The following is a 72,089-nucleotide window of genomic DNA, read 5'->3' on the forward strand; positions in this document are numbered from 1 at the left end:
CAAATTGTTGGGAAGAGCTGTATGCGGGGAGCCACCCAAGATACGAGAATTGTACTATTCACAGGGGGCGAACAAAACTCGTTATAAAGTCAACAGCTGTGAAGGAATGAAGAAGGCAAGGAGTCGGCTTAGCACACCCAGTCTCATGGAAACAAATGTTACAGGAGAGGTAATGTTCTATCCAAGATAAATCTCGAGAGAATGAAACCATAAATGAGCTTTACAATACTGCAGGATTTATCTGGCAATCGTTAAAAATAAGAGAGTACTCCTGTGGGAGACATTGTCGGGTTGATAGATGTAAGAACAGAGCTTTGGAATCATTACAAACAAGATTATTTTTACCTCAGTCAGAGATATGAGCCAAGTCGGACATTAGGTGTTCCGGAGCCTCATCCCTTGTTTGCTGAAGTAACTGCTGGCATGGATGCTGCGGGAAGCGAACCGAAAGGTGAAGGGTGGAGTCATAAGCGTGTGAGTGGATAGGGTGAGATGTACAGCTTAGAAGGTCATACATGAATAACAGAAAGAGACCCAGTGAAGGGAGGGAGCCCTTAGGAACACCACTATTTATAGCTCAAGGAAAAGATCAGTGACTACATAGATCAGCAGCTGTAGAATGACCGGAAAGGAATTTAAAGATAAAGGCACAGATTGAAGGATAGAAACTGTATGAGGTCATTTTGGGTATTAAACAATTAGGCCAGACTCTATCAAGAACCATTTAGATGTCGAGTGCAATGACAAAGTTTCGCCAAAGTCCAAAAAGCAGGATGACCTGGAGTTTTAAAGGTAGGTGAGAAGATTGCAGTGGAGCATCCCTGGCGCAACCCATACTGACGATCAAAGAAAAGCTTGTGATAGGAAAAATGCTATAAAATATTTTTGTTAGGAACAGACTCGGAACTTTTGAAACACAAGGCGTTAAAGCAATTGGGCGATAGTGAGAGGGATGTACTATATATATATATATATATATATATATATATATATATATATATATATATATATATATATATATATGTAATTTTAGGTACCATCAGTTCGCCACAGAAAAAAAAAAAAAAACGGTTACAAAATATTTTAGGTTATGTAGTATATTTTTAAGAAACTCTGAAGCCTAAGGAAGAAGTGACTGGTTAATAGGTCACTGCTATTATAAGGGTCCAAATATAATTTAAATATTTGGAAGCAACCCACTAACTACCCCTCCTCCTTCTCCTCCTCTCTCTCTCTCTCTCTCTCTCTCTCTCTCTCTCTGTCCGATCCTACCTTCATCTCCCTCCCTGCCTCAACCATTGCGCCTAATCCTTCCTGGGTTACCCGTCCTCCCCCGCCTGCTCCCTTGTTACCCCCCCCCGTCTCTGACGGTCTGTCTGTCTGTCTGTCTGTCTGTCTCTCTCTCTCTCTCTCTCTCTCTCTCTCTCTCTCTCTCTCTCTCTCTCTCTCTTTGTAATACAATACTGGCTCGTGAAGGAGCTCATAAAATGTTTTCAGGATTCTGGGGAAACGACACAGAGAGAGAGAGAGAGAGAGAGAGAGAGAGAGAGAGAGAGAGATGGGGAAACCGATACACGAACCGTCCTGAAATTATGTAATCATGAGAATCTCAACTGAATTATGGAGGTGTTTTCTTTCTTTTCTTTTCTTTTACCTGTATACGATTTTATTCACTGCTGAGAGACCTCTTGAAATAACTGAGGTATTGAAGACTGTTTCTAACCGTTTAGTGTGCTAAGTATAAGACAAGATGTTTAACCCCCATCAGACACCAGGTAACTTTTCATAGAGTTTTTCGTATATTGCTACAAGGTCTTGGGATCTGGTTTCTCCTCTTCCTTTCTGGCTAGCAGAGTAGTTTAGGGAGGTGATGAGGTTAGTGCGGGATCTGGCTCTATCTTCACGCTAAAGACCCTTTGGGATCCAGGTGATCCCACGTTACCTAACCTGTGAATTTTTTCTTTGGCCATTTATATCTCCATTGCCAAAAATTTTAATGACATGTGCTTCTCACTTTTTTTTTTTTTTTTTTTTGGTCATTGGTATACAGCAGGCAATGATAGAGAACTGGTGGAATATTTTAGTTTTGGTATGGCAGTCATTAATATCAGTTGGTATATAATTTCTCCATGCTTTTCTTTTTAACATTCCTTACAATACTTCTTCACTTATATTTTCATATATTTTTCATCCAAATGAAGAAAAAGGGCTACAGAACTTGTGTCAAAGTAGTTGTTTCAATAAAGCAATTATTAGTATATTTGGTGAATTTTTTAACGGTTGGGGTCTGATAGACCCCGGGTTACCTGGGGTGAAGTAAAATTTTAAGGTTACCTGAGGAGAGTGAAAAAAAAAAAAAATACTCTGTGTTCTTAATTAAGATTATATTTATTTAGGTGTATGGGCGTGTGGGCAGCATCCCTACTTACAGTGTCCTCCGACATTCTGATTAACTGTTTATTATAACCAGACCACACTGTACCATATCACACCACAATATACAACACCGAATCACACCTCATTATATCGCACAAAATTACATTACTGTATACTAATCCACCGCATTTCAACACACTGCAACCTATCTTGTATCTTCACCACATCACACCACATCCTACCACACCAAAATATGTACACCAAACTATACCACACTCCACCACACGACACAACATCACACCCTCTATATCCCTCACTGCAAAACCTTACCACACAACAGTGCATCACCTCTCCTTAAACAGATTGTCAAATTCTATACCCTCACCAAAGTCATCACACAATACCCACCATCAAAGGTACAAATCTATCGCAACACCACAAAGCAGATTTCATCCTATCAACACTACAACTGGACCCTTCATCAGCTAAAAATATTATCCCAAGAAACAGCCACCCCATATACATACACCATCACCCTCAGTCCTTATCAGCTCAGATGATCACCTAGAGGACCGTTTTCCTCAGACTGTATTTCCCTAACCTATTATTTCCATTGTTTTCAATGTTTTTAGATACCTCAAGATGGAAGAACGCTGCTTCTGATTTTCTTTTGTTCTTTTTTTCATCCTAAAAAGTTAAACTATAACCATGACATGGTTCTTTTATACTTCCATAACAAAAACTTGTAAAAACTGATACCAAAACGTCTTTAAAACTATCTATCTACCTATTGCCAGATGCATTAATCCCTTATACGAGGTGACCACAAACAAATCACCTCCACGTCACCCTTCCCCCGCCATTTCACTGCCCTTCTCCCAATTCACACCCCTCTCTCTCATATACCTCTCCACTCCATCCCTCCATCTCATCCTTGGCCTTCCCCTCCCTCTCTCCCCCTCCATCTCACTCACATACACTCTCCTCGTCAGTCTCTCACTCTCCATCCTCTCCACATGGCAAACACCTCAATGTGTTTCCCCTAATACTTCTTATCACATCCACATCCAGACCACAACACTCCATTACATCCTCATTTGTCAGTCTGTCTCTCCATGTGACTCCACAGGCTCCTCTCAGATAAGTCATTTCCACTGCTCTCACTCTTGACTTGTGTCCCTCCAACAACGTCCATATCCACTTCCCTATGTTAGCGTTGGTATCACAACAGTGTCATGTAATAACTTTTTCACTTCTATGCTCACATCCCTGTTTCTTATCACTGCCCTTCAAGGAACCAGCAACCTATATTCCTTGTTGTACTCTTTCAAGCACTTCACCCTCCTAACTTCCATCTTTAATCATCACACTACCCAAGTACTCAAACGTACTCACATTTTTCAGTTCCTCTTCATACAACCTCACTGTACATTCACTGACTTCATTTATCTCGAAGAGCATAACTTTACTCTTCCCCAATTCACCTTCAGATTCCGTTTCTTACACACTCTCCCAAACTCATCCACCATGCCTTGCAGCTCCCCTTCATCTTAACAACGCAGTATCATCTGCAAACAGCAGTACAGGGCATTTCCAAATACTGCCCTCTCTCATTAGGGCCACTCCAACATCCACTTCCCTACCTTTTATCTTTTGTGTAATCCCATCCATATACAGACTGAACAACCATGGAGACATGACACATCCCTGTTTCAATCCAAACTTGAAATAGAAAAACTCACCCAGTTCACTATCCATACGCAATGCAGTCTTCGCACCCTCATATATACTCTTCACAGCATTCAACAACTTCCCATCTACTCCATATATTCTTAATGCTTTCTGCAATCTTTGTCTATCCACCCTGTCATATGCTTTCTCCAAATCCATGAAGGCCGCATACAACTTCTTTCCCTTCTCTAGAAACTTTTTCCCTAAAGATCTGAGAATGAATATCCGATCTACACAACCTCTTCCCATCCTAAAGCCTCCCTGCTCTTCTCCATCTATTTCCTCTGATAATTCCCTAACTCTGTCATTAAGTATCCTACCGTATACTTTTCCTATTACACTAAGTAGACAAATGCCCCTATGATTACCACATACTTCTCTCTCCCCCTTCCCTTTATACAAGGGAATAATTATACCTGACTTCCAATCCTCTGGGACTCTGCCATCCTCCCAGGCCAGTCTGCACATCTTCCACATCCATTCTACTACTATCTCTCCCCCATACTTCAGCATTCACCACACACTACATCAGTTCCTGGGGGGCTTTCCCCATTTTGACTTTCTTCATTGCTTCCACATCTTCCATCCTACTGATCTCTTCCTGTCTTCTCACCTCGCTCCTTCTCCCAGCCATTCCCCAGCCACTTATACACACATTACTTTCATTCTCTATGTTCAACAATTCACTAAAATGTTCTCTTCATCTGCTCACTTTTTCTCCCTTCTCGCCTAGTAATCTACCATTTTTATCTTTCACTCCCCTACTAACTTCATTGTCACCCTGTCTGACTCTCTTTACCTCTTTCCAGACATTTTCTTACGTTCCCTTCTCTTGGCACTGAAATTCCTTGCAAATTCCTCATCCACTCTCTTCTCACTCGCTCTTACTAATCTTTTCACCTCTCTTCCTTTCTGCATATAACTCTCTCTTCCGTCTCTCAACATCTTCCACTCCCCTATTTCTCATCTATTCATTATATGCTTTTTTCTTTTGTGCCACAACCTTTCTTACCTCTTCATTCCATCATGCTATCCTTTGAACGCCCTTTCGTTTTCTCTTCACCCCCACACACAACCTCACATGCTGCATAGTTCCTCCGTGAATATCTTGCACACACCTTTCACGTCCTCTATCTGCTCCAATTCATATTTACCCAATCGTTCCTCCACTTCTCTCTTATAATGTGCCTTTTTTCATCCTCTTGTAACCTTTCCACTCTCCTTGCATCTACTCCTTCCTCCCGCCCTTCCTTTCTTGTATTGCTCCATTTTACTTGTACCTTGATTCTGACCCCCACCAAGTGGTGGTCAGAAAGTCCACTCCCCCAACCTCTATATACTCCTGCATCCATTACATATCTTCGCATCCTTTCATCCACACACACATTTTCAACCATTGCCTTCGTTTCATTCAGTTCACCATCCAACCTTCTCATCACTTGCCATTTATACCTGTGGATCATTTTGTGTCTGAAGAGTGTATCGGCTCTCACCAACCCCCTCCCAGCACAAATGTCCACTAAAGCATTCAATCAATCAATCAATCATTTCCTGTGGCACCCTCGGGGATGCATAGGGCCTCGATGAACTCACACCACCACATCCTATCTTGTGCTAACTCCTCAAGATCTCCCCAACACTCATCTCCAGCTTCCCGTCTCATTGTCCTCACCCACGTCTCTTTTGGCCTTCCTCTACCTCTCCTACCAAGTGCCACCCACCCTTGTGTACCTCGTACTATTCCCTGTCTCCTATACACATGTCCTAGCCACTTCCATCGTGAGAACCTAACATATTCATCGACCGGCTGCAGTCCCGTTATTTCTCTAATTCTACTATTTGGTATCCTTTCCCACCACTTAACTCCTAATATTCTTCTAAGTGCTTTGTTTTCAAACACCAAGAATTTATTTTCCATAGTCACTGTACTGTACCAAGACTCGTGTCCATAAATTAAGATACTCCTAACCATTACCTTATAAAGTTTGATTTTTGTATGCACAGAAAAATTGTTATTATTCCAAATATTTTTAAGCATTCCCATTGCCTGATTAGCCTTCTTTAACCTTTCCTCGTATTCAAAGTTCAAAGAACCATCCTTGGCTAAATAAGTACCTAAATATTTAAACCTATCAACTTGCTCATTTATCTCAGCAGGCACACCCCACTCACCAACTACTTCCACCTTCACATTCCCTACTTTACCATTCATATCACCGATCAAAAACACTCTCATTCCTTTCAAACTTTTCCATCCACACTCCCACATTTGTCCAGAACTCTTCTCTCATTCTGCTTGCACGATCTTGCATTGGCGCATACACGCACACAATCGCCCACATTTGTAGTCCAACTTTCAGTCTTACCCACACAATCTTTGAGCCAACTGATCCATACTTTCTTAGATTCTCCTTCGATCTGTTACTTACAACAATACACAGTCCTTCTTTTGCCCTTTCATTTTCACCTTCTCCTGCTCATATACCCCATCGACACTCCCATTCTCTCACACTCTCACCTTTCCATTTAGTTTCAGTTAATCCACATACATCCACTTTCGCACCCTCAAGCACCTGGACAATCTCTCTGTTTCACCTCGTCATTTGCACCCCTTATATTCCACGTCGCCATCCGCATCATGTCCTTTGTTAGGTCCTCAGTCGTTATCATTTGGTCAGTCCTGGTCTGAGGCTTCCTGTTCGTATTTTTTGTTAGTTGTTTTCTGGGGAGGGGCACTAACCCTCCGCCAACCCACTTGCTGTCTAGTAGGGAACACCTCACGAAAAATTACTCCATTGTGCGTCATCTATATTTCACACCAGATTTATTTAACCCGCTGCACATTCACCCGCTCTTTGTAACAGCCCGCCTCCCCTCCCTCTCACAGATGACTAGGCTGCTACAGCACACTGCTACTAACGCTACCCTAATCCCTTCCCCAACCAACCACACCCCACACTTACCCCGACTAACCTCACTCTTCTCACCCCCAGCATAACTATGCCAGCACCACTAATATCCATCCCAGCATCCGGCCCAGCCGGCCAAAAAGATAAATCTCTTCAATATCCTGGGCCAGAGAGATTGGCTAGATATTTTTCCCGCCAGCACACCTGTAATTTATGAACACAATCCCTGTTTCCCCAAACCTACTTTGTTTAGGGCAAGGACGAGGAAACACCTGCTAACCCTTACCTTCATAGTTTTTTTTTCTTGTCTGTCTGTCTGTCTGTCTGTCTCTGTCTGTCTGTCTCTCTCTCTCTCTCTCTCTCTCTCTCTCTCTCTCTCTCTCTCTCTCTCTCTCTCTCTCTCCATTTAGTTCCCTTTCTATTTCCTTCCTCCCTTCCTCCTCTTCTCTCGACCCCTGTCCCATTTTCTTCCCCCCTCCCTCCACTCCCTTCTCCTCTTTCTCAGCCTTCATCCTTTTTCTATTCCTGTCCTCCCTCTCTTCCCTTCGGCTGCTGGGTAAGCTTGTGAAGAGTTTCTGAAGCCTCTTGTTCAAACCAACGGTTTCACAAGATGCTACGACGAGGGGAAGGACACAGACACGGACAAGGGAGGGAAGGAATGGAGTAAGAGGGAAGGAGGGAGGGAAGGATGTTAAGAGAAAAGCACGAAGGCAGAACAGAAGATGTGGGGACAATGAGAAGGAAAAGCCAGGGGGAGGCGGGAGAGGTGAAGTAAAAGGGAGGGATGAAAGGAAGAGAGACGGAATGTTGGAGGCATATGAGGACTGTAAGGACGGACGGCAGAGAGAGGGAAGGATGAACAAAATAGGGCTGAAAGGATTGACGACAAAGGGAGGGAAATTGGACGAAAGAGGAAAGGAAGGATAGAGGAAAGACGGAGGGAAGGGTGGACGAAAGACTGATTGAAGGAGGGACGAACGAATGAAGAGGAAAAAGATGAATGAGAAGGGAAGGAGGACAAAACATAGAGAAAAAGAGGGACGACAGACGAAAGGGAGAGTTGAAGAAGAAGATGCATGAAAGAGGAGGGAAAGATGGAGAAGTGAGGGGGCGAGGGAAGAAAAAGTGGGCGGAACATTGTTACATGGGGAACAGAAGAGAGGAAACTATGGGAAAGATGGAGGGATGATGGAGAATGAGGGAATAAGATAAAAGAGAGAGGGGAAAAAACAAGAGAAGGACGCACTTTGTAGGAGGGAGGGTGGAAAAAAGAAAAAATGAACACTTGGAGGGAAATGGGGAGGCAGGGTAAGGGAGATATGAAAGAAAAGGTAAAGAGAAGTTACTGAGTGAAAAAGAAATAAAAAAAAAACTTCGTGTTCAAGTTGGGTCAGCTGAGATTCGAAAGTGGCAGAGTGAAAGAAGTTATCCGATTAGGGAGACAAAATGAAGTTAGGTGGAGAGGCGTGGCGGGAAGGAATGGGAATTGGGAGGAGGAGGGATAGGAGGGAGGATGGGGAAGGATGATGGAGGGGACGGAACGGGGAGAGGAGGGAGTGATTAGGATGCATAAGGAGGGATAAAGATCAGTATGATATGTGTGAAAAAGGAATGGAGATAAGGAGGAGAGTAGAAAAGATGGGAGGTAGGAGAGAAGAAGAAAGGAAGATGGGAGTGGTTGAACATGAGGGAGGGAGACAGGAGAGGAAGAAGGAAAGAGGGAAGGAGGGAGATAAGGAGATGAGAGAAATGGCAGGGGTGAAATGATGGAAGAAAGGATTTAGGGGAGAGAGAGAGAGAGAGAGAGAGAGAGAGAGAGAGAGAGAAATATTCTTGATAAACATCATTGTGCTTTTTTGCTATATGATTACCAAAAATATTGAACTCTCCTATTCCGTAGTAATCTCTGTCTCTGTCTGTCTATCTGTCTGTCTGTCTTTCTCAGAACTTGACCCTCCTACTTTCCTCCCTCTCTTACCCCCACCACCACACTCTTCCTCGTCGCGTAGCTGTAAAAAAAAAAAAAAAAAAAAAAAAGTTTCTTGTTTCTTCATAGCGTAAAAGGAGTCCAGGTGGGTAAAACTCTTCAACTTATACAATGTTTACAATTTTAATTTGGGAATATATTTTCTGTCATCCCACTGGATGTTTAATAATAAGGTAGACAGACGGGCAGGAAAAAAGACAGGTAGAAATTTTCAGTGACAGCCACGTCCATTTTCGGTGGCAGAGTAAATTGATATTCTTTTCTCTAGCAAAAAATTGATTAATTTTCATAACTGATCATTTCTTCAAACACACACACACACACACACACATACACACACACACACACACACACACACACACACACTAGTTTTAAATTAGTTAACTCACACAAAATTTAATTCTACGCGTCAGTGCAAGGTGGTTAAGCTGGGTTTGGTTATCTTAGGATAGAGCAAACCTCTATGTTCCTTTTAACTCCTAGGATCGCCTTGAACTAAGTAAACACAACTTATGTTAACCCGGACATAGGAGGAGTGAAAAAGAGGTATTGCATCACTGGGATCAAGCCAAACTATTTGTTTATATATATCATCAGTTAAATTCGTTTAGCTCAGGTTAGAGTTTCGAGCCAAAGATATTAGAGGTAGTCGTCAATAGCGCCTTCACTCCGAAATTAGACCTAGCTTTAAGTAACACCTTCAACCCAACTACGTATTTTTGTTTACTTCTCATGTTAACATCACAGTATTATCTTCAATTTAACTGACCTCCACGCTGTAATTTTTTAATGTAAGAAAGAAGGAACCAAAGGCCAGGAGTGGGCAAGATTGTTCCCGACAAAAGAAAACAAAAACAATATATATATATATATATATATATATATATATATATATATATATATATATATATATATATATGAATAGTCCCATACTAATCTTTGTCATCGCATAACAAACGGAACGAATATTATCTACTTACAAAACTACTCACGTATAACAACCGCTCGTCCACGAGTCTAATATATGTATCAACAATATATATATATATATATATATATATATATATATATATATATATATATATATATATATATATATATATATATATATATATATATGAATAGTCCCATACTAATCTTTGTCATCGCATAACAAACGGAACGAATATTATCTACTTACAAAACTACTCACGTATAACAACCGCTCGTCCACGAGTCTAATATATGTATCAACAAAACACACAAGAAGCTACAAAGTTTCTACAAGACCCACACACAGCACACATATGGTACCCATTAACCCCATCACCTTCAACTCACATCACACACTGAGGTATATATTAACGCAATCCTATCACCCTCCTCCCATCTTACACGCTTGACAACATTAAGATGCCCATTAAAACTGGCCTCATCACTCCTTTCCAGCATTACACGTTAAGGTGCCCATTAGCAATATCCCATCACTCGTCCCACCTAAGGGACTTGTTAACACTACCCCTCCAGCCACCTCCTGGGTATTATACACACATATTGGCTATTCGTGAGGGGTAGTATAATGTATTCCTCGTGAATGTTCGGGGCTGACTGTATATTACCGTCCAATATAAGAACTTTGGATATAATGGTGACAGTTCGGTTGTAGCAGGTTGTGTATGTGGCCAGGAACCCAAAGGACACTGTTGTGTCTTTTTATCACATCTGTCGTGTTATCAAAGTGTTCAGCTATCAAAGCAGCTTCGAGAACTTTGTTGAAGAATTTATGAAGGATGGTTGTAAGTAACTTTGTATTTATTGTTTTCTAGTGAGATTGAATCCAAAATATATATGAAAGACATAAAAATTACCATGAATAATGATTTACACAAATTGATTACGTTTCTTTCTGCTGTCCGGTGCAGTGTATTCAGACAATGCCGTTAAGGTGCAGGCAGCCACTACCCACATGCTACTGTACAGTTTTGCCATCTACCAAGGATGCCACCCTGGCTGAAAAAGTTTAATGGAGGCATGTAGAGCCCACGAGATGATCCTGGCCCAGGTCTGTCCTTGTGAGTTAATAGTCAGGGTAGTTTCCTTGGCAGATGCAGAAACTATTACAGGTGCGTGAGAAGTAGACCGTGGCAGAATCTATGTAACTGGCAGTTATATAAATGTCCCTCAACTTCCTCCCCGTACCTTGAAAAGAGAATGATCTAGTACAGAAGGACATCTTCAGCCTGCAGTCCACCGCCTTCAGGTTCAGATGAGCCTGAGGCCACAATTACAAGACTAGTACAACCCCAACTCCTCCCCACTGGTCATGACATAAAAAAGTTTATGGGGTCTGAATGTTGTTAACCCACCCCATATCGACTATTTTATTACAAAACCCACCCCCAGAACCCGACAAATTTTCGACTTTTTTTTTTTTCACTCAAACCTCCACTTTTTATGAGATACATCGAAAATTCAGAGAGAAAGCACTCACCCAAGGTTAAAAATGCCCTAAACAGGTGAGAGGCCCCTCACCTGGTACTGATTTCTGTGAAGCCGCGCTCCATAAAAGACGCTTTCTTGGGAGGGAAACTTAACCTAAACCACTCAGAATAGGTAGATATTTTTTATTTGGTACAAATTTATATGTAGTGCAAGAGTATACTGATTTTCACACAATAATATAGGCGATATATGCGTTGTTCACTCACCAAACACATCAACATACTGCACCTACCTTGGCGACGTTGCCTCCACATCACTTATGCTCATTACTAACTCTGGTACCACATAACCTTTGTCCTCCGCATTGGGAATCACTTTCGCCTTGAATTTCGTCGTCGGAGAGACCATGGAGTTGCCGAGAAAATGGCGTGCAGGGGGGGAGGGGGTTACACAGGGTCAGGCAGTGTCACCACCTGGCTGGGGGTAGAGGAAGGTCTCCCACATATGCATACCAAAAATCTCCCATTAAACTTGAAAAATGTGCAAACAACAGGCCTTTCCATTGCAAAACGTGGGGACTAAGCGCGAAAAAAAGTTGCGATGTGCATCGTACGTCGTGGGTATGGGGCGGGTTAAACAGCCTTTTGACTAATCTTCTGTGTTACTGACATGTGACTATTATATGGCAGATAATGCTCACAGAATAGGTAAAACCGACAGAATAGGTTAAACATACCTCGTGAGGTGGTATTAACTGAGCAATAACGTTTCACTTTACTGAGCTTTGCCAAATTACTCAGAGGAAAACAATGTTACTAGTAAAGACCACCTCACATGGTGTGTTTTTACCTACCCACTGACATATCATTAAAATACCTCGCCATATACCACGACACCAGTACAGAAGAAGACAATCCCTTGCGTGTATAGAGCATGGATGGGTACCGGAACTCGAACAAATTGAAACTAAAAACTGTATCCATCAAGTAGTAAATATTGAAGCAGGTATCCGGCAGAAAAAAAAATCCAGTCTGGCTGGCTGCACTAATCTGATTTATTTTCCAAAAGGGGTTGGGGGGACTGGAGACAACCTAGGCCTCATTCCTCCTCTGACTTATATCCTCACAACAAACTAAACTTGTTCCAAATGTTCTCACCTTATCTAAACCCGGGAAATAATGATATGATGATTCTGATACTTTATTACATGAAATACTGGTCTTGAAATTTATCTTAAATCTCTCTCTCTCTCTCTCTCTCTCTCTCTCTCTCTCTCTCTCTCGCTCGCTCGCTCGCTCGCTCGCTCTTTTCTCACGTAGCCAAACAAACAGCCTTCCCCTCAATGAAATCACGGGGCGAACCTCTGAATAAGGAATCTTTTAATACAGAGGTTCTCGAGAATTCCGGGGGATTTATCAGAAAAGGTGAGTTTTGCCTTGATAGAGTGGAGACGAAAACGAATACAAGCAGTTATAGATTATGTAATGGTGGATGAATGGCTTACAAGATGAGTTATAGATTCAAAATCAATAATATGGTTATCAAAAGTTCCAAATAACTTTGGGGTATTAGCTTAGGTTAAAATTACAAACAAATGAAAGTACAGTGCACAAGAGAAGACAGAGGTCACTAATGGAAGAGTAAGGTTAAAGAGCACGGAGAAGGGTAAAACCGCTGAATGTTATAGGATCAGGCTGGGATAAATATAGCAGATTTTAGGTGGTATCCTCGTGCGACCAGGAAATTTACTGACACCTTTTCCGTACCAGTTTATTTCTGATTCTGCCCTGTTACTATATTCTTGTGTGTTATTCATGCAATCTATGTCGATATTAAAAAGGAATTAGAAGAAAAACAGGGAATATGAAAGGGTAGTTTGGAAAATAAATCGTTAAGGAAGAGGTGGTAGGGAGCCTCCTTACTCGACGAGACCCTATGAGAATGAAACTGCAGTTCATGAAGATAAGGTTATAGAGAGAATGTGGAATTATGTGGATAAGGATGTAACAGAATCAAATGAAGTGGAATTTGGTATGATAACAGTAAAAAGAGATGCATTGAGAAGCATATAAGGAGATGCCTAAAAATGTAACAAGAACGTGCAAATATGACGAAATAGGAATTAGTAAATGAAGCAATACAGATAATAGATCAGTAGGAAAGTGGATGAAGAGCACGGAAGAAATGTAGGTGAACAGTATTGCAATATAATGAAATACAATATAACTATTAAAAGGTCTGTATAATCATGACACTTTTTTCCAAAATACTAAAAGTGAATGCTTTGCAAAGGTGGTGTATAAATTTCAGACTCTGTTTATCATGACAATTTAACGTGCCAAAAACAAACAATTAAATAAATACAAAAACACTGGTATTTGAAAGGAAAGAGCAGGATACAGTCAATTCTGGTGTAGGTATTTGAAAGGAAACAGCAGGATACAACATATTCTGGCATAGTGTACAGGACAAGGAGAGGAAGCAAGATAACGTAGAGTATGTTACAGATGGGGGGGGGGGTGAGGTGCATAAGGAGGTTGAGAGTTTTAAATACCTAGAAACCGAATTATATAAGCTTGGTAAAATGGAATGCTTAGGAAATATGGGTGAATAAGTACAGGTCACTGAAAGCAAACAATGGTGACCTATTCCCACAGGGGTGTCAGGTGACTGGAAGAATCACCTGTCACCAGAACTGAACCAGAAGATGGACCAGTGGATCCAGAAACACACAGCTGACCTTGGACTAACCTTCAAATGGGGTAACTGAGGTTATATTCACCACTGTGGCCACTGAGATTATATCCACCACTATGGCCACGGGACACCTCACACCCCATTCCCATCATTGTGTCCACGGCCTTTTTCCTACTGCTTCTGGCTCTGCTACCACTTACTCCTCGACTGCAGATTAACCCCTTAAGCTAAGAGAGGTTAGCCTGGATAAAATACTTAACTGATGATGGTGCAGCAGAGGTGGTGCATTACTTTTATATCTGCGTCGAACACAAAGTATGTGGCAGCAAAGAGTGCCAAGTTTTTGTTCAAGTTCTTGGAGAAAACTGTGTTTAAACTTTCACAGTACCAATATTTCTCAGCCTGTATCACCCATGTTCATTGAATGTACGGTTGTTAATAATTAAAGTTCTGAAACTATTGCATACGATAGACTGGAACCCAAACGATATTTTGCTGTGTGTGTGTGTGTGTGTGTGTGTGTGTGTGTGTGTGTGTGTGTGTGTGTGTGTGTGTGTGTGTGTGTGTGTGTGTGTGTGTGGCGAGATGAGTAGCTAAACATTCATCTTAATGGCAAATTTTGTTAATGATGTTGTAGACTAAAATAACCCTTCTACTGAAACGGGACTCAGTGGAATTGAAAGAAGTAATCCCCGCCCACCTGTCTCGGCAATTCATCCCATTCCTATGATCAACCCGCCTTTCTTTGCAACTATCCATCAGCCCTCTCACACCCTTCCCAGCCCACCTTTGCTCCTTGTTTATTTACATCTGGTCCCTATCCTCTCAGCTGACCTCAACCTCACCCTGCCCGCCCATATGTTAATCATATAGGCTCATACCTTAATGTCCAGTTGAAATCACTCACCTGCCCCTGACCCACCTGATAATACAGCAAGGGGGTTTTGTAATTAACCTTGTCCATTTCTGTAAAACAAATAACGGCAGTACTAATTACCCCTACCTCCACTATCCTCCAAAACAAATAAACTGAATAAATAAATATATAAACAGGATGAACAATGAAGTATTTACACAAACCGGCAAAGCTGAAAAAGGACTGGTAAGGGGCGATCACTGGAAGTAAGACAGGGTGATGGCAGAGTGGATGAGAAGTGTGAAGAGTTGTAGAGCTTCTATGTGTGTGGATGAGAAGTGTGACGGATACAGAGCTTCTAATGTGTGTGGATGAGATGTGTGAGGATTACTGAGCTTCTGGTGTGTGTGGATGAGATGTGTGAGGGTTACAGAGCTTCTAGTATGTGTGGATGAGAAGTGTGAGATTTACAGAGCTTCTAGTGTGTGTGGATGAGATGTGTGAGGGTTACAGAGCTTCTAGTGTATGTAGATGAGAGGTGTGAGGGTTATAAAGCTTCTAGTGTGTGTGGCACAGAGTAAAATAATGTCTAGAGAAATGAGAGAACATCACAGCGAGCGACAGCCCACAGAAAGGGCGACGACCGTACCATCCAAGGACACATCGCGGCGGTGGGTGAGAATGGGAGTCTTGCCATATATGTGTTTTTTTTATGTTTTTTTTCTTCGAAATTTATTTAGCCTTTATTAATCATTCGGTATAATGTCCTACATTCTGAGGAACGTTGTTGTTGTCTACCATGAAGGAATATTATAAAGTTAGATACACTGGTACATATATGTTATAAATTTACCCGCAACTTGGCAACAATATAAGAAGTGATTATAATGATGACTCTCTCTCTCTCTCTCTCTCTCTCTCACACACACACACACACACACACACACACACACAAAATGAAGAATACTGAGAGAAATGACTAACACAGTACAGGAAGGTGTTTAGAACGAAAGTACTGAGTCGAAGTGTTATAAAAAAAAAAAAAATCACGTTCCCTCACGAGTAATAAAATGGAATAATCAACATAAATCAGCCATACGCATAAACATAGGCTCGTATTTTCGTCGGCTGAGGAAGCTCCCAAACACCCTTCCCTGAGCGATTTATTTTGCTTATTACATCTTACTGTCCTCTTCTGTACTGCATGAGTCCTTCCAATATCGCCATAGTCCTCATAAATAACGTACACAAGGATATTAACCACACCTATTCAAATATAAATCGCTAGGGAAGAGGTGTAACAGACAAATATTTTCCCAAAGCTTGACGAATGCACAGAGGAACAATCGCATCCATCTGAAACACGCGACAGAAGAGATAGGGTTTTCACTGTATTTCGCCAGCTGCAAATTTTCTTCAGACGGAACTGAGACAATGGTTCTTTCTTTGACTGTGCAGGCCACCGGGCATTATACTTCGAAAATTGTTGTCTGGGAGATTTTCACCCCTTGAATCCGGTGACGATCTCCTCCTCCTCCTCCTCCTCTTCCTCCTCCTTTTCTTCTTCTTCTTCTTCTTCGGATGGGCGAAGTTTCCATCCCCGACGAGAATACGTGCTGGGTGAGAACGTCCCCAAAACAACAGAGGGAGTGATATACAATACTCTTTTGTACTCTCACTTGGCCTAAAATTGCCATCTCTCCATCTTGAATACTAAGCTGTAACAAGAGGCTGACGCTAGAATATAATGCTAGTCACGAAGAAGTGTTAGGGAAGAGACTTTCTGGGCAACATGTAATACTGTCTTTTTGTAACTAAGTCACGTGAAAGAAGATGAAAAGGGAAGAAAGTCCAGGCAAAGTTAAAGTTACAGGATAGGTACATAAGCCAGCAATCCAAGGGGCGTAGAGGGAGTTATGATAAGGAGATAACGTGATGGACAGCGACACAGCAGAGAGATAATTTTGGGGGAGGGAGGCAAAATGATAATTATAGGGGGAGGGAGGCAGAGATAATTATATGGGAGGGAGGCAAAGAGATAATTATAGGGGGAGGGAGTCAGAGATAATTATAGAGGGAGGAAGTCATTGAGATAACTATAGGGGGAGGGAGATAAAGAGATAATTATACGGGGGGTGAGACTAACAGATAATTATACGGGGGGTGAGACTATCAGATAATTATAGGGGGAGGGAGGCTAAATTTTTGGGAGGGAGGCTGAATTCTGGTTATCATTTACCCCTCAAACACAGCTGCCAGGAAAGTATTATTATATCTGGGTTTATAATACTATCTGTAATATCAGTTTTGTCGTGTTAAATAGCAGATCTAAAGGAAGCCACATTAGCAACCATCCTCAACAGCTGAACGAGTAAAAAATATAAATAATAAGAAGGGGTACCCGGAGTTGCCGGGCCAAAAAAACGAACACTCCAATCAAAGTTGTTCTAGATCAATCTTTCTTTGCACTCCGGAAAGACCATACAGTATACCTCTTATGGTTTTGAAGAGGGAGTATAAGAGGTCCAGGAACTTTCTATATCAGCTCTCGCAGACTAATGCACAGTATCTGTGCGCATTTATTTACTATTACCGGTGACCTAAAATGACCTTCAATCAGTGACCTCAAATGCCCTCGGAGGTCAACCTCACATAGCCTATGGCGGAACTGAAGGTCAAGGGAGTCTCCATGCCAAAAAATTGGGCTCCAGTGGTGCCTAGCGTTGCCCGGGCCAAACAGGCGAACACTCTACTGGTGACCTCAAATGACGTAGATCTGAATTTTGACCCCCTAAAACCATCCTTGGGTTTCCCTGATTCAGAATATACATGGGTCTGGGGGTCTCTGGCCCTGGGTTTGGGCGTGAGTGAAGGATAAACAAACAAATAACGTGGCTGTTTTACTGTGCGTGTATAGATAGGTAGATAGATAGATAGAGGTAGATAGATAGATAGAGGTAGATAGATAGATAGATAGATAATTAATGATGACTTTCTCGTTCAGCCAATTATTTTTGAATGGGGGTGCCTGGGGTCCTTGTTGCCCCCAACCCCTCGGCTCTAACCATGATGATGTTGAGCGAGTAAGTCAGACGTGGAAGCATATGTTTTCATTCTTTATAAGCCCGACACTTCTGCCGCCAAAAATATCATGGGTACTCTTGCAAAGCCCATTTTCTTTTGCAATTCACATTCATTTTCTTTGGCAGATCGGTAACTATTTTACTGAAGCAATGTAACACTATCCCTCCCCTGCAAGAAACCACGTCTTATAAGAGGTCTAGGTAAAAGATTTCATTGTGCTTACCTTATCTACGCAGTAACGATCACTCCCAAGCTACGCCACCCTCCCTCACACTTCAGATTCGTACCCTGTCCCACCTATCTCGAGCAGCCTACAGCAACCTGAGAGAGAGAGAGAGAGAGAGAGAGAGAGAGAGAGAGAACAGCAACGTCATGTCAGATGAGCAGTTTAATATCAGGAAGAATATGACTATCTTGGTTGTAGTAAAATATTATACTCGTTTCACTCTAACTTGGCCTAAAATTGCCATCTCTCTAGCTTGCAAGCCGAGTTGTAGGAACAGAATAACACCAGAATATGATAATTGTCACGAAGAAGTGCCATGAAAAGGATGTAGAGCCGCGGCATTGTTTGGCACTGAGCCAAGTGCAATGAGCTGCCAAGGACGAAAATTTTTTTTGTTGATGGAGTGGAGTGACATTCCTCCTCGGCCATGCTCTTTCTCTCTCTCTCTCTCTCTCTCTCTCTCACACACACACACACACACACACACACACACACACACACACACACACACACACATACACAGACACACACACACACACACACACACACACACACACACACACACACACACACACACACACACACACACACACACACACACACACACACACACACACACACACACGCACGCACGCACGCACGCACGCACGTACGCGCTCGCGCGTGCAGTTGCTCAATATGCCCTGTCCTTACAAAGGCTATGCCTCCTGTTAACAAATAACAGAAAAATAAATGAGATATAACTCTCCATGTCTCTGCAGGACTTGGCGGGATCACAGGAGTGGGATAAAGAGAGAAGGGGGAGGGACAGAGAGAGAGAAGGGGGATGGATGGGGGAGTAGATGGGGGAGGGGAGGGGAGGGGAGAGGAGGGGGAAGATACCTTACAGGAGGGAGGGAGGGGAGGGGGAAGGTATGGGAAGGAGGAAGGTTATCTCCCTTCCCAGTATCTCCCTTCCCCCAGCACCTTCCTCTCCCCCAGCACCTCCCTCCTTCCCTCAGTACCTTCCTCCCTCCCCAAATACCTCCCTTTCTTCCACAGCACCTTCTTTCCCTCCCTGTACCTACCTTCCTCCCTCCCCCGGCACTTTCCTTCTTCCTTCCCACCCCCAGCACCTCTCCCCCACCCCCAGCACCTTTCCCTCTGCCCCTGCACCTATCTCTCTTCTCAACACACTTCCTCTCAAACATATCCGTCTTTCCCAGAGCATCCTTCCCCGGTGCTTTATTTTCCATACCCCCCATCTCTCTCTCTCTCTCTCTCTCTCTCTCTCTCTCTCTCTCTCAGCGCCCCATACCAGTCGGCAGACTACCCAGTAATTCAGGGCTGCCGCAGCTAACAAGCGCTATAAACGTAAAAACTATAAGGGAATGTCGAGGGGCAGATTGCTGTGGCCTCAATATAGGAAACGCTACTTCCTCTCTTTGGCAGGGTGGGGTCGGGAGGGGAGGAGGGTGGTGGGGAGGGCTCGGGAGGAGAAGGAAGGGGTGGACAGGGCTCGGGGGAGGAGGAGAGAGGTGGAGAGGGCTCGGGAGGGGAGGAGAGAGGTGGGGAGAGGCGGGGATAAAAGGGGAATGGTGAGGGAAGCTAGGGAAATGACGAGAGAGGTAAAAGTAGAAGAAAAAAAGGAGAACAGCATAGGGGAGGATAAGAACGAGGAGAGGGAAGATGGGGAATGGAGGGAAGTAGCTGAGAGTAATAGGGAGAGGGGGTAGAAATGAAGAAAGGGAGGAATGCTAGAAAAGCCACCTCAAAGGAAGGGAGTGGTAAGGAGGGGAGAGGAAGGGAGGGGTGGAGAGAGAGAGAGAAGTGTTAAGGAGAGAGTGATGTTTGGGAAGAATGGGAGATATGGGGAGGGGTAGAGTTTACAAAGGGACCATTGGAGAAGCGGAAGGGTGAGAAAGGTGGGGAAGAAGAGGGACATGTTGAGGTTTAAGGAAGGAATGTTGCAGATTAGGAGTGTCGGAGGGAATGGGAAGGGAACTATGCGAGGTTGTTTATGTAATACGTAGGAGCATATAAAAGCCCCGAGAATGATGTATGAAGAATACATAAAAATACTATTCGGTTACCCAGTAGTTGCACAAGTACTATAGGATGAATCAAGTCTTCAAGGTCAGCTCAGTCTACTTCCAGGTTGACTAGGAGGCGGACTAACATTCAGGGTGTTCGGAGACGTCATTTGTAAGTTGTTTTAGAGTTACACACACACACATACACACACACACACACACACACACACACACACACACACACACACACACACACACACACACACACACATTCTCACCCGCTGTTGTGATACAACGTTCTCTCTCTCATCATAATACTTGTCTTGTAATGCCAGTTTTTGACCCCCCTTTTTTTTTATTTGCCATAGTTCGTTCACCTTTACTTGGCCTAGATTTTCGTCCTTTTGATGCTTATTTCACGTGGCTCTGTGGCAGAAAAAAAAATGCTGCTGCTGATTTGGGTCGTTCCCATAGCACTTCTTCGTGACAGTTATCATCTAATGTGGTGGATATGGTGTGCATGGCGTGTGTGGTATGGTGAGCATAACTTATATATATAGTTTATGGTGTGTATAGAGTTTGTGGCATGGTGTGCATGGCGTGTATATAACGTTTATAGTGTGCACAGAGTGCATGGTATGATGTGCATGGCGTGTATATAACTTTTATGATGTATATACTGTATACATAACGTGTACAATTGAAAGTAATAATCCGTGTCCCCCCTGGAAATCAAAACCAGCCATGCCATCGTTGAAAGCGAGAGAGTAATGAAAGAAATTATTCAGACACACAACTGACTTACAACTACATACATGAGGCTGGGGTGTGGGTGGCATTGAGGTGTTGCTATGGAGATGGAGACATGAGGTGAGGTGGTGTTGGGGGGTGGAGAGGAGGTGCTGCTAAGGAGACGGATAGGTGAGGTGAGGTGGTGTGGGAGGAGTGGCGTGGAGGTGTTGCTATGGAGATAGGTGTCGGGGGAGTGGTGTTGCTAAGGAGATTGAGAGATGAGGTGATGAGGTGTAGGGGGGGGTGACGTGAAGGTTCTGCTAATGAGACGGAAATAGGCGAAGTGAAGGGGTGTGGGCGGTGGGGTGTAGGTGCTGCGTACTGTACAGTATGTATTCTGCAGAAGCACGAGTATTCTGAAGAAATCATGAGGCGAATCGTCAATATATGACTGACCATCATCGGTGTTTCATTTTTTAATTTCTAAAATGTGCATAATCACCCACTCATCTTCTCTCCCCTGCCCAAAAGGGGTATTATGAAACAGGTATTCGATTTACCGCGTTATTTTATCTATACTTCTGCAATTCCAGTTTAATTTTGTGTAATTCGAACCTAACAATTTTTTTTTTAGTTTTAACGTTGTTTTAAGAGTGTAACTACCGGTACCAACCTCAACTGCTGCATAAAGAACATAAGAAAAGAGGATAACTGCGGTAAACCAGTTGACCCAAGATAGGCAGCTCCTACAAGTGTGACTAAGCTACTTGGATAAGAGACGTAGAGTAATGAAGGAGGTCCCCCACTCACCAAACACACCAGGGGAAACTGGCAGGAAAAATTTAGAAAAAACACCATGCAGTATTGAGTAGTGTGTTAAAAATTCCTCCTACCTTTAATGGATGGAAGGACCAAGGCCTGGAATTGTAATGGTATGTATCTCTTTACCGTCTATTAAAAAAATAGAAAAAAAAAAAAAACTGATTCTGAGTTAACTTTAGTGTGAATTCAACCACAGTGATTCAACAGCTCATACATTTAATCCCGGTCCTGATTTTCGTCCTTTTACAGTGTAATTACCAAAGCCCAGTGGCAGATACAGATAATGCTACAGCTTTGCATCTAATATACTATAATCCTGGGCGTGTGTGTGTGTGTGTGTGTGTGTGTGTGTGTGTGTGTGTGTGTGTGTGTGTGTGTGTGTGTGTGTGTGTGTGAGTGCAGGGGGGAGGGGCAGGACACAACCAAAACTGGGAGACAGATTTTGATGAAACTTGGCAGGATGGCTTGAACTGGGTCACAGATGGGCCAGCTTTAATTTCATGTCGATTGATTCAGTATGAAGGGATGTTTTGGCCCCAAGTAATTGTCCCCACTAGTGTTACAATGCACACACGTTGAAGAGATGGCAGGGCATTTCCGTGTAGTTTCATTGTTTAATGCTTCTTTGGAGAGAGAGAGAGAGAGAGAGAGAGTTGTACATATACAGTTAGATGTCTGTTACTTCACTGATGCTATGACCAGACGATATTTTCAGCAGATAATGTTGGCAGCTTTGGTGTTGGTGGTGATGGTAGCTATGATGATGATGGTGGTGGTTGTGGTAGTTGTGGTGGTGGTAGCTGTGGTGACTGTGGTGGTGGTGGTAGCTGTGGTGACTGTGGTGGTGGTGGTAGCTGTGATGATGATGTTTGTCGTAGTTCTAGTTGTGGTGGTAGTGGTAGCTGTGATGATTGTGGTGGAGGTGGTAGCTGTGATAATGATGGTAGCGGTGGTTGCTGTAGTGGTGGTGGTGGTAGCTGCGATGATTGTGGTGGTGGTGGTAGCTGTGATGATGATGGTGGTGGTGGTAGCTGTGATGATGATGGTGGCAGTAGTGGTAGTTGTGGTAGAGGTGGAAGCTGTTATGATTATGGTGGTGGTGGTGGTAGCTATGATTATTGTGGTGGTGGTTTTAGCTGTGGTGGTAGTGATGGTGGTAGCTTTGATGATTATGGTGGTGGTAGAAGCTTTGATGATGATGTTGGTGATCGTAACTGTGGTGTGGTAGCTGTGAGAGTGGTGATGGTAGCTGTGACAATGGTGGTAGCTGTGAGAGTAATGGTAGCTGTGACAGTTGGTAGCTGTAAGAGTAATGGTAGCTGTGACAGTGGTGGTACCTGTGAGAGTAATGGTAGCTGTGACAGTGGTGGTACCTGTGAGAGTAATGGTAGCTGTGACAGTGGTGGTAGCTGTGAGAGTAATGGTAGCTGTGATAGTGATGGTGGTGGTGGTGGTGGTGGTGGTAGCTGTGATGATGATGGTGGTGGTTGTGGCTGTGATGGTGGTGATGGTAGCTGTGATGATGATGGTGGTAGTTTTGGCTGTGATGGCAGTGGTGGTAGTTGTTCAGAAATGACCCTCATTAGGGCATTTGACCTTCATAACACCTGCTGCAAAGCAATATGCGATTTACAGATGGGTTCAGTTTGGACAAGTGCTGAGTGGCCTGACAGAGCTCTTTCCTTTCTATTGTGCTGCTTTGTGATAAGCATTAAATTGTCGTGTTAATCTCTATTACAACTCACCATTCAAAATGGAGAGATGGTAATTTTAGGCCAAGTTTAAGTGAATACGGTATTAGAGTATAGGTAGTGTGAGCTAGGAAAATACTGACCACACCTGTTTATGGAAAGGAAGGTGTGTGAGGCAGAATGAGCATCCAGCTCGCTACTGGGCATGAGGTGGTACCCATGAGTGAGGAGTGGATAGCAGAGAAGCCGGAGACAAGACAGCTCTTCAACAAGGGATTGGTGCGCATCATGCCAGAGGGATGGCTCTACCCTTCCACGGCACCCTTCTTCCTTGACAAAATGCAACATTTTAAGGTGACTTAAGTTCCTGAAAAGAGCATTTTCACCCGCTAAGAATACTGCCTAAGACTTCTCTTGTAGTTTACTTTGTTTATTAACTACAGTCTATCTATATATCTATCTATAGCCCGACGCCCTAATCCCGCAAAGGGTGGCCGCAGACAAAACGCCTCCAAGTCACTCTGTCACCCACCATTTGACTCCCCTCCCCCCAACTCACCCCCCCCTCCCTCATATACCTCTCAACTCCATCCCTCCACCTCATCCTCGGTCTACCCCTCCCTCTCCCTCCCTCCACCTCACCTACATACACCCTCTTAGTCAGTCTTTCATTCTCCAATCTCTCCACATGTCCAAACCACCTCAGTGTATTTCTCCTAATCTTTTCAACCACATCCACATCTACCCCACAACGTTCCTTCACTTCTTCATTCGTCAACCTGTCCCTCCACGTCACTCCACATGCTCCTCTCAAGTAACTCATTTCTACAGTACAGTACAGTTTGTTATTGCTTTGCATATTATTTGCATACCTTCAGAACAATACAAGGGACTTTTTACCAGCCAGAAGAAGAGTTATCCTTGTATAGAAGATATGATTTGGAATTTCCTGTGTTCATAGGAATAAAGTCACTCACTACTCTTAGCTGCACTTCAGTCAACTTACATTCATTTACATTTCAGTATCCATGGAACTGGAAAGATTTTGAATGTATATAATTTTTAAATAAAAAAAGAAGACTCTCCATTACCACTGCTGAACCTATACTTCCTATTATTCCAAGTGCTGAATTACACAGAGCTCCCATGTAACAGCGAAAGCTCATAAAGGAAGGACTTGTTTATAATTGTTTAGTCCTAAAACACAGCAAAAGCAGAGTGCAAACCAAATAGACAGCCATCACAGAGCACATACCCCACCACTACCAGACAAGTTAGATTCCCACCAATGTTTACTCAACTTATTCTTGGCCCATGACCGACTTATCCAAATAATTTCATTAAAATCTATTGGTAACAATTTGAGATATTCTGTGGAAAAAAAAATCCTGAATTGCAACACGAGTTTGGACCACCACCAGAATGTAATCAACTTATCTTGGACGATGACCCACATATTCAAAAAAATTCTTTGAAATCCATCCTGAACTTTTGGAAATATCTTGTGGATAAGGAAAGAAAAAAAGAATAAGAGAAGTCTTGAACCAAGACCCAGAGTCACATCACCACCAAAACTTAATCAACCCTTCTTTGGTTCCTGAATCAAATAATCACAAAATATCACTGAAATCCATTAAGAACATTCAGAGATGTCTTGTGGACACACAGACAAACAACTGTAAATACATCACCTCCTCCCATTATCGTTGGTGGAGGTAAAATGTACAACTTTGATTAAAAGCTCTAAAAGAACTCAGTCATCTATTTTGCACAATGTGAAGAATGGCTAGCATCAACTTTTAAAAAATCTAAGGGTACATTAAATTATGCTAGCCCAAACTGGCACGTAGTGTACATAGGATAAGTGGGCAGAGTCATTCTTGCACACTACAGTGGAATATATACAAGTTCTTTACGCTGAAAATGCACTTGATGGCAACTTCTGTTCCAGTTCCGTCCTGATGATGTGGTAGTGGTGACCCATCCCAAGACCGGCACAACATGGACGCAGGAAATCCTCTGGACGATGCTCCACAACCCAAACCTCGACAACCCAGACGCCAATGAAATGCTCACGCTTCGATCTCCGGAAATTAGGTATAAGTGAATTTCTCATCACTTTTATTCCTATGTACAGGCCACATGTATAATCGCTCCTCGCTTTGTGCAGGTTTCTCTTGCACGAATACAGCTTCTGTGGCATTATAAATACTGTTTATACAATGATTCCACTTGAACAAAAACTGATCTCTTGCATGCAGAATCAGAGCTTGTAAAATAGGTTGATGTGTCAGTTAGCGGTGCTCCTATTCACTTTGAGGCTTGGAAAATATATGTAAAGGTCGCAAAAATTATGAAAATCGAGATTCCTATGCAGTTCATTGCAAGCAAGAGCTTATTTGAAGCGTTTTGTCGATATTATCCACTACGGTTTCACAACAGGCCACAAATATTTGTCACATGTCACTTTAACTGTCTGGCTGACAAACAACTGATATGTATTATGTTTTACTATATTTTTCTAGAGGGCAAAATAGGAACCCTGGGGAAAACTTGATTTCGTAGCTTCGTGATATAGTGAGTGGCAGACTGTAGAATATGACGGGATTCATGTGTCTGTAAGTAATAATACATATATTCGTTCAGTCCTAAATGGCTGGAAGAAACTCCTAATAGTGTCCGGACTACTGTACAGTGATACTTGAGCACTGTCTCTGTGTATGCAAAGGCTGCTAGTTTAGAAAAATTTGAATTTAATTTCCAGTAACACAAGAGAGGGGGGGATCTTTTTTCTCCCGATTTATATCCCCAAGAAAAACAAACGTTTGTGCTTTAGATCTCCCTTTATCACACGAAACTGGGCTATGATAACTGGATTTTTGTAGACTGTGAAATTAGGATAAGATGATGACTAACAAGACATTTTTCATTTTGTCGTGGTGCAGTCAGGACATGATGCATGATGGGAAGGCCATACCCGACATGAAGCAGGATATGTATGGTGACAGGCTGGACAAGCTATGCCCAGGACGAAATCATGAGGACGGGGTGGTGATGCAGATACTGGAGGTCATGCAAGGACCCCGCATCATCAAGTCACACTGGCCCATCACTCTCTTCCCGCCTAATTTGCTTGAGACCACTAAGGTACCCATTAACACTACCACATGACCCTCTTCCCACACACAGTACACATAAGGAACCCATTAACCTCATCACCTTCGTCTCACATCACACATTGAGGTACTTATTAACGCTATCCTATCACCCTCCTCCCATCTTACACAGTTGACAATGTTAAAATACCCATTAAAACTGGCCTCATCACTCCTTCCTCACATTACTGTACACATTAAGGTGCCCATTTGCAATATCCTATCCCTCCCCCCACCGAAAGGACTTGTTAACACTACCCCTCATGCCACCTCCTGGACATTATACATACATATTAGCCATTCACGAGGGATATTATGACGTATTCCTCGCGAATGTTCGGGGCTGACTGTATATTACGATCCAGTACAAGAACTTTGGTTAAAATGGTGACAGTTCTGTTGTTGCAGGTTGTGTATGTGGCCAGGAACCCAAAGGACACTGTTGTGTCTTTTTATCACTTCTGTCGTGCTATCAAAGTGTTCAACTATCAAGGCGGCTTTGAGAACTTTGTTGAAGAATTTATGAATGATGGTTGTAAGTATCTTTGTATTTATTATTTTCAAGTGTGTTTAAATCTTATATATATATATATATATATATATATATATATATATATATATATATATATATATATATATATATATGGTCATTTTCTTTGCCTTTCATATATATATATATATATATATATATATATATATATATATATATATATATATATATATATATATATATATATATTTATATATATGTATATATATAGATACCAGATAATACTCAGTGAATGAGATACCAGATAAATTATTACAGATACAAACTATTATCAAAAATGACTGACATAAAACCCAACATTAATCAAAAATCTCACTAGGCCTAAGAATTAACCTTATGCTACACAGTACAAGAAAAAATAAAACAGTTATACTCAAATTACACACAGCTGCTAGATGTTTGGAGATTTCTTGAGCACTCACAATAATAATATCTGTACAGGGGAGGACAGAGATGTGAACAAAATGAGGAGCAGATCTAAGTGGCAATGATGCAGAGACTGAGCTCATTATATAGGGGCCAGGAGAGCTTGATACAACTTGTAAGAAGGACGCGCAAATGAAGCCATGGGGACAAAAAGCTGAAAATCCCGCTCTGAATAACAGAGAGAACGACTTACTCTACTATAACGGTAGAAGGGGGGGACTGAGGCAGAACACGCTCGTGATCAAACATGCAGCAACTGTGCGTTAAAATTACACAAAGGATGATGAAATCATAGGCTATGTAACAATATATATATATATATATATATATATATATATATATATATATATATATATATATAAAAGGCAAAGAAAATGACCATAAAAAATGATTTACATGAATAGATGACGTTTCCTTCTGCTGTGCGGTGCAGTGTCTACAGACAATCCTGTTAAGCTGCAAGCAGCCACTACCCCATACTACTGTACATTCTTGCCGTCTGCCAAGGATACCACCCTAGCTGTAAAAGCTCAGTGGAGGCAGGCACAGCCCGCGAGATGGTCCTGGCCCATGTCTGTCCTTGTGAGGTACTAGTCAGGGTGGTTTTCTTGGAAGATGGAGAAACAGTTACAGGTGCATGGAAGGTACCTCTTCGTTGCTAAATCGATGTCACTGGCAGTTATGTAACTGACCCCCAACTTCCTCCTTGTACCTGGATAGAAGAATGATGTAGAACAGAAGGATATCTTCAGCCTGTAGTCCACTGGCTTCCGGTTCATATGAGCCTGAGGCCACAATTACTACAGCAGACTAATACAACCCCAACTCCTTCGCACTGGTCATTGTATAAAAAAGTTCATAGAGACCCGAAGCCTGGGGTTTCTGGTTCTGTCCATCACTCAGTATTCCAACAGAGTTTATACTGTATAAATGTCTTATTTCACGTATAATTCAAAGTTTTCTGGCTCCATTACATCAGTTGTACAGGTGGCCAGGCTTAGTGTCAATGTAAGGTTTGTGTTGCCAACAGTGATATATGGACCGTACTGGCCCCACCTGGCAGACGCATGGCGACGGCGACATCATCCAAACCTGTTCATTGTCTTCTATGAGGACCTACAAGCTGACATCATGGCAGAACTTCACAAGATTAACAAGTTCATGGGAACCAACTTGACTCAGAAGCAGCTGGATAATGTAAGCCAATATGGAGTTTTGTCAAAACTACTCACTCAACTCATGTACAGCAGACAGTAAGCTTGCTGGTGACAAGATTATATATATATATATATATATATATATATATATATATATATATATATATATATATATATATATATATATATATATATATATATATATATATATATATATATATATATATATATAAGAGATATGGTGATTTTCCAAAAAAATGACATTCATATTGTCGGGGGAATTAATTAAGTGGTAAAGCAATTATTTTAGACTGGGACTGAGAACAGTTTATGAGGTCTGAATTATGTTAAACAGCCTTTTGACTAATCTTGTGTAGTGTCACTGACATGTGACTCTTATATGGCAGATAATGCTCACACAACAGGTAAAACCGACAGAATAGGTAAAACGCACCTCGTCATGTGGTATTAACTGAGCAATAACGTTTCACTCTACTCAGCTTTGTCAAATTAGTCAGAGCAAAACGATGTTACTAATAAAGACCACTTCACAAGGTGTGTTTCTACCTATCCACTGACATATCAATAAAACACCTCGGCATATACCATGACACCAGTACAGAAGAAGACAGTCCCTTGCATGTATAGAGTATGGATGGGAACTGGAACTAGAACAAATTGAAACTATAAACTGTATCTATCAAGTAGTAAATAGTGAAGCAGGTAACCGGCAGAAAAAATTCCAGTCTGGCTGGCTGCACTAATTTGATTTATATTCGGGGAGGGGTGGGGGTGAAGACAACCTAGGGGGCTGGAGACAACCTAGGCTTCATTCTTCCTCTAACTTATATCCTCACAACAAACTAAACTCCTTGTTCCAAACGTTCTCACCTCATTTAAACCCGGGAAATAAGGATATGATGATTCTGATATTTTATGACATGAAGTACGGGTCTTGAAACTAATCTTAAATCTCTCTCTCTCTCTCTCTCTCTCTCTCTCTCTCTCTTTTTTCTTCTCAGGTAGCCAAGCAAGCAGCCTTCCCCTCAATGAAATCTCGGGGCGAACCTCTGAATAAGGAATCTTTTAACACAGAGGTTCTCGAGAATTCCGGGGGATTTATCAGAAAAGGTGAGTTTTGCCTTGACAGAGTGGAGACGAAAACGAATACAAGCAGTTATAGATTATGTAATGGTGGATGAATGGCTTACAAGATGAGTTATAGATTCAAAATCAATAATATGGTTATCAAAAGTTCCAAATAACTTTTGGGTATTAGCTTGGGTTAAAATTACAAACAAATGAAAGTACAGTGCATGAGAGAAGGCAGAGGTCACTAATGGAAGAGTAAGGTTAAAGAGCATGGAGAAGGGCAAAACCGCTGAATGTTATAGGATCAGGCTGAGATAAATATAGCAGATTTTAGGTGGTATCCTCGTGCGACCAGGAAACTTACTGACACCTTTTCCGTACAGGTTTATTTCTGATTCTGCCCTGTTACTATATTCTTGTGTGTTATTCATGCAATCTAAGTCGCTATTAAAAAGAAATAAGAAGGAAAGCAGTGAATGTTGAACGGTAGTTTGGAAAATAAATCGTTAAGGAAGAGGTGATAGGGAGCCTCCTTACCCGACGAGAGCCTATGAGAATGGAACTACGGTAAACGAAGATAAGGTTATAGAGAGAATGTGGAATGATGTGGATAAGGGTGTACCAGAAACAACTGAACTGGAATCTGATATGATAACAGTAAAAAGAAAGGCAATGCACAGTTTAAATGCAGATATGGATGTAATGTGAACAAAAGGCATGGAAGGATATGGCTAAAAATGTAACAGATACGTGCAAAAATAGCGAAATAGGAATTAGTAAATGAAGTAACACAAATAATAAAAGAAATCAGGAGAGAAAGGATGATGAGCATGGACAATGTGTACATGAACGATATAGGATTATAATGAAATGTAATATAGCTATTAAAAGGTCTGTATACTCATGATATATATTTTTTAAATACTAAAAGTGAGTGCTTTGCGACGGTGGTGTATGAATTTCAGAGCCTGCATATTATGAAAATTTAAAGTGCCAAGAGTAAACACGTAAATAAATACAGACACAATGGTATTTGAATAGAAAAAACAGGGTACAGTAAATTCTGGTGTATGTACTTGAAGAGAAACATTAGCATCCAGTAAATTCTGATACAGCGTGAAGGACAAAGAGGGGATGCGAGATAAGGTACAGTACGGTACAGATGGTGGGGCCGGGTGTGAGGTGCATGAGAAGGTTGAGAGTTTTAAAAACCTGGGAACCGTCTTATATAAGCTTGGTAAAATGGAATGCTTAGGAAATATGGGTGAATAAGTACAGGTCACTTAAAGCAAACAATGGTGACCTATTCCCACAGGGGTGTCGGGTGACTGGAAGAATCACCTGTCACCAGAACTGAACCAGAAGATGGACCAGTGGATCCAGAAACACACAGCTGACCTTGGACTAACCTTCAAATGGGGTAACTGAGGTTATATTCACCTCTGTGGCCACTGAGATTATATCCACCACTATGGCCACGGGACACCTCACACCCTATATCCATCACTATGTCCACGGCCTTTCTCCTACTGCTTTTGGCTCCGCTACCATTTACTCCTCGACTGTCCCTGGACACGTACTATGTACACTAACTCTACGGTGCTCATGCTGGCTGAAGATTTAACTCTTAAGCTATGAGAGGTTAGTTTGAATAAAATAATTGATGATGGAACAGCAGATGTGCTGTATAATTTTTATACCTGCTCTGAGCAAAAGGTACATGACAGCAAGGAGTGCCTACTTTTTTGTTCAAGTTCTTGGAGAAAGCTGTGTTTAAACTTTCACACTGCCAATATTACTCAACTTACACAAACCGGCAAACGCTAAACGAGGATTCGTGAGGGGCGGACACCAGACAAACAGCGTGATGGGAGAGTAGGTGAGAAGTGTAAGGGTTACAAAGCTTCTGGTGTGTGTGGATGAGAAGTGTGAGGGTTTCAGAGCTTCTAGTGTGTGTGGATGAGATGTGTGAGAGTTACAGAGCTTCTAGTGTGTGTGGATGAGATTTGTGAGATTTACAGAGCTTCTAGTGTGTGTGGATGAGAAGTGTGAGTGTTACAGAGCTTCTACTGTCTGTAGATGAGAAGTGTGAGGGTTCCAGAGCTTCTAGTGTGTGTGGATGAGATGTGTGAGGGTTACAGAGCTTCTACTGTGTGTGGATGAGAAATGTGAGAGTTACAGAGCTTCTAGTGTGTGTGAGAGAGAGTGAATGCCTAGAGAAACAAGAGAACATCACAGAGAATGACACCCACACCCCAGGCGACGACCGTACCTTCCAAGGACACATCGCGACGGTGGGTCAGAATGGGAGACTTGCCACTGATGTGTTTTTATGTTTTTCTTTATTGGTTTAGTCTTTATTAATCATTCGGTATAAGGTCCTACACTCTGGGGAACGTTGTTGTTGTTTTCTACTATGAAGGAATATAATAAAGTTAGATACACTGGAAAATATGTGTTATATATTTACCCACAACTTAGCAACATTATAAATAGTGAGTATAATGACGACTCCCTCCATCCCCCCCCCCTCTCTCTCTCTCTAACACACACACACACACACACACACACACACACACACACACACACACACACACACACACACACACACACAATGAAGAATACGGAGAGAAATGACTATCACAGTATAGCAAGATGCTTAAACGGAAGTACTGAGTCAAAATGTGAAAATAAACAAATCACATACCCTCACGAGTACTAATAAAATGGAATAATCAACATAAATCAGCAATACATATAAACATAGGCTCGTATTTTCGTTGGCTGAGGAAGCTCCCAAACACCTTTCTCTAAGCGATTTATATTGCTTATTACATCTTACTGTTCTTTTCTGAATTAAATTTTCCTTCCAATATCGCCATAGTCCCCATAGATAACGTACACAAGGATATTAACCACCTCTATCCTAATATAAATCGCTAGGGAAGAGGTGTTAGGGATGAGTATCTTCCCAAAGTTTATCGAGTACATAGCGGAAAAATCAAAACCCTCTGAAACACGCCGTAGTAGAGATACGGTTTTCACTGGGTTTCATCCCCTCTCGTATCCCCAGTTAGGGGTAATCCAGAGGTCTTGATGTGTATATAACGGGAGTTTATTTCGAGAAGGCATACACGGGTCCAACCCATTGTATATCAGCCCTCCAACTGGTCACTGTGCCTAGCCAGGGTAAGGGAACCGGCAACAAGCATTGCTTGCTGTGCAGTTTATGAAATCAGTAGATATATGCACTTTTGGTCGCGTACACATTCACTAGTACATACATATAGTGTTAATTTATGTACTGCTAGTTCTAGTTTGAAAGTTTAAGATACTATGAATGTATGTTTATAGATAGGGTTACAAGGTATGGTTACATAGCATGGTTACAGTTACATAGTATAGTTGCAACTATGTTTCGCCAGCTTTAAACTTGCTTTAGACGGGACAGGGAAAATTGTTCTTTCTTTGACTGTGCAGGAGGTCACAGGGAAACACATACATATCTAAGTCTTGTCTGGGTGATTTTAACTCCCTGAATCCAGAGACGATTTCCTTCTCCTCCTCTCAGTTCTCCTCCTCCTCCTCCTCCTGCCCTTCCCCCTCTTCTTCCAATGGATGCGGTTTCTATCCCTGACGAGAATATGGGCTGGATGAGAACGTCCCCAAAACAACAGGGGGAGTGATAAACAACACTCTTATCACTCACTTGGCCTAAAATTTCCATCTCTCCATCTTGAATATTGAGCTGTAACAAGAGCCTAACGCTGGAATACACTGCTAGTCACGAAGTAGCGTTAGGGAAAGGACTTGCAGGGCTCCATGTAACATTGTCTTTTTGTAACTAAGCCACGTGAAATAAGATGAAAAGGGACGAAAGTCTAGGCAAAGTTAAGGGTACAAGATAGTTACATAAGCCAGCAATCCAAGGGACATAGAGGGAGTTATGATAAAGGAGATAACGTGATGGGCAGTGACACAGGAAACAGATAATTAGAGGAAGAGGGAGGCAAAGAGATAATTTTACGGGAAGGAAGGCAAAGAGATCAATATAGGAGGAGGGAGGCAAATAGATAATATAGGGGAAGAGAGGCAAAGAGATCAATATAGGAGAAGGGAGGCAAAGAGATAATTATAGGGGAAGGAGGGAGGTAAAGAGATCAATATAGGAGGAGAGAGGCACAGATCAATATGGGAAGAGGGAGGCAAAGAGATAATTATAGGGGGAGGGTGGCTGAACTATGAGAATGGAGGCTGAATTTTCCTTATCATTTACCCCTGAAACAAGGCTGCCTGGAAAGTCATATAATGCCTATGTTTAATTTATGTAATATCTAGTTTCAGCGTGTTAAACAGCGGAACTAAAGGAAGCTCTATATGCCACTATCCTCAACAGCTGAATGAGTAAAAAAATATAAATAATAATAAAATGACTCTCCCGTTCGGCATACGAGAATTACTTTTGAATGGCGGGCGCCTGGGTTCCTTTCTGCCCCCCCCCCCTCTCTCGGCTGTAACCATGGTGATGCAAAGTGTACCGTAAGTCACACGTGGGAGCATATTTTTTCATTTTTATGTTCTTTATCATTTAGTACCGGCCCAACCCCGGCAAAAATATCATGGGTACTCTTGCAAAGCCTGGATTCTTTTATAATTCACATTCATTTTCCTAGGCAGATCAGAAACTATTTTACTGATGCAACGAAACACTTTCCCTCGCCTGCAAGAAACCACGTCTTTTAAAAGGTCTAGATTGAAATACGAGATGGGTATGAGGTAGTACCAAGGGGAGACCATATAGAGGCGCGAGAAGAGAATGAGCGATCAGGACAAGATGGACATACAGTACCTCCCCAATCATCAAACGCCCCTCTTCCCCTCAATGGAACCGATCAGAGGTATGTCTCCCTGCCACATTACCGTCCACCTGGACCAGCACTCGAGAGAATCAGGGCAGGATCTGTGTGCCGGCAGACTCTACAAGTAGGACCCCGACAACGCCCACCTTGCTCGTCGGGGAAGGGACGCCCACCGAGCTCCCTCCACTTACTGCCCGCTGTAGGACCGCAACGATGTCCACCGTGCTCGTCGGGGAGGGAATGCCCACCGTGCTTCTCTCACCTGCAGCCCCCGCCCCAGCAGGACAGCGATGACGCCCACCACGCTTGTCAGGGAGGGAAAGCCCACCGTTCTTCCCTCACCTGGAGCCCCCGCCCCAGCAGGACCACGACGATGCCCACCGAATTCGTTGGGGAGGGAACGTCCACTGTGCTTCCCTCATCTGCAGCCCCCACCCTGAGCAGGACAATGGAGACGCCCACCGTGCTTGTCAGGGAAGGGACGCCCACTGTGCTCCTCTCGCCTGCAGTCTCAGTGCCTAGCAGAATCGCGGCTGCGCTCAATGTGCCAGTCGGGGAGGCGCCGTCCACCATATGGACCTCGCCTGTGAGGCCTAAGACAGCAGGGGAAGGTCTGAGGGAAGGAGGAACCTTCGAGCACACCACAGGGGGCAGAGCAGTCTCCCCAGCGAAGTCACTGCTGGAAGAGGTCTGGAGTGGTCCAAGAGTGAGCCCTGGGATACACTCATTACCACCAACGCCCCTAAGTCACCAGTCACTGTTGGACTCCCGAAGGGGGTGAGACCGCAGACACCAGTCAAAGAGGGACGTCCCCAGAACTCCCGGCCGAGACCTCCCTGGACAAGCTGGCAAACTGTCCTCCAGTAAGGGCAGGCACAAGGAAGAGCGCCTACTGGACCCGTTTGGCCCCAGCCGAGAGGGCCAACACACCGACGGAGGCCTATCCAGTAAAAGACTTCCCTCTGCGCCGCCCAGCAGCCCTCGCCCAACGATCAAGAGTAAAATAATGGTCCTGCGCCCCTTCAGACAGCGCACACCTGACGAGGCACCTCCCACACCTGGGCACAACCTGCAGCTATCTTACTAGCCCACTAATCACAGACTCAGATCCCTATAATTCATATAATGTGTGTAATCTATCATATTGTACTGTGTCAAATCACTGTATTCTTTGTAGGTAATATACGTGTAAGACTGATTAGCCTGTGTTTTTAAGCCCTGTTCCTTTGGTTGCATGCTCTGGACCCGGTCTTAGAAAGAACCCAATATCAAATCCATATACTCAGAGAGCAAGAGTACGTGCCATAACATAGATAAAAGACACCATTGTGCTTATGTCACATACTCAATAACAATCACTCCCATGGTACGCCACCCTCCTACATACCTTAAATTCGTACCCTGTCCCACCTTTCTCGAGTACAGTTGCCTGAGAGAGAGAGAGAGAGAGAGAGAGAGAGAGACCAGCAAACGTCATGTCAGATGAGGAGTTTAATGCCAGGAAGAATATAACTATCTTGGTTGTAGTCAAAAATTATACTTGTTTCACTCTAACTTGGCCTAAAATTTCCATCTCTCTAGCTTGCATGCCGAATTATAGCAACAGATTAACACTAGAATATGATAATAGTCACGAAGAAGTGCCATGAAAAGGATGTAGAGCCGCAGCATTGTTTTCCGCCACTGAGCCAAGTGCAATGAGCTGCCAAGGACGAAAATTTTTTGTGTTGATGGAGTGGAGTGACATTCCTCCTCGGCCATGCTCTCTATCTCTGTCTCTGTCTTTGTCTGTCTGTCTGTCTCTCTCTCTCTTTCTCACACACACACACACACACACACACACACACACACACACTTCCAAACCCCTCTTGCTCACACATTCATTCACCATATCTCTCCACCTTCTCCTTGGCCTACCTCGCCTCCTCCCTCCTTCAAATTCGCTCAGATATACCTTTTTCACCACTCTATTGTTATCCATTCTCTCCAATGACCATACCGTCTCAGTACACTCCCTTCGATTCTAGTGTCCACCGACTTCATCACTCCATATCCCTCACGGATCACATTATTTCGTATCCTATCCACCCTCCGTACTACACATATATTACTCAGCAGTCCCATCTCCACTGCTCTCACTCCCGACTTTTCATTTTCGTGCCACACCATAGTCTCAAATCCATATGTTTAAGATGACACTAACACTCCTTCAAGTAAGCCTCGTGTAGTTGCAACACTCAAGCCTCTATTTCTTATCAAGGCCTTCATTGCACCAGCTATTTTTCTTCCTTGTGTCACTCTACTTTCAACCTCTTTCTCACATTTCCCTCTCTCTTCTGTCATTGTACTCAGGTATTTGAACTCTCTCATTAATTCCAGTCTCTCTCCATTCATTGTTTCATCGCTCTGGGAGTCACCTTCTCTGTCAATACCCATCACTTTACTCTTTTCTACATATACTCTCAAGGCACGACGCTCACACACATCCGCAAATCTCTGCACTAGCCTACTAAGCTCTTGTCCGGTACTCGCAAGCAGTAGTGCATCATCAGAATTCAACAAATTTGAGATATTCCATCCATCATCATTAATTACAAACGCCATCCCTCTCTTCATTACTCGTGTTTTTACTTCTCTCATCACCCCATCCATATATATATATACTGTACAACCATGAGGACATCACACAACCTTGCCGCATGCCCACACCGATCGTAAACCATTCACTTAGATGCCCATTAACCCTAACACATGCTTCACTACCGTCATAAAAACTCTTGACGGCATCTAGCAGCTTACCATCTATAGTATATGACAAAGTGGACAGAGAAAGATTGTGGAAAGCTTTGCGCATATGTATATATATAATGTATATATATAATGTACGAAGAGTTCGTCAGAGGGAAAAAAAACTAAATATTTTAGTTTAAGTAGTATATATATAAGAAACTGTGAAGCCTATGGAAGAAGAAGTGATTGGTTCATAGGTCACTGCTATTCTAAGGGTCCAAATATAGTTTAAATATTTGGAAGCAACCCATTAACTCCCCCTCCTCCTCCTCCTCCTCCTCCTCCTCCTCCTCCTCCTCCTCTCTCTCTCTCTCTCTCTCTCTCTCTCTCTCTCTCTCTCTCATAAAGTACTGTACCAGTAATTATGTATTATTTGTGCAGTTTTGTACTTGTGTAACTATTGGATTTTCATTTGACAGGACCTCACCCATCTAAAAAACAAATCCCTATGCATTAATATTCAGCCATATCATTGTTCACAAATTTCTCATTATACTTTTTTCAATTTAACTTGGCCTAAAATTAAAGACTTCATATTCAATGTTTACTAATAATATTTTCGCATTAGTATATGATGCTGGTCACGAAGGTGCGACAAAGACAAAATGAATTGAAAATGCGTCGTTCATAAAGCTTTTCGGTTGTAACTTGAAAAATATCACCCTTCAGAAAGATACAGCGGCTGCGTAAGTGAAAGAGTGAACTACACAGTTAGGGATACACACTGGATTTGGCTGCGCGTGCGGGTGTTGCAAAAATTTATGTCCTCCCATTGAAATTTTATGACGTGTTTTTATACTGTTTTTGCTGCCTCCAGACGATTGTAGAATGTTCAGAAAACTCTATTTCGTTTCTCTAACAATCGTTATTCCTCACTTTCTTCATTTCGCCCTCACCCTTTCTTCTTAATAACCTCTCTTTTTAATATTTCATTTCCTCATTCTTTCATACCTTTCGCTTCTCCTCCCTGTCTCACTGAATATCGTTGTTGGTTCTCTGCCCATGTCTCCAATTCTCCTATTCCGTCAACATTTACTATATTTCAGTACTTATACCTTTCATTCCTCTTTCATTTCCTAATTCTGTTTCTCCTAATTCACAATGTTTCATAAGTATTCACACTCTTCTCTCCATTTGGTCTGTCATTCCATCATTTCTTCCATTTTATCCCCATTAGTAATTCAGACGAAGAGGACAATACCAAAGAATTATCCCGAGAGACACGACGGCTCTTCATATCAAACGAGTAGATTATTTAAAACACAAATTAGTTTCAATTCAGATACAAAATATTAAAACAGCAACTTCCACTTCTCGTTTATCTGTGCAATGTAGAATTTAATTAATATTTCATAATAATCACCATCATCATCAACAACATCATCATCGTCATGATTATTATTGTTAAAATCAGTATTGCTTATTACCGTTATTAGTATTATTGTTATTATTATTATTATTATTATTATTATTATTATTATTATTATCATTATTATTATTTGTATTATGTTGTCACAGCTTTATTCCGCAAACACCATAGAACCTTTTCTTTTCTTCTTTCTTTTTCTTTTTTTATGTTTTTGCACATAATTAATTTCTTTTATACGGCGTCAACGACACGTCTCCTTTAACTTCCAAGAACGAAGAAAAAGCTATTACCGTACGATACATAACTATATGAAAACACACACACACACACACACACACACACACACACAAAACCATTCTCTCTCTCTTTCTCTCTCTCTCTCTCTCTCTCTCTCTCTCTCTGACCCTATCTTCCATCTCCCTCCCCTCCTTAATCACTCTTCCTCACCCTTCCTGCTTACCCGATCTCCCCCTCTCCAGTTCCCCTCCTTCTGTCTCAATCTCTGTCTCTGTCTCTGTCTCTGTCTCTGTCTGTCTGTCTGTCTGTCTCTCTCTCTCTCTCTCTCTCTCTCTCACACACACACACACACACACACACACACACACACACACACACACACACACACACACACACACACACACACACACACACACACCACACTAATACACAGCATTTCATTACACTGCAACCTATCTTGTTTCTTCACCACATCCTACCACACCAACGTATGCACACATAACTATACCACACTCCACCACACCACACCACACAACGTTCCATCCTCAAAATCCCTCACTACACATCGTTACCACACAACAGTGTATCATTTCTCCTCAGACAGATCATCGTTTTCATTACGCTTACCACAGACATCACTAAATACCCATCGGCACCATCAAAGTTACACGTCTATCACAAGCACTACAAAGAAGATTTCACCCTATCAGCACTACCACTGGCCCCTCCACCATCTCAAAGTAGCATCTAATTAAAAAGCCACCCCATCTACACACGCCATCACTCTCAGTCTTTATCAGGCCAGATGGTCACCTAAGGAACCGTTTTCCTCAACTGTATTTTCCTCACATGTTCTTACTAGTGTTTTCAACACAAAGTCTTTTGATACCTCGAGACAAAAGGGTGCTGTTTCTGGTTTTCTTTTGTTCTATTTTTTCCTAGACAGATAAACAATAACCAGAACATGATTCTTTTATTTTTTCATAACAAGCACTTGTAAAAACTGGTACCAGAACCTCTTGACAAACACCTAAAGAAAAATTACTCCACCGTGCCTTATCTATTTTTCACACCAGTCCTGAAGTTACTTTACCCGTTACACACTCGTCCACCCTCTGTAACAGCCCGCCTCCCCTCACTATCACACAGTAACTAGACTGCTACAGTACACCGCCACTAACCCTCATCCCTACCCCTGTGAACCACACCCTACACTTACCTCGTCCAGCCTCACCCATCTCACCCCAGGATAGCTCTGTCAGCACCTCTAATATTCACGCAAACATCCGGAAGATAAATCCTTTCAATATCCTGGCCCAGAGAGGTTGACTAGATATTTTTCCCGCCGGTACACCTGTAATTTAGGAGCACAACACCTGTTTCCCCAAAGCTACTTTATTTAGGACAAGGACGAAGAAACACCTGCTGACCCTTACCTTCACAGTTTTTTTTTTTATTTATCCGTCTGTCTGTCTGTCTGTCTCTGTCTCTCACTCTGTCTCTGTCTCTGTCCCTCTGTCTCCCTCTCCACTTAGTTCCCTTTCTTTTTCCTTCCTCCCTTCCTCCTCTTCTCCCGACCCTTCTCCCATTTTCTTCTCCCCTCCTTCCTCTCCCCTTTCCTCTTTCTCAGCCTTCGTCCTTGTCATTCTTATTCTCGTCTTCCCTCTCTTCCCTTCGGCTGCTGGGTAAACTTGTGAAGAGTTTCTGAAGCCTCTTGTTCGAACCAACGGATTCCAGACACGCTGCGACGAGTGGAAGGACACAGGGAAGGACAAGGGAGGGAGGGAAGGATGGAAAAGGGAAGGAGGGAGGGAAGGATGAAAAGAGAAAAATATGAAGGCAGCACAGAAGAAAAAGTTAGGGAAAATGAGAAAGAAAAGCCAGAGGGAGGGGAAAAGGGAAGAAAAAGAGAGGGACGAAAGGAAGAGAGAAGGAATGATGGAGGCATATGAGGAGGGAGAAGTGATGACGGTAAGGATGGCGAAAGAGGGAGGGAAGGATGGACGAAATAGGGCAGGATGGATGAACAAAACAGTATGGGAACAATGGACGAAAGGGGAAAGGTAGGTGGAAGAAAGAAGGAAGGAAGGTGCAAGAAAGAGGGAAGGAAGGTGCAAGAAAGAAGGAAGGAAGGTGGAAGTAAGAAGGAAGGAAGGTGGAAGTAAGAAGGAAGGAAGGTGGAAAAAAGATGGAGAGAAAGATGGACGAAATAGGGGGGGTGGGGAAGAAAGGACGAAATAGGGTGGGAAGGATGAACGAAAGAGAGAGGGAAGGATGGACGAAATAGTGAGAGAAGGATAAACAAAATATGATCTGAAAGATGAGGAAAGGGGGGGGATATGTGGAAGAAAAAGTGAGGGAACGTGGCAGAAAGAGGGAGGGAAGGTCGGCGAAAAAGGAAAGGAAGGATGGACGAATGATGGAGGGAAGGATGGACGAAGAGAGAGGGATGGATGGATGAAAGATGAAAGGAAGGATGGACGAAAGACGGATGGAAGGAGGGATGAATGAACGAGAAGAGCAGGATAGATGAAAGAGTGGGGAAGGGGGACAAAACATGAAGAAAAAAAGGGAGGAGAAATGAAAGGGATAGTTGAAGAAGAAGATGAATGAAAGAGGCAGGGAAGATGGAGAGTGAGGGAGCGAGGGAAGAAGTAGTGCGCGGAACATGGTTACACGGAGGACAGAATGAAGGAAACTAAGGGAAAGAAGGATGGATGATGGAGGAAGAGAGAATGAGACAAAAGAGAGAGGGGAAAACAAAGCAAGAGAGAGGGACACATTTTTAAAGAGGGAGGGTGGAAGAAAACGCAAAGAACAGTTGAGGAGAAAAAGGGAGTGAGGGAAAGGGAGATATGAAAGAAAAGGTTAAGTGAGGTTATTGATTGAAAAAAAAAAAAAAAGTGTTTAAGTGGGGTAAGCTGAGATTGGAGAATGACAGAGTGAGATGAGTTATCCGATTAGGAAGGCAAAGGAAAGGAGGAAAGGTCCGGCGGGAGGGAAGAGGGATGGGAGGGAGGAGGGATAGATGTGGCGATGTGGAAGAATGGTTGAGGGGAAGGAAGAGGGAGAGGAGGGAGTGATAAGGATGCATATGGAGGGATAAAGGAGATCAATTCGATAAGTGTGAAAAAGAAAATGGAGATAAGGAAGAGAGTAGAGATGATGGGAGTGAGGAGAAAAGAAAGAAGGAAGAGGGAAGTGGCTGAGCAGGAAGGAGGGAGGTAGTAGAGGAGGAAGGATAGAGGGAAGGAAGGAGATAAGTAGATGTAGGAAAGGGTAGGGGTGGGATGACTGAAGAGATGATTTAGGAAAGAGAGAGAGAGAGAGAGAGAGAGAGAGAGAGAGAGAGAGAGAGAGAGAGGTAAATATTCTTGATAGACATAATTGTGGTTAATTGCTATTTTATTGCCAAGAATTTTGTACACTTCTATCCCATTATAATTCTGTCTGTCTGTCTGTCTGTCTGTTTTGTGTGTGTGTGTGTGTGTGTGTGTGTGTGTGTGTGTGTGTGTCTCTCTCTCTCTCTCTCTCTCTCAGACCCTCCTTCTTCCCTTCCTCTCTTCCTCCCCCCCCACACACAATTCCTCCTCCTCAACTAGCTATAGAGGTAAGCAAATATTTCTTGTTTATTCCTAACCTAAAAGGAGTCCAAGTCGGCACGAACTCTTCAACCCATACAATGTTTACAATTTCAGTTTGGGAGTATAAGGTCCTTGTCCTCCCACTGGTTCTTCAATAATACGGTGGACAGACGGGCAGCCATAAAGGCAGGTGGAAAATTTAAACGACAGCCACTTCTATTTTCGCTGTTAGAGGAAATCTATATTTTTTCCCCAGCTAAAAATTGATTTTTTGCATAACTGATCATTTCTTCCTTAAACACACACACACACACACACACACACACACACACACACACACACACACACACACACACACACACACACATACACAGATTATTTCTAAATTAAGATGGTTGGGTTGGGTTTAGTTAACTTACACAAAATCTAATTCTAAATGAAATTAAGGTGGTTAAGCTGGGTTGGTTAGGCTAGGACAGAGTAAACCTGTAAGTCTCCTTGACTCCTAGGGTCGCTTTAAACTAAGTAAACTTAAGTGCTGTTAGCCTGGCACTGGAAGAGTGGAAAAGAGTTATTGCATCACTGGGATCAGGTCAAAATACTTTTTTCTATATATCACCGAGAAATTTCATTTAGCTCAGGAGGGCCTTTCGATCCAAAAATGTTAGATGTAGCCTAAATAGCTCATTCAGCCCAAAGTAAGATCTATCTTTCATTAACACCTTGAACCCATGGACGTATTTTTCCTTTTTTTCTTTTCTTAACATCAGACGATTATTTTCAACCTGAGAGACCTCCGCGCTGTAACATTTTCTCTATGCAAGAAATCAAGAACCAAAAGCGAGGAGCCAACAAGATTTTTCCCTACAAGAGAAAACGAAAGTAAGATAACCGAGAGCCGAATCCAGGATCCGTTCATTCCAAGATGTCTGGACACAGTGCATTTGCAAGACTGAACATCTTGGCCAGTAGGAGATGGAGACACTTCCAGAGTTTATCTGCTACATACATGAAAACCTTGGAGTAACGGTTAACTCTTACATTACAGAGTTAAACAGAAAAGGGATGACAGTATGTTGCTAGACAGGTGCTACCCGCCCACTGTAGTGGTGGAGGGATTCAAGCAGACTGTTCAGAGGAGCACAGACCATTGAAGTACCGACAGAAAAGAGATAAAGTTGCAACAATGCGGTCAAAGAGACAGAGGTTGAAGGAAGCCAGTTAGAGGGGGAGAGTTAAGGAGACGAAAAGCTTTTGGCTCCACTTTGTTAAGAAGAGCTGTATGAGGGAAGCCTTCCCGCACATGAGAGTTGTAATCTACACGGGGGCTAATAAAATCCGTGTATAAAGTCAAAATCTTTGTAAGGATGAAGATGGCACGGAGTCGGCTAAGTTCACATAATCTCTTGGAAGCAGATTTTACAAGAGAAGAGTACTTACCCTTCCAAGATAAATCCCTAGAGAATAAAACCCTAAGTATGGTTAAAGATGATGCAGGATTTAATTAGATATAATTAAAAATTAGAGGATACATCTGCCAATGATTCTGTCGGGGTGAAAGATGTAAGATCTGACTTTTGGATGCATTAAAAACAATAAGATGACGATCACCCCAATCAGACGTATAAGCCAGGTCAGACATTTGGTATGCCATAGCCTCAACCCCTGTATATTGAAGTAACTGCTGAGGTGGATGCTGTGGGAAGCAAATGTAAAGGTGAAGGGTGGATTCATCAGTGTATGAGTGGATAGGGTTAGAGGTTCAGCACAGAAGGTCATTGACGAATAGAATGAAGACAGTTGATGATAAGACAGAGCCCTGACGAATGCCACTTTAGATAGCTCCAGGAGAAGAGCGGTGGCCATCTATAACAGCTGATATACAATGACCAGAAATGAAGCTTTCATTTTTCTTCATCCAAGGAAAAAGGAACCAAGGGCCAGGAGCCTGCAAATTGTTCCATCAAAAAAAAAAAAAAATCACAGAGAACCAAATTAAAGATCCGTTCATTTCGAGATGCCTGGACACACTGCAATTCAAAGATTGGAAATCACAGGCAGTAGGAAATAGAGACAGAGGGAGACAGTTCCAGAGTTGACCTATTGCATACATGAAGTACTAGGAGTAACGGTTAACTCTTGCATTGAAGAGTAGGACAGAAAAGGGATGAGAGTTTGTTGCTAGACGGGTGCTATGCTCTCTCCGTAGTGATGGAGGGATGAAAACAGAAAGTTCAGAGGAGCAGTGACCATCGGAATAATGACAGAAAAGAGATAAAGATGCAACAGTGGGGTGATGAGACAGAGGTTGATGGGAGCCAGTGAGAGGAGGAAAATTAATGAGACAAGAGGCCTTTGACTCCACCTTGCTGAGAAGAACTTTATGGGGGAGCCTCCCCAGACACAAGAGTTGTACTCTACGCAGGAACAAATGAAACCCGTGTATAAAGTCAATAACTGTGCAGGGATAAAGAAGGTACGGAGTCGGCTTAGCACACCCAATCTCTTTGAAGTGTAAGGTATTATATAAGAAAGATACTATGTTCTTGCCAAGATAAATCCCGAGAGAATGAAACCCCACGTATATTTAACGATGATGCGGGATTGAGCTGGACATTGTTAAAAATTAGAAGGTACTCGTGTGGAAGACTTTATCGGGTTGATAGGTGTAAGAACTGAGTTTTCGGCTCATTAAAAACAACAAGATTGTGTTTTTCCCTAATCAGATACATGAGACAAGTCAAACATTAGGTGCCCCATAGTCTCATCCCTTGTTTGTTGAAGTTGAGTTTTCGGCTCATTAAAAACAAGATTGTTTTTTCCTTAATCAGATATACAAGTCAGACATTAGGTGCCCCATAGTCTCATCTCTTGTTTGTTGAAGTAACTGCTGAGATGGATGCTGCGGGAAGCAAATGGAAAGGTGTAGGGTGGAGTCGTCAGCGTATGAGAGGATAGTGTAAGACGTATAGCTTAGAAGGTCATTGATAAATGAAAGGAAGAGAGTTGGTGAAAGGACATAGCCCTGAGGAACAGCACTATTTATGGCTCTTGATGAAGAAAGATGGCCGTCTACAACAGCATCTATAGAACGACCATAATGGAAGCTAAAGGTGAAGGCAAAAATAGAAGAATAGAAACAGTAAGAGGGCCGTTTGGAAATCAAAGATTTAGGCCAGACTCGATCAAAGGCCATTTTGATGTCTAGTGGAAAGACAAAGCTTTTGCCAACTTTCCGAAAGGAAGATGACAAGGAGTCTGAAAGGTAGATGAAAAGACTGCCAGTGGGGTGTCCCTGGTGGAACCCATACTGTTGATCAGAAAGAGGGTTGTGATACGATCATGCTTTGAAATATTTTTGTTAAGAGTAGACTCGAGAACTTTTGAAAAACAAGGTGTTAAAGAAATTAGGTGGTAGGTAGAGGGATGGGAATGGTTACCCTTTCTCGGGACTGGCTGAATGAGAGCAAATTTCCAGCAAGAAGGAAAGGTGCATATTAATAGATAAAGGTGAAAGAGTTTGCCTAGGCAGGGTGTAAGCACAGAAGCACGGTTCTTGAGGACAACAGGAGGGACCCCATCAGGCTCATATGCCTTATTAGTGCTGAGGCCAGTTATGGCACAAAATTCACCAACCGAAGAAATTTTTGTGTCAGCAGTGAGGAAGTCAGAGGGGGAAAGTGATGGAAGAACAGCACCAGAATCGCTGAAGGTGGAATTGGAGGAAAGTCTAAGCAAAGAATTATGCTTTGTTAGCAGAAGACATAGCTACAGAGCCATGAGGATGAAAAAGAGAAGGGTGATGAGGTAAAGTTGTTGGAAAGGTTCTTAGCAAGGTGCCAGGAGGAGAAGACATTTGAGTTGGAGAGTTGTGAATATTTAGTATGAAGGAAATTATTTTTTAGCAGAGTGAAAAACAGACTTAGCACAATTTCAGGAAGAAACATATAAGAGATGAGATTTAGGAGTAGGTAGACTCCGGTTCCTATTGTAGGCCTTTTCCTTGTTGTGGTCAGCATCAGAACAAATATGATTAAACCAATTTTTTTTTTTTCTGCATTAGGCAAATGATATGAGAAGGAATGTATCCTTATATGCTTAAGAGAATAACGTCCGTAATGCGTTAGGCACACTCAGATGGCTCTCAGCCAGGAATGCAAAAATCATTACAGGGAAAATCAAAGAAGCACTGCCTGAGGGCCTCCTAGTCAGCAGCTCCAAAGTGGCACAACCAATGCTTCGTTGGAGGCTCCAAAGGCCTTACTGGAGCGATAGGATATGTTAACCCCTAAACCACGGGGTTGATTTGGCTCGACTTGCGTGTCCCGTGGTGATATTCGCGCTCCGAAAGACTTTGTAAAAATATTTGCCAAAAATCAGTTATTAGTGCTTATGGCACATACCTTTAGCTTTCTCCTGGGATGTTTGTTGAGCCTTCATCGAGTACCGTAGGACTTATGGAGACTTCTGAAGTTGGGTAACAAAGTCTCCACTTTACACTTTCTGACACCCCATAATATGATTACCACAGCCTGATATTATCACTAGAAACATTATTCTATGATTTTCAAATAGTTTGGAATCCATACTCCAAAAAAAAAAAAAAAACACCGTGAAAGCAATGAAAATTATGAGTGCGTACCCGCTTCCCACTTTCGCTCATTTGCCGCTGGTATTCTGTCATTTATTACTCATAAAACACTCACATTTTATATTTCTATTACTATATAACACTTATATATATCTGCAGTCTTTATCCATAAGTTTCCTTCCGTAATAGTAGTTTATTGTCACTGTAGGCATTCAATTTCTCCTTCAGTAAAATACGTAGCATTCACTTTCTCGTCCTGTATACTAGTGTTGAGAGCGAATCTGTCACTTTCACTTCCACACTCATAACTAATAGTATTCATACATGCTAGAGTGAAACTTTCACTTTCATTACTCCTAGTATATATACTCGTATTCTTATATTACTACTCATTTACATTTCTATTTACATTCTCTATTTTATTTACATTATTTTACAAATCTATTTTATTTACACTGTGTTATGCACTGTCACTTGCAGTAACTTATAAAACTATTTTCCACTGTTCATTTATATTTTCATTACTTTCACTTGCTATTTACTCATTATTTACATTTCCACTTGCACTGTTTTAGTCACCAGAAAGATCGTAGTCACTGTTCATGATTTTCATTGATAAAGTAGCCAGTTCACGTTCCACAGCAGTCACTTAGCCCTTTACCCCTTTCCAAATGAGGTTTAGTAGGGGTAGAGGTCACAGGGGCCCTTTGCATGGGGCTAAAAAGCAGCGGAATTGGACAGGCGCTAATCTGACGTTTCTCCTTGAAAGACGACAGTAAACTGAATGCTGTGGTGGCCTAGGCGGAGTGCAACACTCCCAATGTCAGCGTGGTGACAGCTGCTAATATATACACTACGAAATGATTAGCAGGAAAGCTAGACAATACATAATAAATTAGGTAGTTCCAGGTGAATGTAAATATCACTCTGGCTTCTCCCTTCCTTTCTTATATATATTTTTATTATAAAACTAATCTGGGGAAGAATCATGACCCACAATACATATTTTCTAAACTGAGGCATCCCGTTGATGTATGGGTACATCACACCATTTTGTCACGGTGACTCTTGTTGACATACCTATACATTTTGCAATTGCGAGGTCCATCATTTGCACATTTTTCATATTGCTCGCGTAATTTTTGGTACGTATACAAGAGACACATTCTTCTACCCATCACCAGATGGTCACACTGCCTTACCCTGCTTGACCTCCCCCCCTCTCCACATGCCATTGTCTCAGCAACTCACCTCTTACCTGTGACCTGGCCAGTAAAGACATGTGCCATAGTATGAAATTCAAGGCAAGAGTGCTTCCCCAATCGATGATGATATGGAGGACAAAGATTACTTGGCACCTGAGGAAGAAATGAGCAGAAGTGATGAGGAGGTAACATCACCAAGGAAGGTGTGATATGTTGATGTGTTCACTGAGTGAAACAACTCTTATATCGCGTATATTACTGTGTGAAAACCAATATATTCTTGTACTACATATAAATTCGTACCATATGAACTAAAATCTACCTGTTCTGAGTGGTCTGCAATAGTTACCGCTACCAGCAAAAACGTGACACCTGCAGCGCTGCTCCAGAGTCCAGGGTACCAGGTGTTTAACCCACCCCGTGCCAGTGCCGATTTAAAACGGTCCTACGTAATTGCGTGTTCAGTGCCAGTGCCATTTTAAAATGGTCTAAAATAAAAAGCTTCACTGTGACAGCATTTTTCAAGATTCACGAGTAAAAATTGGCAGGTATGTAAGGTAACTGCTCCTCTAACATCCTCCAGGCTGTCAAGGCCATACACTCATTCGCTCCCCCCCTCACGCTCACTCTGCCTCACTCTGCCTGTGTGCCTCACCCAGTGCTGTACATAGTGAAGGCTATTTGTAAATATTTTCATGTAAGTGTAAGTTGTAAATATTTTCTTGTAAGTGTAAGGACTATATAGTCAAGTCAAGTTGTAAATACATTCTTGTAAGTGCCAGGACTGTATGTAATGAAGTCAGGTTGTACCTATCTTCAAGTAAGTGTAAGATAATGCATTCACAGTGAAAAAGACACGCAAATTGTGATAGATGCTGAAGTAATAAGTAATCAGAAAAGTGTACTGAACATTGCTATACCTTCCCAGCATAAATACCTGAGTATACCCTACACAGAAAACGGTTTTCTCTCACGTTCATAGTGAGCGTGAGAGATCGGCTATACCTGTATACGAGTGTGCCAGACTGAATAAAACCCATTTCCGAGCCTCGGTGAGCATTTTAACAACGAAATTCGTTGTTTCCACATCAAAATCTATCATTTTAGCCCCACAAAAAAGGTCGAAAAATGGCCGGCACTGGGGTGACCCATAGGGCTAAAAATAGCTGGCACGTGGCGGGTTAAAGTGCCACCTGTTTAGACCACTTCTAAGCTCAGGTGAGCACTTTTTTGGTATATTCCAATGTTCGTCATAAAAAGGAGAGGTTTTAGCCAAAAAAAAAAAAAAAATTGAATATCTGCCAGGATTGGGGAGTTAGCAGCGAAAAATTGGTCAGGATGTGGCAGGTTAAAGTGAAAAATGCTATTTTAACATCTCAATTGCATCCGTTATGGAGCTACAGTTACTGAAAATCGTGAGGGAGAATAATGAGGAAGACTATTTTCGGTTGACAATAGTAACCCTGTTGATATACCATTTACTTCTCAGAATTGTCTCAAGATCACATACAGAAGTTTTCTACACACTTCCTAATACATTGTCTGAGTTTTCTTAATATATTTTCTAACTTCACAGCAAAACTAAAATGGTGAGAATGTAAAGTGAGCAGACTTCACATCAAGAAATATTCTTGTTTTTACTTCTTAAAAAAATTTTCTAACTTCATATAAACAAAAATGGGTAAGCATCTGGAATCGAAATTCTTCTTCTTCTTTTTTTTTTTACTTTTGCTTATCTTATATGCACATTCTTTTTGCATATCTTATTCTTTCGCTTTTGATATTTTCCAGCTTTCCGATTAACCTAAAATAAGTAACAAATTAGAGTTGAAGGCTTGCAAAGACAGAACAGCTTGTTTTTTGCGACTTCATTATATTTTACTGACTCATTAGTAAACTGGTATATATCTGATCGAAGGAAGTCGTTTACATTCGCTCCATGCTTCAAATTTAAGGGGTGCACAGTGGGTTTTCCATCTGCTAAACGATGCAAGGTATGTTGGATGGCCTCTTTGGCTTCACCCCGTCACTGCCGTGGCTTTTTTTTTTTTTTTTCCTGCCCCACTTTCAGATGATTTGATCTAACTTAAGGTGAATCTCTTACAGTGAAGGCTACATCTAACCCATTCAGTTTGATATGACTTTCCTACTCAGGGAGGAATTAACTCCGGACCTACCCACATCCAGGGAACTCTTGAACTCTGAATGATATGAACTGAAGTATTAAAAAAAAGAAAAAAAAAAAGATGTTTTTTGCAATGTTCTTATTCGAAAACTCAGCTGGACTCGGAATGAAAATGGCTTATAAAACGCCCTACGTTACTCGCTTCCAATCTTAATTTTTTGACACAAGCTAAAAACTAGAAGACGAAAGAAACTGGTGGAGTAAAATGCGGTGGTATGACGTGTGAGAGAGAGAGCCAGGACGAGGAGTTTTGTTGTGAGAGACTGGGACTAAATGTGTGTGTGGGGAGAGAGAGAGAGAGAGAGAGAGAACACATCTTGACGTCCATTGGAGGTTGTTGGGCTTTGATACTGCTTGTATAATGAAGGGCTTCCTGCGTATTTACGGATGAATTTCTCTTAACTCTTCTGTTAGCCTTTTAGGCAACAAACTCTTCAGTTCGATGGCATTTTCATTTTTTCTTGCCATCTCTTAACGATTTTATTATTTACTCCTAGAATTGGAGAGGTTATGCTGTATTTTTAGTCCGGACTTGGTACATCCAGACAATTTTATTCACCTTTTAATCCTGGAGTGGCTACTGCATGTTTAGGATTCGCTAATTCGTTCACTACTACAGGTCTTTCAACAGCTGAATGCAAGACAAAGGGCACCTTCGATTGCTGCACCCACTTCAACCGTATCCATCACCCTATTACATCCAAAAATGTGTCCATTATTAATATTTTTTTTTAATAACAGAACAGAGGAAGGAAAAACAAATGAATAAAAAAAAAATAATCCATACATCAGATTACTGGTGCCCTCTGTTCATAAAGTATCTGTAACAGTTAGACTTGAACAGCTGTAGGTTGAAGTTTTGAGGGAAACAACTCTGGGGAAGCGAGTTCCAGAGAGATGCAGTTCGGGGAATGAAAGACTTCTGATAGGCAGAAGTTCTGCAATATGGCTGAGTGACATTCCAGTCATGAGCGCTACCAGATGCCCGTGTAGCACGAGGGAAGGCATGGAGAGGTGGCACCATGGACGCAACTTCGTCTGAGCATTTGCCATAAAAATATCTGGGCCCGGATTCACAAACGGTTGCACGCTCTTGGCGCCTCCCTTACCGGTCGCGCCGCTCCCTTTCGGCATTACACCGGCATGCACAAACTGTGTCGGCCGCCTTTTTTGTCGTAGTGTCTCCCTTTCACTAAGGGTCCTCCAGCCCACCCTTACAGGATCGTGATTCGGAAACAGAGGCACATTGTATCGATTACATGACCCCCGACCAAAACAATTGTGAGATGTGCAACATGAAGGGAATGTACACGTACCTATGTACGTACCGTACTTACATACGCACGTGTATACATACGTCTGGATCTACCTACGTACTTACGTATACATCCACGTACATAATTATGTACGCATGCATTTGTGTTTATGTATGTACGTGCCTACCTATGCACCTATATACGTACCTACATACACGCCCATGCACGTATTTACATACGCACCTATGTACGTACTAACGCATTCAAGTACTTACTTATGTAAGTACTTATGTACGCCCGTATGTACGTGCTTACGGAAGTACATACATACGTACGTAAGTACGTACGCATGTGTTTATGTATGACCGTATGTACATGCCTACGAATGCACCCATGTAGGTACTTTCGTACATACGTACATATATACGTACTTATGTACACCCCTATGCACGTATTTATGTACACACCTATGTACGTACTAACGCATTCATGTACGTGCTTACGGAAGTACGTACGTACTTGCGTAAGTATTCACGTACGTAAGTACGTACATACGTAAGTATTCACGTACGTACTTCCCTAAGTATTCACGTACATACTTACGTTAGTATTCACGTATGTACGTAGGTGCGTGCTTACATGAGTTGACGTACGTACATAAGTATGTACTTATGTAAGTATTCACGTACGTAAGTACGTACGTGAATACTTATATTCATATGTAGGTTACATAAATACCTTAGTCCGCCTTGGAATACATTTGTCCTTAACCCGCCGCGTCCCAGAGACGTGAATTCACATCCTCACATGATGTGCACTCATATCCCAGAGACGTGAATTAACGCGGCAACATTGCAAGGTCCCTAATTTGCACAATTTTCAATTTTCGCGAGTGATTTCGCAAGTGATTTTTGGCACGTGTACACGGGACACCTTCCTCTATTCCTCTACAAGATGCCAAGCAGGGACAATGCCTTACACCACATAATCTCTCCCCCCCTCCTGAACGCCATTGTCTCGGCAATTCACCTGTTACCAGTGACCTGGCCAATAAAGACATTCAGGGCCAGAGTGATTCCCCAATCGATGACAATGTGGAGGACAAAGTTTACATAGCATTAGAGGAAGAAAGTCAGAAATGATGATCAGGTAATGTGGGAAAAAAAGGTCATGAATGGTGATGAGTTAGTGAGTGAAACAATGCTTATAATGCCTATATTACTGTTTGAAAACCAATATACTCTTGTACTACATATAAATTCGTACCAAGTAAATAAATAAATACTGTTTATGAGTGGATAAAATAGTTACCCTCCCATAGAACTCGTTTTCTTTGGTGCCAGCCTGTTAGAAAACCCAGTCAGGTAAGGAGGTCCTTGTACCTAGATCGAGTATTTTAAACCTCAGGTGAGCAATTTCTCTATGAATTTTCGATGTTTCTCACCAAAAGCGGATGTTTGAGCCAAAAAAAATAAAGGTCCAAAAATGTTGGGACTGGGGCGTACCACTGCCCAGAAAACGTCGGGATGTGGCAGGTTAAGTACGTACGTAATCACTTGCGTAAATGCATATGTACGTATTTGTGTACAGTATGTACTTGTTTTGTGGGAAGAGGGAGGGAGAGAAGGAGGAGGGAGGAGAATGAGGGAAGGTGTGGTCTGTTTAAATTCAGTCACATGATAGATCGGTGCCTGCCGATTGGTCGAGCAAATTTTCCCCAGAAAAATCCCTGCTCGCTACGGAAGAGACTTGGAAGGGAGCCAAATACAGAGTTTGGGAATCGCCCTTGAGGGGTGACCGTTGACTCCCGTACGAGGTCGTGCGGCGCTGTCGCCCAGCAGCCGTTTGTGAATCCTGGGCCTGTAAAATAATGCAAGGGAGGCAACATTCCTTCTTACTTATAGGGGAGGTAGTTTATTAGTAATAGCAGGATTATTAATAATTCTAACAGCTTTGTTCTGAATTTTGTCTAGTTTTAATGCAACCTCTCCACATCCATTCCAGCAGTATTCAAGCTGAGAGCGCACATGACTCTTATAAATTATAGCTAACTGCTCGTCAGTGATGAAGTTACGGACTCTGTACAATAATCCAAGTTTCTTTGAGGCCGTTTTAGCAAGTGATCTGACTTGAGAGGTCCAGCTGAGAGCATAAACTACTTCCCCTACTATTAAGAAGTAATTTTGCCTAACATGCATTATTTTACAGATATCTTTATGGCAAATGCTCGAAAGTTGTGCCACATCTCCATGCCTTCTCTCGTGCTACACGGGCTTCTGGTGGAGCTTGTGACTGGACTGTTCACTGCCATATTTTCTTCTGCCTATCAGAATTCTTTTATTCCCCGAACTGCATCTCTTTGGCACTCACTTCCCCAGAATAGTTTTCCCCCAATATTCAACCTACAGCAGTTCAAGTCCAGCTGTTACAGATTCTTTTATGAATGGAGGACACCTGCAATTTAGTTTATGGATTTTTTTTTTCTTCCTCCGTTACTCTTTTGTAAAAAAGTAAAATTTGTTGAAATTACAGTAGCCATGAATATTGTTAGGGTTCTGCACAAGCTGCTCTAGGTCATGAAAGATAGAAAAGATGTACGCATGTCCACCAGGTGGATCTGTGAAAGGAGAGAAGAGCCAAAGTTGGTGGTGAACATTGAAATAATCTAGAATGGAGAAGTCAGAAAAAGGAGAAATTGATAGGATGTGTTTCATCTTAGAAGTACGATATTCGAGGAAATGTTCAGTCACTAGAATTAGGGATCAGTAAAAAGTACATATATATTTAGTCTGAGAATGATAGGAAAGCCGAGACCACAGAGTAATGAATGCAGAAGATTCAAGTTCAGGAACATGAGAGGAAGATATGTTACTGCATACATATACACATCTTTGGCTCTGAAGTGAGTATAGAGAAAGTAGGAGGAAATAGAAAACAGTTTGCTGTCAGTCATCTCAAAACAGCTGAGTCTGTATGGAAGAGAATGTGATGTTTAGAGGAGGAAAGGTCGTGTTCAACAGACAGAAAGTCAGAGGACAGGATGCAAATATCACAGAAATGAATGAGTCAGACAGTGGTGGCAAGCATCTCTCTTGGCCGGCACCGGGAGAACGGCGGATGATATTGGCTTTTATGATCCCCCCCCCCTCCCTGTGGACTCCGAGGCTGGGTGTTGAGCATGCTGGCCTACTCTCTGTGTCAGTGAAACACTGAAAAAGTTCAGAAAAGGATGATGATCAGAAGCTAGTCCTTAGGTCTGATGAAACGGGAGCTCCAGTCCTCTCTGTTACTAGCTTTCCATCCACCTTGGGATCGCTGTCCTGTTCGCCTGGTGCTACAGTCTACTCTTGGGGGCAAACGATGAATCTGGCCACCTCCCCTGTACGTAAGGATAAGATAAAGAAATTTTGAGAAGAACTTATTTTCACCAAGACGTATTTTAAGTTTTATTTTTCTTTCCTCCAGACTACGGGGAAGCCTTTCACAGTGAGGGGATTGATGTAACCTCTGTTACAGGTTATCCTGCGAAATGCATCCCCAAAGCTAAATCAAATAGTCTGGTGGCAGCGAGGATGACAGAACGAATGGACGTCATCGTCCTGAAGGGATGAATGAGACCTATCTATATCTATCTGTAGCCAGACGCCTCCATTTCGGAAGGGGTGGCCACAGACAAATCACGTGCATGTCACCCTGTCTTCTATCATCTGGCTGCTCTTCCTCCAACACACACACGCTCAATCATATACGTCATTTCCTCATCCCTACTTATCCTCGGTGTCTTCCTTCCCCCCCCCCTCCTGTCTTCCTCCACATCACTCACATACACTCTCCTAGTCAGTTTCTCATTCTCCATTCCCTCCATATGGCCAAACAATCTCAAGATACTTCTTATACTTTCCAAAACATCCACGTCTACTCAGCATCGTTCCTCAACTTCCTTATTTGTCTGTCTATCTCTCCACATAATTCCACATGCATCTTTCAGATGACTTTTCCACTACTCTCATTCCTGTCTTGTGTTATTTCAACAGAGTCCAAGCTTCACTTTCATACGTTCGAGTAAGGATCCTACAATATATCATGGAAATGAGTACTGAAGTCCAAAGAAAGAAAGAAAGGGAAGGGAAGGAATGGAAAAGAGAGGAAGGAAGGAAGGAAGGAAGAAAAAGTCCAAGCGACCGAGCTATACCCCTTATTTTACATTATAGATTAGGTTTTCTGTTTGATCCTGTACTTGAAGGAGGTCAGAAGAAAAATGTTGAGCGTCTTTCCCTAGCCCAAGATGGCCGCCTCCTACAAAGAAAAAAAAAATCTTATAGAATACTTCTCTGTTTAATTAGGAATGGGTGCTTCTGTATCCTGAGGCATTTAGTAAAGTATGGTAGAGTAGATGAACAAAAAACTATTTATATATATTAAAAGTTTTATACAAATACCGGCATAAAGAATTATTGTTTGACCATGCAATGCAAGCAAGAATACTGTTATCATGGATAAGGACTCAAGGACTGCAATACCCCCGTCCACCAATTGGTCTAAAGACCGAACATTTACCTTTGTCAAGTGACCTTGACCTCTGACCGACTGCACTCAAAAGTGAATTATTTAATTATTCTTTCACAATAAAAGCTTGCCTCAAGTTTGATCGAAATCATTTCAACACTGTATGAGATGACTTTGCCCTGTGATCATAACTTTTGACCTTTTCGTATTTCCTTGAGCTTTGCCTATTCTCAAAATCGAATTCCTTTGTTCATGCCTTATTCTACGCACCTCCACACCACAAAATTTGCTCTGATTAAGATGAAAACTTTAAGTTCGTCTTGTAACCTTAATCTTAGCCCCACTGTTCTCAGAAATAATTGGTCAACCACATGAGTGATCCTCAAAATTTGCACTAAGTATGGTTTAGATTAATTCAGAATTGTTTTGTTACTTTGTTCACACACAGACATAAGAGTTGAACTTTGACCTTGTCCTGTGACCTTGACCTCTAATTAGCTTTTCTCAAAATAGAGCCACTTTGTTCTTGTCAACTCTTCCCAATTAATTAGTGCTGAGAACTTGTGAGTCACACACACACAAACACACACACACATCAATATATAATCCAAAACAGGAAGATTTATGAACTGGCTCACGACAGGACTAGAAGATAGAAAAAAGAAAGAAAGGAAAGAGAAGGACGGAAGGAGGCAGAGTACCCAGTGAAAATGGACGATACACCTCCATTCACTCAGCACAGAAGACATCCACGTCTTCGGCTCCACCCGACAGTCGAAATTATATACACCAGCTTTTAAGGATGTATGTAGTTTTATGACATGCATTCTCATCATTGTGTGGTTTAGGCGCTGCTGCCAATTAGAGGGTCATTTGTTACAGCGTGTAGCTCTTTCCATCCAGATGCCATCGTTGCTGTAAACCTTTGTCCTAGAGTGGGACGGGATGCTCGAATCCTCTCGAATCCTCACTCAACAACGGGCATTTTATCCCACTACACACCGACGGGTATCCACACTAACCTATTGTCGTGGGCAGGGCAATAATTTTATGTTATAGAGGTTCTGAGAAATATCCCAAAGAAACAGTACTGAAAAGACGTCTTGGTACCGAATGAGCCAAATGATATTGTTTGCAACATTTCACTACAAGTCTCACCTAAGCTGAATAAATCGTCTGGGGATACCACACACACACACGCACAAAAAAAAAAAGAAAAAAGCATAATACAAAAGACGTCCCGGTGTACTGTGAGTTATGGATATTGTTTCTAAGACTGAAATCGCACAGAGTACTTATAACAATGCGTAAGTTGTCATTTACGTCTTTCTGGCAGAGCAAGTAATTTTTATTTCATTCACGCAACTACAAATGGTGATAACAGCTTAGGCTGGGACGCTGTTTGTGAAACAGTTATTGAAGGAAATATCTAACGCATTCAGATCGAAAACTCTCTCCAAGACTTAACCAAACCGTCTCCAGGTGCTTACAAACTCTTAACAACAATTATTTCTAGGTTTATTCTTGTTGTCTGAAAGTGATATAATTTCTCTTGAGAATGGTCTCACGTACTAAAAATAATGAAGATTATACTGTATCTACTCCACTTCGGTAAAACTTTTCTACGCTGAGTAGAATAAGATCTTTCCAGTATCTAAAAATGTCTCCTGAGATTAATATATGCACTGTAAACAAAAATAGAGTACAAAGTAGGCTATGTCCTAGATCAAAAACGGCGAAAGTATGTGTGCCTTTAAATTTGGAGGATTTTATTTGAAGCATAAATCCTGCGAAATAGTTAGAGGAGCCGAATCGATCCCGCTCAGAGTCGGCTCAAAAGACTAGACACACCAGTCATTAGAAAATTGCCTCCGGAGGGCAGACGGAACTCTCTCTCTCTCTCTCTCTCTCTCTCTCTCTCACACACACACACACACACACACACACACACACACACACACACACACACACACACACACACACACACACCTGACCTTTTCATTGTTCCCTCTCCCCTTCTGATTCCTCCTTTCACATCCTCTCTCTTTCTCCTCTATCCTTTCATTTTCTGTTTTTCGTCTTCCCCTTAAACTCTGTGTGTGTGTGTGTGTGTGTGTGTGTGTGTGTGTGTGTGTGTGTGTGTGTGTGTGTGTGTGTGTGTGTGTGTGTGTGTGTGTGTGTGTGTGTGTGTAAACTTTTAAGTTGTCCTGCTGATGGAGCTTATCGGAGGGGGGGAAAGATTTGGCAGGTGGGTGTGTGGGTGGGGTTGACGGGATGGATGAGTGGGTGGGTTAGACCTAGGCTGGGTGGACTGGTGGCTAGGTAAATGATAACATAGTGGCAGGGGGCATAGGTGGGATGGATGGTGGGGAAGGTGAGCAGTGTGAATGAGGTGGATGGGGTGGATGCAAGGGCAAGATGCATGGGCTGGAAGGGTAGATGGGTTGTTGGATGTTTGGCTTTCCGGAGACAAGGCTGGAGGTGGGCCCTTACTGCTAGTACTCCTAATGTGAAAACATTTCTCTCTCTCTCTCTCTCTCTCTCTCTCTCTCTCTCTCTCTCTCTCTCTCTCTCTCTCTCTCTCTCTCTCTCTCTCTCTCTCTCTCTCTCTCTCTCAGACACATTCACGACTTACCTCTTTTTTTTTTTTCTTATGTCGACGCAACTCAATTCCATCTCTCTCTCTCTCTCTCTCTCTCTCTCTCTGCATGACGAGTCAGCTCAGTTCCAGCCCCCCCCCCCCGTTTTTCTCTTCCTAAAGTGTGTGTGTGTGAGTGTGTGTGTGTGTGTGTGTGTGTGTGTGTGTGTGTGTGTGTGTGTGTGTGTGTGTGTGTGTCTTCAGGCCTTAATATCGCCTGTATATGAAATTTTCCTGTGCCTTGTCTTTGACGCCAGTAGCGACAATGGTGCGAAGGTAATCGTTAGCATTTGAATACATGAACGACTAAGCGTATCAGTTAACTACTGCCTCATATTTACTGTTGCAGTCTTCTTTATTCTTCTTGCGTCTTTATTCTTCTTTTTGTAGGTACTATAACTGTACCTCTCGTAATTAAATGTTTAGAAAATTGCCCCTATATACTAATGTACGACGACGCCTTTCTTACTATTATTCATGCTTTTTACGGACGATCATTTCAAGACTTTCTGAGTAAAAAGGATAGCAACAATCTCCATCACACCTCTAAGTGGCATTATATCTTTCCAATTTCATTCTTATTTCTTCCAGACGATTTTATGAAGATTAACGCCTTTATTTCGATTTGTCTCTTCATCCATCCATCCATCATCCAATCCTACGTTGCCCCATGAGGAGCGTAGGAGCCCGGGGCTAGGCAGTTGGTCCTGACATTTAAGATGAGAGTGACCAACCTCACTCATCCCTGAGTGGCATTGCGTGAGCAATAAACCCCAACCATCCCTTGGATATAAACCTTCACCGGCTCCATCCGACTGGAGCACAATAATTACCCACTAAACCACCAGGCGCCAAAATTTGGTTATATGGTTACCACCCAGCGTAGTATATAAATGGTTTCCTGGTGTACAGGAAACCATTTGGCTTGTCACTCAGTTTCCTGTACACCAGGAAACCATTTACTACGGACATAGGCAAATAATTCTTTACCATACTGTATTGTACTATCAATTATTACATGTTTTCTTATTGCAATTTTGATCTCTCTCTCTTTTTTTTTTTTTTTTAACTTTCAGTCGTGAAAAAAGTGTTAATCTCAAGTTTCTATGACTCACTTGGCTGAAGAAAATCGTCTGACGTTCTCTTAAATACAAAACTAAAATTGTCTCCACAATGAGAGAGTTAACACTGCCAGTATTATTGTCCTATACTTCCTCTCATCCGAGTAAGGTCATCCTCTGCTATAACACAATTTTCAAGCTGTCCCGACCACGAATGGGTTAACAGTGACAGTATTAAATCTTCACAGTCTAATGACTAACCCTCATCTGAAAGAATCATATGGTACTAACTGGAATATAATATTTGTTTATCCCAGTCATGAGAAGGTTAATGATATTGGAATAAGACTGTTCGGCTCGTCATACCAACTCCCACCTGAATAGAAAAGCCTGGATTTAATTGGAAATAACTGAGTTGTCCTGACACTGAGTGTGTTACTGGTGTCAGTCTTTTCTCCAGCTCTTAGCGATATGAATTATTTTTACATTAGCCTGAATATAATTCTGGATCATTAATTGTTTATAGCACTACTAGCAATTACTTCATTTTTTTCTTGAATGCATTTCCAATGTATTCCCTCACATTTATTACCATATATATATATATATATATATATATACACCGTTTCAGTAATTAAGGGTTGAACGGCTGAATACAGCTTGCCTGAAATTTGTGGTGATTGCATTGTTGATTAAACACTGTTGCTCAAATACACCTGCCTGTGACAGATGGTAATTTGATCTTTTTTCTTTTTCACTGTAGCTGCGATTGTGACGCTAACCCACAGAAAAAATAAAAAATAGGATATATCTTTATTAATTTCCACCTGCATTCCGAAGCGAGCGGAGTGGTAATCTTCATTTGTAAGGTTGGCTGGCTGACGTTGTTTGTGTGTGTTTTACATCCAGATTTTGCGTCAAATCAGAAATGAAGGTGTAAAATTATGTGCCAAGGAAAAACTTTCCGGGTACGCGGGTGGTGAGATCCAATCGCGAAATGGCTTCTAATTACTAGTATATACAGTAAACTGTTGTTTGCTCTTCCAGTTCATTCAAGCCTCTCCCTTTCTTCCTTCATCTCTCTCTCTCTCTCTCTCTCTCTCTCTCTAGACAAGTATCCTTCCAGCTTTTTTTCGATGGAAAAAAAATAAATCCTTTTGATATATGCACTGTTTTTTCCAGTTCATTTGTCCAACTCTGTACAGTCCGTTCCCTGTGGCTCAGCAGTCCTCCCGTGTGCTACACAGCTTCACATGTCATCACTTTGGTGCTAGTACCCACAGTCCATATCAATTGCTTGATAAAGCTAACTCATTTAGTACTGGTGTAATGCTATTAGTGGCGTATAACTGATATCTTGGTTGGTTTTGTGGAACATGTGCTCTGTTTAACCCCGTGTATCTGGTGACGATCTTTTTAGCTAATACTCGCTGTCTCCAGTATACTGTATTCAACACAGGTGAGACTTTTCAGATTAGAGGAGTCAGCTTCATCAATCGTTTCATTACAAACGCTTTCCTTTAGCTTTGAGTAGACTTAGAACTCGAAGTGTTATATAAAGCCAACAGTACAGTACATTAACACTTATGAGTATTACGAGTTAGGATGAAGCCCTTGCGAGTCTCTCAAGTAGTGGCATTTTCTCATATGTGAACGGCCCAACCTGGCCCGGCTCCACCGTAACTCTTTTGAGATACGTATATCACCAACCACAGGGCAGCTCACTGCGTGGTTTGCACCATATGATAGCCCCATTCTTTAAGATTTGTAGTGACAGGTTTCATCACACCCAGGCTGTGCACGTAGCATGTGACACGCACCAAGTGCACCATGCTCAAAATCTTCAAAAGTGAGCAACAGACCAGACGATTTGCAGTAAAGGCATGAAACTTGGCAGGTAGACAGCCATCAATATACTCTGGGCATCATCGGGGTGTAAGGCGACATTTCAGTGCTTTTCGGATTTAAATGGCCTGGCTCGTACCTTGCCGACAAAGGCGTTTTACTGGCACTACCAGGCGTCTCCTACAACGCCTTTACTTTAACTTAACGAAGATCCCCAGCCCCTTTCACCTCAGTTGATGGCCAAGTGGAGTCAGACTGGGGGGGGGGGGGGGTCGATTTGACTTGTGACCAAGGAGATTCATTCCATCATTATACATAAGATTCAGAAAGTCACGTAATTACGACTGACAGTTCAGGTTGGGAGAGTGGTTGAGTCCCATTAAGGTGAAACCAATGTCATTAGTTTCTATATCATAAATCAAACTAATTAGATTTCATGAAACCACGGCCTATTACGTAAACTTCGAGATTGTTCCCGTTCCGGCAGATAAAGACAAACTATTCATTTGAGCAAAAAAATAATAATAATGATAATAATCTTGAAACGTCTACGGCTGCGATGCGTAATCTCTTTCATCCAATGGCACTTTTTTTTTTTTTTTTTTTTTTGCTGTCAGACGAATCTGTCCAGTTCATCCCCCTTAGTTAGGTGACGTCATTTTGTTTTTTGCTACCACATGAAAATTGAATATCAGCTGAGGGGAAACTTACGTAAATGTAGGGGTTGTCTCTTGCCATTCACTGATGTGGCTAATGGTGCTGGAGAAGGAGGCCGTCATCTCGGAAAGCTCGACTGACTGGTTATAGAAACATCCATCTCATATATCCATATCTCCCAAAAAGGAACATAGTGGTTTGCAGGAGAGGGGAACTTTATCCAGTAGCCCACCGGGTTCACATTCATATAAACCTGGGGAAATAACAAGTGCTACTGCTGCTGCTGCTGCTGCTACTACTGCTACTACTACTACTACTACTACTGCTACTGCTACTGCTATTGCTGCTGCTGCTACTACTATTATTATGAAGCTCTTCATCCTGAATAAAATCAATATGTACCAGCAAGAATCAACGCTAACTTATTTCCTTGGACTAAAATGATCTTTTTTTTTTAATTGGAGGTGTTGGATATTGTTTCCATAAATTCTTTCACTACCAGGTGACTTCCAGTACTTGTAAAAAATCTTCGTGTGGTGGCAATAACAATGCAAAAATATTATCGTAGTGATATAGGAAAAGGCTCACAGCAGAGGAGTGGTTAATGAGTATGTATTTCCAATTCACAAATGCACGTCTGAAATTATTATCATCATGATCATAACCCCAGAAATAAACTCAGGACGTGTCCGATTCTGGGTGTAGTTTAAAATGTGCTGGCTATTTTAACGATACAACAAAATAACCGAGACATTATTAAAAGAGCAAGGAGAATCTTGGGAGAAAAAGAGAATGTATTTATCAGAAATAGTTGACGATTAGAACTCCCTCACTTGGTGTGGAGATCTCTAGTATTTAATACCAGCCAATGAGAGACAATTATACTCAGATGAGAGTGCGTCTTGGGAATCTATTAGTGTCAGTACTGGTACCAATAACCTCCTCATGGTTGGATCCGTTCTAACACTGTATTGTAGCTAACGTCAGACGGTTATACTCTGCTAACAGCGACTCAGAGGAATCTGAGAGTGTTAATACTGGTACACTAAACCCTATAATTGTAAGAAGTCCACTAGTGCTCCATTTTAGCTAATGCCAGATAATTTTATTTAGCATGGTCTCATAAAATCCTTAAAGTGTTACTAATGGTATCACCAACACTTTCATAGGCTTAGTAATACATCTCAGCTAAGGTCATGCGACTGTATTCAACAGTTATAATTACTAATACCAGTCATCCTTTCACGGTCGTAACAACTCTTGTAATTTCTATCAGCAAATGCCAGACGATATTATTTATTCTCAGAGAAAAGACCTTGAAAGTATATATATTATCAACAACCCTCACATGGGAGGAAATAATCTAGTGTTTTTTTTTCTAGGTAATGCCTCACATTTTTTTTTTTCAGTTAACATAATATAAAATCAGTGATATACGTAACGTGCAGCCATCTTACTTTTCTTCAGTTATTCAGTTAACTTCCCCATAACAGAGAAATGAGAGACGGAACTGTTAGTATAGCCCTGACTTTTTTTTTTTCTTTTGGACGGGGGAGAGAGAGAGAGAGAGAGAGAGAGAGAGAGAGAGAGAGAGCAAGGAAAAGAAAAATAAGACAATCACATGAGGTGGAGGGGGGGAGAGGTTGTGGAAGGCCAAGGATGAGATGGAGGGATGGAGTGGAGAGGTATATGAGAGAGGGGGATGTGAATTGGGAGAGGGGCAGTGAAATGGCGGGGGACAGGGTGACGTGGAGGCGATGTTTGTGGCCACCCCATATAAGGGATTAAGGCGTCTGGCAATAGATAGATAGACATGCGAAAGAAGGAGAGAAAGAAAGAAAAGAAAGTACTGTAGAGTTTTACACAACAGCGAACTGAGAAACAGAGCACAAATGGAGGAGAAAGTGGAAAAAATAAAACTTGAAAGGAAACTAAGGAAGAACAGAAAAGAGGAAAATAAAAAACGATGAAAGAGAAAGAAGTAAAAAGGAGGAGGAGAGGGAGGAGGAGGAGGAGGAGGAAGGGGAGGAGGACATGGAAGAGGACGAGAGAGAGAGAGAGAGAGAGAGAGCAATAAAGGCACAAACCAGTAAAGAATTAAAGATGGAGAGTCATTAAAGTTAATATATAAACAAGAAGGGGGAAAAAATGAGGAAGTGGTATGAAAGAACGAGAAAATATTCAACAAAAAGAGGAAAAGGGGAGAAAGAGAAAAGAAACACAAACAGAAATTGACAGAAAGAAGAAATAAAGTCGTGGGATGAGAAAGACCAAATATTTACCACAGAAAAGGTCTCTGTACTTTTTGCTGTGCCTTTTACCATCCCATCATTGCCATACTGACACTCTCTCTCTCTCTCTCTCTCTCTCTCTCTCTCTCTCTCTCTCTCTCTCTCTCTCTCTCTCTCTCTCTCTCTCTCACTCTGTGTGCGTGTGTGCGTATATGCACGCATTGTTTGTGTCCGTTTGTGTGTGCACGCTCGCGTTCCTGGTTTCGGGAAAAAAAAAAATCATTGATGCATAAAATTACCAAATCAGGAGTAACAATTGAAAAATTGAGTGTTGGGTCTAAGAAGAATAGCGGGTATACAGATAAAAAATTATATTCTGCACTTTTGCGGTCCAGGGCAGTCTCTTTGAACGGTTCTGTCCGTCTGTCCTTCAGTAACGATTTTCGGAAACTAGACGCTTCACTTCCAAAGAACTTACCGAAGCCACTCCACCCCACACCATGCACACCAAACCATATCATGCCAACTCTCACAACAGCACCTTCTACTGTATGTACCATATCCCACAAAATAATAGTCCCACAAGACACCACACTAAACCAAACCATACCAAACCACTCCACACCAGATCACCTATACGCCACACTACACAAAATTACCATTCCACAACATACCACACCCAAAGGTATTATCCGAATGGCGTTGAATCTCCCGCGTCTATAGAAGGACTCGCCTAAGTTTGCGGCTGTGGTGTGGCCCGCACCTGTGTACAGTGTTGCCACGTTTTCTATACCGTTATCTCTCTCTCTCTCTCTCTCTCTCTCTCTCTCTCCTGGCGGGAGATGTGAGCCACCCTGAGTACTTTTGATTCTTTTATAAGTTGTTTATAATTGTGCTTTCATTTGTTAATTTGGTTTTGTTATATTTAGTGATATTTATCATTTTTTGTATACGGCGACAGATGGAGGTACGTACTTTACCTTAGGCCAGACTGGTGTGTCAGTATTGCCACTCACAAGAATTATATGAATTATTTAATTTACTTTGGGTATTGGCATATTTCTTCTTTTTTCAGGCTCATTCTCATATATCCATAACTGTTTTTTTTACGCTAAAAAACATTAAAAGTGACTACAATTTCTTTTAGCAACACTGTACAATATGTATGCCATGTTTCTGTGTTACTGTATAAATATTTTATGCATAATAAGATTACTGTTGATTCATCCATCAAAATACACAAGTGTAAGTTTTATTCATCTGAATTTATCGTATTTGTGTTGCCTTGTACATAAATAGCTTCCGTTTCACACCGCAAGTTGGGGAAACGTGGCACCATTGTACACAGGTGCGGGCCACACCACAGCCGCAAACTTAGGCGAGTCCTACTATAGTAATTTTGCAGTGTACTTGTCATATTTCAAAGCATTTGCTAAAAAGTTCTTTCAAAGGCCGATTTTTTTTTTTTTATAGGAAAGAATAAAGTAATACTAAGTCTTCATCGCAACGCGGTTAGCCTGTTCGCGATAAGAGAACTTTTCTCTATTATTCTCTCTACCTCCAGACAGTTTTATTCAGCTTGGAGGTTTTTCATCTTTGTGATTTAGATTTGCAGCAGTTAGTTACTGCCTTCATTAACCATCTAAGTAACAGACGTCTTTTCTAAGTTAAATATGTCTAGTGGCAACAAGAATGCAATAACAATGTCGTCATCCCAGCGAACGCGTTAATAACTGTATGCTTCCTCCACATTGCCAGAGGGACATAAGGGGAATGATCAGAGTGAGAAAATAGAAACGTTATAAGCCAGAAGGAAACAAGCTATAAACTGAGAACAGTTGGATTTATTACGTGTTAGTAGTGCACAAATAGACTAGTCAATCAATTTCCTGAGTATGTTATTTTTTTTTTTATTCTTTGTACAAACCCATAACTTACTGAGCTTTGTGGGGATATATATATATATATATATATATATATATATATATATATATATATATATATATATATATATATATATATATGGAAGGAAAAAAAGTGGATATTTAAGTGGGCAAAGTATGCAATCGATTCCACTTTACAAACAAAGCATTCAAGCAAAATTTTATGTTTTTTTATCAGTGTAAAGTTGTGCCTCACTACCCTTGCATTCTGTAAATCTAACTGATCCGACGTACACTACTTCCATATAGTTTAATTTGTTTTAGTATATTTCGAACTGCATTAATTTTGTAGGCTACTACCTTAATTTACATCCTTATTATACAACTTCGTCCTATGCTCATTAAACTCGTCTGGCGGTAGAGAGAATAAACTAAACTATTACATCACAGTAGTGAATGAGTTCAGACAAAAAAGCAATATGCTCTGATGTGGAAACATATTACTGGGGGACAAAATTAAAAGATGAAGTTGGGTAGACTGACTCATAGGGAAGTGTGTGAAAAATTACAGGACTCTAAAGTTGAGTTCAGTTATAAACCTCGACCTTCTGGAGGCTGGAGAGAAGTTGTAAATATTTCCAAGAAACTATGCAAAAAAGGGATTGTGTACATGTGTGCCTGTAAGCGCATAACATGCAGAAGCTGGACAGTCCATATGGAAAGAAGAGAAAGTGAAGTATTTCCCCTGCGAGGCGTAAATGGCTAACACGCAGGCTCCAATGATTCATTCTTGGTTTAATAAAGTTGTGTGCCGTTCGCTTGCATAAAATTACTAAGGAAAACATGACTGCGAAATGGATAACGATGACAGTATTAACTCCCTTAAGCTTTGACATATTCGCAGTTGAATAAAGTTGTCTGATGGTAGCTGAAACAGAATATCCCGACCATGAGCTGGTCATGAATTCTGGAGGCAAGTGCTGTTATGAGTATGTTGATGTTCCCAAAAGTTGTTGGATGGTCCATATGGAAAGACAGTGATGAATTTCCCCTGGCTGAAAAAATGTTTGTTAATATTTTCCCGCCTGTGGTACTTTCAATGGCTCAGATTATATTTCTTTTGCCGCTTGCTTTACGCACCTCAGTGACAGAAAAAGACAGTACAATAATTATATGCATTCCATTGCACTTCATTGCAACCAACACCATACATCATCCATAACCCTTATTAAAACTCAGTATTCAAGATGGAGAGATATGAATTTTGGGCCAAGTTAGAGTCAAAGGATTTCTAAACCATTCTGTTCAGTAAACCTCCGCAAAGGAGGATATGTTGTCTGAAAGTAGCAAGAATTATAAAAGAAGTAATCGATCTAAAAGCGTTAACCATCACCAAGTACGTCATAATTAATTAATTCTTTTTAATTCCACACGGTTTTATTGAAAGTAGGACGGGCTTTCTGAAATCGAAGAGTTAGATTCAACCTTCCTGAACCCAATCCATATGAGGTCCTTTTCTAGGCTTACTAAATCCAGATGAAGGATGGGCAAAGTAGTAAAATACAGAGTTATACTGAAGCGATTAACAGTACTGCGAATTCAAAATTAGCATAAATAATGATGAGGAAAAAAGAAGACGACTCCAACAGATGTCTATCAACTGTAAGGTCAACCAGGCAGACTGTAAATCATAGCAAAGTCCTAATCTTTCCCAATAATATAACAATTAATGTTCCATCCAGGTCACCAATTGTACACAAAAGGGAGAAGAACCTTATCCAAGAGCCGGACCAGTTCGATAACTGACTTCGAGTTTTTCCAGCTGCGAGCTGCATGCATTAACCAACGCACCACCGACTTCTTCAGTGTGCAAAACAGGGACGCATATATATATATATATATATATATATATATATATATATATATATATATATATATATATATATATATATATATATATGTATTGTTACGGAACAGAGAAAGATAATGTACACTTTAAGTGAGAATACTAAAAATCACTACTGTCCCGTAAAGTTCCAGGTTCAAAACAAAAGAGTTAGGTAAAATTACAAGTTAAAGTTTAATGCTCAAACTAACAACAAAACATTCAGGACTCATAAAGATAATGTAATGGCAAAAACAGGTTAAATATATGGTTAACTGCAATAGCCTCTATTAACATGAAATTAGCAAGAGTAAATTTATCTAAGTCAGCCCTGATAAAATGAAAATACACTGGGTAATGCTCAGTTAATGCAAGATAAATTATTACAGATACAAAATAGTATTAAAACTGGCTGACAAAATGAATCCCACACAAATCCTCAAAAAAACCTCACTAGGCCTACAAATCAACACCTTATGCTATACAGTACAAGGAAAAATGCAATAACAGTTATACTCAAATTACACAGCTGCTAGATGGTTGGAGACTTCCGGAGCACTCACAACAATAACTGTACAGGGGAGGACAGAGATGTGAACAAAATGAGGAGTAGATCTAAGTGGCAATGATGCAGAGACTGAGCTCATTATATAGGGGCCAGCAGAGCTTGATACAACTTGTAAGAAGGACGCGCAAATGAAGCCATGGGGACAAAGAGTTGACAATCCCGCTCTGAACAACATAAAGAACGACTTACTCTACTATAACGGTAGAAGGGGGGGACTGAGGCAGAACACGCTCGTGATCGAACATGCAGCATACTGTGCGTTAAAATTACACAAAGGATGATGAAATCATAGGCTATGTAACACCTCCCCACAAAGAAAAAGAAATTTACAAAGGAAATTTCTTATTACTCTAAAACAATCTGTCTAAAGTCTAGATAAGCAATCTGCAATGACATTTTCTTTCCCCTTGACATGTTGTATGTCTAATGAATACTCCTGAAGAAGTAGACTCCATCTTGTCAATCTCTGATTTTTATCTTTAAACTTACTAAGGAATTTCAGTGGGTTATGATCGGTATAAATGACTATGGGGTCAAAACCAGAACACAAATAAAATGAAAAATGCTGTAAACCCAAAATCAAGGCCAAGAGCTCTTTCTCAATAGTTGAGTAGTTCCTTTGAGGTGGAGTGAACTTCTTACTGTAATAAGATACAGGGTGTTCAATACCCTAATCATCCTCTTGCAGCAAAACAACCCCAGCTCCTGTATCACTTGCATCAACAGCCATCTTAAAAGGCTTAGCAAAATTTGGAGTAGCGAGCACTGGCTGACTTAATGGAATAGCTTTAAGTTTGTTGAAAGAGGATTCACAGTTATCGGTCCAGACAAATTTAACTCCCTTTTTCAGTAGGTCTGTAAGTGGTGATACAAGAATAGAAAAGTTAAGAACAAATCTCCGGTAATAACCTACCATTCCCAAAACTCTTTGTAGCTCTTTCCTACTTTTAGGTCTGGGAAGATCACTTATAACCTGAACCTTAGCTGCTGGCGGTGCAACATGTCCATCACCAATTACGTACCCAAGTTACTGAACTTTAGCTTGACCAAACTCACACTTTGATAAATTAGCTACAAGATTAGCATGAACCAAACGCTCAAGAAATTTACTGACATGGCATAGGTGATCTTTCCAGTTGTCACTGAAGATTAATACATCATCAATATAAACAACACACCCTGCCAAACCCTCTGTTACAACATTCATGAGCTTCTGAAATGTGGCTGGTGCATTCTTCATACCATATGGCATTACCGAACATGCAAAAGTCTTTCCTAGTGTTACAAAACATGAGATCTCCCTAGCACGTTCAGTCATAGGTACTTGCCAGTATCCCTATAACAAATCAAACTTACTTATGTACCTAGCCTTTCCGATCTTGTCTATGCAATCTTCCACACGAGGGAGAGGGTAAGTGTCTGTTTTGGCTATCTGATTAACGCGTCTGTAGTCAATGCAAAGCCGCTGTGACCCACCCGGCTTAGGGACCAGAGTGACAGGAGAACTCCACTCGCTCTGACAGGGCTCAATCATCTTGTGGTCCAACAGGTAGCCAAGCTCCTGCTGGATAAGAGGAACTTTCACTGGGTTCACACGGTAAGGAGGCAATTTAATTGGCTTTGCGTCTCCAACATCGACATCATGCACCAACACAGTGGTTCTTCCTGGAGTGGCACGGAACACTTGCGGGTACTCCTGCAGTAATGCCGAAAACTCCTGCCTTTCCTCGGGAGGTAGATGAGAAAGCTTAGTCAGGAGATCATTCATGATATCAGGATTCTTCCCCAAACTATCACTCAGGCTCATACTGCATGGGAGAGCTTCTCTTCCAGACTCGGGTGGAACAGCTACAGTGCAGACTGGATTATTTTCGTCCCGCCTGTGATATAACTTTAGCATGTTGATGTGACATAGTTGCTTGCTCTTTCTACGATCTGGTGTGGCGATGACATAGTTGACATCACTGAGTTTCTTCTCCACGAAATAAGGACCACTAAACTTGGCTTGAAGAGGTTGCCCATGAACCGGTAGCAGAATCAAAACCTGATCTCCTGGCTGAAAGTGGCGTAACCTGGACTTCTTATCATACCAAGTCTTCATTTTCTCCTGAGCAGCTCCTAAATTCTCTCTCGCCAGCTGTAAAGCAGTGGACAGCCGTTCTTTGAACTTCATCACATACTCCAGCAGGTTGACGTCATCTTCCTCCGACAGCCAGCATTCCTTGAGTAACTTAAGGGGTCCTCTTACTTCATGGCCAAACAGTAGTTCAAAAGGTGAGAAGCCCAGTGATTCATTTGGAGATTCTCTTGCAGCAAACACAACGAATGGAAGACCTTTATCCCAGTCTTTCTGATGTTCCAAACAGTATTTCTTGAGCATCGATTTGAGTGTTTGATGATATCTCTCCAACGCTCCTTGGGTCTGGGGATGGTAAGCTGAGGACGTGATCTGGGTGATGCCCAACTCTTTCAGAGACTGCTTGAAAACATTCGACATGAAATTACTTCCCCGATCTGACTGTACCTCCTTGGGCAGACCAAACTTTGTGAAGAACCCTAGCATTTCCTTAACCACGTTCTTTGCTGAGATATTTCTAAGTGGAATGACTTCAAGATAACGAGTAGCCATATCAATCAGGGTCAACACATAAGAAAATCCTGAAGAAGTCTTAGGAAGAGGGCCCACAATATCCACCAGCACACGGGTGAAAGGCGCCTCAAAAGGAGGAATGGGAACTAGACGTGCAACCTTTTCGGTCTGATTACACTTCCCCACAACTTGACAGGTGTGACAAGACTTACAATACCAGGAAAC

The 72,089-nt window shown here is 41.8% G+C and overlaps 1 protein-coding gene across 1 annotated transcript; it reads left to right on the forward strand.

Annotated features, from left to right (window-relative positions):
* Window positions 1–23,724: 23,724 nt before the first annotated feature.
* LOC145400518 (sulfotransferase 1E1-like) lies at window positions 23,725–31,352 on the forward strand. The gene is made up of 7 exons (XM_080273040.1): window positions 23,725–23,898; window positions 25,496–25,641; window positions 26,490–26,691; window positions 27,108–27,234; window positions 28,706–28,872; window positions 29,930–29,963; window positions 31,240–31,352. Exons 1-7 carry the CDS (start codon window positions 23,725–23,727, stop codon window positions 31,350–31,352), a joined length of 963 nt encoding a protein of 320 aa, XP_080129166.1.
* Window positions 31,353–72,089: the final 40,737 nt, after the last annotated feature.

Source organism: Coenobita brevimanus, chromosome 52, assembly GCF_032717465.1.
Source record: "Coenobita brevimanus isolate Jiangsu-jjx chromosome 52, ASM3271746v2, whole genome shotgun sequence".
In the NCBI taxonomy this organism is placed as follows: Eukaryota; Metazoa; Arthropoda; class Malacostraca; order Decapoda; family Coenobitidae; genus Coenobita; species Coenobita brevimanus.

What these genes read in the sequence shown, in the direction of transcription:
- LOC145400518 (XM_080273040.1), top strand. Translation starts at nt 23,725, where the DNA reads ATGAGCATCCAGCTCGCTACTGGGCATGAGGTGGTACCCATGAGTGAG. An exon ending in AGAATTTATGAATGATGGTT is followed by an intron (nt 27,235 to 28,705) that starts GTAAGTATCTTT and finishes TGTTGCCAACAG; the next exon opens with TGATATATGGACCGTACTGG. An exon ending in CGGGGGATTTATCAGAAAAG is followed by an intron (nt 29,964 to 31,239) that starts GTGAGTTTTGCC and finishes CTATTCCCACAG; the next exon opens with GGGTGTCGGGTGACTGGAAG.